The sequence below is a fragment of the Talpa europaea genome (assembly GCF_964194135.1).
Source record: "Talpa europaea genome assembly, chromosome: 3".
Taxonomy (NCBI): Eukaryota; Metazoa; Chordata; class Mammalia; order Eulipotyphla; family Talpidae; genus Talpa; species Talpa europaea.
In genome coordinates, this window is record NC_140069.1 from 78,239,317 (window position 1) to 78,311,405 (window position 72,089).

The window sequence follows — 72,089 nt, forward strand, 5'->3', positions numbered from 1 at the left end:
TCACTTATAGCAGGAATATAGGGGAAGCCAATAAGACAGCAGAGTAAAAAAATAATAACAGTACAAAACACAACATAGCAAAAACAGACAATTATCAGAGACATACTGCAGAGGAGGAGGAGGGAGAGGGGTCAGAGAGAGGAAGGGAGGAGCACAGGGGACTGAGGTGATGGTGCACAGGAGCACTGGTGAAGGAAACTCTATGGGGACTACACCTGAGGGGGTGAGGGAAAGCAAATATTGTTTAAAAATGCACAATGATGTCAAAAGATAAATAAATAAATAAAAATGAGAGATTTTAAAAAGTGATGAAATTTAGAAAAAATTTAAAAAAACCAACAAAATAAAGCCTTGCTGATTGGTAAGAAGGTTTAGCAGCAGCAAGGAATTAAGACAGAGAGGGACAGTTTTCATATCATGTATTTTCAAGTAATCACTGTCATAAGTAATGGAAATGTGAAAAAGATTCCAGAAATTAACAGTCTTGGTGGTTAAGAAAGACCGGTCGTGTAGTGCAGCGCCTCCGAGTCTGGCTGTAGACATTTGTCCCTGAATGAGGACCTGCGGGGAGGAACTGAAGACAGTGGACTGAGCTCTCTGGCCCTGCTGGTCCTTAACAGGCTGAGGAAAGGCCATCTCTAATTCTCGCAAAAACATACTTTCAATGAGAGCAGGATAAAGACTCATCTATTCGACTGCAGGAAGCTACTCTTTAACAAAAAGTTGAAAGTCAAGTTCCCTTTCCTACTAAACATAATGAAATTCGTACAGATTTCAGCTCCTAACCATTCGTATTATTCGTGTCTTGAGTTTTAAATTCATTGCTTTTACTAGAGATACGCAAAACTAGCGAATTTCCGTGTTTTTTATGCCTTTGGTTTACAGTCGGAGGTTTTTTTTTTTTTTTTTTTTTTTTTTTTTTGCTTTTTGCTTACTCTGCATCACTGAAAGACTAGTACCTTTGGTTTCCCCAACCAGTATAAAAATTCGTCCAAGGAAGTTCAGGCTCCAGTGTTGTTCACTCAAAATGGTGGTTTCTACGGCAACCACATTGCATCCCATCGCCCCTAGCCTCGCAGCCTGTCGGCATCTTCGCAGAATTTTCCGCTGTTTTAACTCTAAACAGAGGTCGTTTTCTTCCACCTCCCATTGGACACATTGCACTGCGCACGCGCCAGCGGGCCCCTTGCAAGTGCACTACACGGCGCATGCGTCCGTCTCCGTAGCGCGCGCCCTGGGAAAGTAACGTCAGCGGCTGGAGATGACGTTAAAAAGCCGCGCGGGGCTGCTGCGTGTGCAGCTCCCACGAGAGGGACTCCTAGCCCGTCGCTGTCATGGTACACTGCAGTTGCGTGTTTTTGAGAAAGGTCTGTGACCAGGGCCCCTCGCCCTACGACCCGATGGCGGGGTGTCGGGAGCCCCACTTGAGGGCTTGGATTTGTCTTCGTTTCCCTCTCTCCCCACTTTTTCTTCCTTGAGGCCTCTTTCTTGCTTGATTGTACCATAATTCTCTCCTCTCTGCCCCTCGCGTCGTCTGACTTGTCCTGTGAGGGGCGCCAATAGTATGGTTAGGACGGGTGTTTGGCTGGGGTAGGGGTTGAGATTTTTCAGGAGAATTGTGCGTGTGCACGTGGGATGAAGAGCTGGGACAGCTACCTGTCGTTTGTTTATATATGCGATATGGTATACTTAGAGTAAAGCTAATTTTTCCTCTTGATTCAAATAATGTACTATATCTGTAGCCCGTTCTTACTGTTTTCCTCCAGTGCATTGTTTTTCAGAGTTTTCTAAAAGATGACTTTTTCATCAGTGAACAAAAATATGTCATTCGCTAGCCTTCTCGCAGGAAGTCAGATTTTTTTGTGTGTGCAGTGCTGGTTTTAAGAATCGTTTCTGTAAGAAATTTACAGCTGCTTCAGGTTTTGTTTTGTTTTTTAATTCTTTAGAAACCTATTGGAAATGTTTTTTGAAACCTACCAGTGTCATAGTTTTGACACTGGTAAAAGCAAGATTAGATATTTTTAAGTTTGGTTCCTAAGACCTCCGAATCTCATGAATCTAGAGCAGTATAGAATGTGTCACACTGAATGGCTCTTTAAAAATAGAGGTGTTCTTTTTATCAGAGGAAAGGCATGGTAAAATTGTACTTTGAGTAAAATTATACTTTACCTAACTATTTTCCAGAAAATAGTCAAAAGGAAAGGGACTTGTGAGGTAACTAATTCTCAGCTAAAAAATAAATTACTATTTCTTTGTGAATAGGTAATGAAAAATTGCTTGTGTTGCTTTACTGCCTTGAACACTCTCTTCCAATCAGTGTTGTTTGCCAGGAGAGTTTTATCTCTTCACTCTACCTGTGATGCATTTTTGATCTAGCCTCCCAGACAAACTTCAAGTACTTCAACCCAGGGAAAAATATTCTAGTTAGCTCTCAAGTTCATCTATTATATATTATTCCCATCCTATTTCCTTACAACACTATTTCATGACTGCATTTGCATACACAAATGGAAACCTACACTTTGCATCTTTGCTGTATTCTTATCCTGTCTACTACAATCTCAGATCTAGACTGCCTCAGAATTACCAATGGAATTTTAGCCAAATATGCTTGCTGGCTTGACCCACCTTCATCACCTTTTCTTATCAGAAAGGTCAGTGGAGTGTATGTATTCGGAAGAAAGTTCCCAGATGCTTTTGATACAGCTATCTTAAATGACAAAAAAAGTAAAAATTGTGAGTTTTGAGAGATTATTCTATAAGGGATTTTGCTGGTCTGGAAGGTTCATACATAGGATCTGGACCTGCAAGAAGTTCTTAACTTAATGAGGGAAACAGAAGTAAATACTAAATCCACTATGAAACGTAAAAGGTGTAATAATAGAGATACAACTCTTCTGCTGAAAGAATGTAGACAAGTCACCAATAAGTGTTGATTATTGATTAGAGGAATTAAGGAAGACATTAAAGGGCCTCCCTGGTGGCGCAAGGGGTTAAGATGCAACCTATGAAGCTATCTGCAGCCACTGCAGTACCAGTTCGATCCCCGGCCAGGGAGCTACCCACACGGTGCAGCAGACCTCTCCTGACTCACCCGCTGCTCCCCTCAGCAGTGTATTTCAGTTGATCTGCCTGTTCTGTTCCCCACTCTCTCTGATAAGTCCTCTCACCTCCCACATCTCTGGCCTGTACCCCAGTTCTTGTCATGTTAATGTGCTGTGTTTGACATGACTATTATCCTTTCAACTAATACATTAAGAAATTAAATACAGATCTTGCTCTCAGTTGTTTTAGACAGTTAGGCTTACATCCTGTTGGAGATGGCCAACATTTGATTGAATATCTCATAAATAAATAAATCTTTTTAAAAAAAGAAAGACATTAGAAAATAGATTTAGGAGGTTTTGTGATAGAAAAGAACAAATGGCATTATAAGTAAAGGAAGAGCACTGAGTAGAGTGCCATGGAGACATGACAGTAGAGCAAAGAGGAAGAGAAGAAGGAGGGGCTCAATGAATGAAAATGAAACTAGAAGGGTACATTAAAAGCTTTGAATAATACTCAGAATTTTATTTATTTATTTTGAAAGATTTACTTATGCATATAACAGCTGGGGTACAGGCCAGAGATGTGGGGGGTGAGAGAATTCACCAGAGACAGAGTGGAGAACAGAACAGGCAGACTGACTGAAATACACTGCTGAGGGGAGCAGCGGGCGAGACGGGGTTGTGCCATGTGGGTTGCTTCCTGGCCAGTCGGGGATCAAACTCGTGCTGCAGAGGCTGCGGATTGCTTCATAGTGTGGTGCTTAACCCCTTGTGCCATCAGGGAGGCCCAATACTCAGAATTTTAGACTTTCTGTAATAAACAGCAAAAAGCAAACAAAAAAACATGGTTGGGTTTTGAGTAAAGGAGAAATATAACTGGAGATCAGATCCATTTTCAGAAAAATAGCTCATGCAGCAGAACAAAGGATGTATTGAAGAAGATATGATTGAACTAAAAAGACAAGTTAGGAATTAATGTTATGGTGAAGATACTATGGCAGTTGTACCAGAAAGGAGAGCTAAGCCTTCACAGAAAGAAGCAGGTTTGTTCAAAGATTCCATAGGTGTCCTCAATGAATAGATAAAGTATGTTTCCATCATTTGAGAGAGCAATAGGGGAACAATTTTACCTGGGAAAAGTTTGTTTTTGTCATGTTAATGTGCTGTGTTTGACATGACTATTATCCTTTCAACTAATATGTTAAGAAATTAAATACAGATCTTGTTCTTAGTTTTAGACAGTTAGGCTTACATCCTGTTGGAGATGTCCAACTTTTTTTTTTTTTTTAAAGATTTATTTATTTATTTATACAAGCACTGGGTACAGTCAGAAGCGCGGGAGGGTGAGTGAATTCACCAGAGCCAGAGCAGGGAGCAGAGCAGGCAGAAGGACCGAAGTACACTGCTGAGGGGAGCAGCGGGCGGCAGGAGAGGTCTGAGCGCCATGCAGGACCCTCCTCCAGTGGCCGGGGAGCAACCAGGGATCGAACCGGCACTGCAGAGGCTGCGGGCATCTTTGCAACCCAGCACTCAACCACTGTGCCACCGGGGAGGCCCGATGTCCAACATATTTGATGGAATATCTCATCGAGGTGATATCTACTGCTACAGGCAAAGAACACCCACAGGGAGAAAGTCAAGATTGAAAAGTGGCCGATCACAGGGACATTTGGATAAGTAGGACAACTAATATTTTTATCAGAGGTCAAACAGGAAGTGACTATAAATTTGGCTACAGAATGTGACTATTGAGGGTTTTTTTTAAAAGGAGCTCAGTGACAGGAAAGAACTAGGAAGGAGTTATAAATCTGGAAGCACGTTTGATATACAAATATTCTCTCTTTCTCTCTCTCTTTCTTTCTCTCTCTCTGTCTTTTCAGTATGCAAACTTCATCGATAACCTAAGAGTTTTCGCCAGGGGAGGAACTGGTGGAATGGGTTACCCTCGTTTAGGTGGAGAAGGTGGAAAAGGTGGTGACGTCTGGGTTGTTGCTCACAACAAAATGACTTTAAAACAACTTAAAGACAAATACCCTAAGAAGCGATTTGTGGCCGGAGAAGGAGCAAATAGTCGGTAAGCATTTACTGAATGACTTTTGGTTTTGTAAAATTAATCTCTCCTGGAAGACAAAAAAAGTTGGAAGCTAAAATTGGTAATTTGAAGTTAATTCCTTTGTTTGTAACTGGGCAAAAGTCTGCAATATTTGTTTCAAGTCTAGTAAAGATAACCTGTAGGTAGAAAGAAATGTTTTGGAGTTTTTCGCTTTTAAATTTTTTTTTTTTAAGATTTATTTATTTATACAAGCACTGGGTACAGTCAGAAGCGCGGGAAGGTGAGTGAATTCACCAGAGCCAGAGTGGGGAGCAGAACAGGCAGAAGGACCGAAGTACACTGCTGAGGGGAGTAGTGGGCCTGGGAGGAGAGGTCTGTGCACCATGTGGGACCCTCGCCCGGTGGCCGGGGATCTAACCAGCACTGCAGAGGCTGCAGCTTCGCAGCCCAGCGCTCAACTGCTGCACCACCAGGGAGGCCCGCTTTTAAATTTTTTATTCTCCCAAATGTCCCACTTCCAACTAAGATAACAAAATATTCAGCAGCATCACCTGCTGATAAAGGAATCCTTGTAAAAACTAAAAAAAAATTTCATTTGAGTATTTTTGTTTTATGATTATTATGATTAGAAACATTTTATTGGGGGCCTTCCTGGTGGCGCAAGTGGTTAAGATGCAACCTATGAAGCTAACCGCAGCCACTGCAGCACGAGTTCGATCCCCAGCCAGGGAGCAACCCACATGGTGCAGCAGACCTCTCCTGACTCACCTGCTGCTCCCCTCAGCAGTGTATTTCAGTTAATCTGTGTGTTCTGTTCCCTACTCTGTCTCTGGTGAATCCTCTTACCCCTCATACCCCCTGAACCTCTGATCTGTACCCCAGTTCTTGTATGCATAAAAATAAATCTTAAAAAAAAAAGAAACATTTTATTGGGCAAATTTGAGAGCCCTGTGATTTTTAGAATTTTAATAGTAAAAGTTTTGAGTTCAGAATGTTATTTTTTTTATTAAGGTAACATTGGTTTACAACATTGTTTATGATTCAGAGATATAGGTTCACATTTCTTCAGATGTATGTTACCAACCCACAGCGACCACCAAACCACTTATGCTCTTCCATCATTGTCCATTGGGCCTGTTATTATTATTATTATTTTCATTTTGGTGTTACGGGTAGGAAAGAACAGAATTTTTCATCCTGAAGTAAAAACAAAAGTTATTTTACTATTTGTTTTGAAAGGTTATGTTGCTGTAGTTCCAACCTCATTCTGTGTTGCAATTATTTATAAAAGATGGTGTATAATTTCAATTTTTTTTTTTAAATGTCTGGGAGTTTTTTTTTTTTTTAAGATTTATTTATTTATTTATATAAGCATTGGGTACAGTCAGAAGCGCGGGAGGGTGAGAGAATTCACCAGAGCCAGAGCAGGGAGCAGAGCAGGCAGAAGGACTGAAGTGCACTGCTGAGGGGAGCAGCGGGCGGCAAGAGAGGTCTGCGCGCCATGTGGGACCCTCCTCCAGTGGCCGGGGTGCAGCTGGGGATTGAACCGGCGCTGCAGAGGCTGCGGGCAGCTTCGCAACCCAGCGCTCAACCTCTGCGCCACTGGGGAGGCCCTAATTTCAAATTTTTAACAAAGACTTAAATAGTATGTTCTCTGTGGGATTTTGTATTGCATATTTTAGAATATAGAGACAAGACTTAATTTTCATTCTTATTTGTTATGACTGGTAAACTTTGTATTAAACTATTTTATTAAAAAATAATTACTGCTTCAGTCTCAAAATACCTTTAAGATATTTTGAAATAATTGAAATAATTTTAAAATAATTGAAGTGGTATTTGATTATTGTGTCAAGCATTTAAGTCAGTTTAGCTGGGACATGGTTTTATGATGAACAAAAGTATTCTGATGTTAGTAGATGTTACTAGTTATCTGAAATTAATGTCTTCCTCAGCTACCTGTATTTTGGAAATGGTGCTTGAATTAAGCTTGAAAGGCATATAGGACTTTGCTAGAAATCAAGGCAAGAAAGGTTGTGTTGGCAAAGTGTGTGTGTGTGTGTGTGTGTGTGTTCACGCATGTGCTCCCTCATGCATGTACATGCACAGTACATATTTATATATGACCTGGATTAAGATGGAACATCCTATTAAGTGAAATCATAGTGATTTCCAGCATAACCATGGTACAAGCGGAGTGGCATTTTGTGAAATAAAGACATTGTAGTTGGATCACAAAGAGCCTGATACACAATGTTAAAGAATGTTTAATATTATCTTAGAGTAACGGGGAATATTAAAGGATTTTACATAGGCAACTGACATTAAATAAATTGGTGTTTTAGAAAAATCACTCTAGAGATGGCTAAATAAGGAGTAATTAGAGGTGATTGAGACTGGAGACGAGATCACTTGGTGAATACTGTAGTATTTCAGAAATACTGATAGTCTGAATTAAAGTCTACTGCGTATCTTTTGGGTCTCATCTTCTCTAATTATGTGTTTGCTGAATTCCAGCTATACTGCCTTTTTTATAGTCTTTTATCACTGGTATTTGTCTTTTATCATTGCATATTTCTTCATGTTATTCCTACAGTGCTTTTTTCTCCACTCTGCCCAAATGGAACCTATTCATCCCTTAGTTTTAAGCTCAAGACTGCTGATTTCTCTCACCTAGGTCAGAATTCTCATACCCACCCAAATATATAGGCTCTCCTTAATAAGACTTGCCACAGTTATTATTTTATATTTTTCATCTGTTTGATTAACATCTGTTCTCCTACGAGACTACTATAACTTTCATGAAGGCAGGGAATGTATTCATTTTAAACCTTTTATGTCATACATCTAGTACATGATTGGCACATAGTAAGATACTCAGTAACATTAGTTGAATGAATGAATTGGATTGACATAAATGGATGGATTCAATCATGTTAGAAAAGTAAAATTTAGTGAATGATGCAGTATTGGAGAATGAGAAATAAAGGTTGACTCCTGGTTTGACTTGAGTAGTGCTAATTTGATAGTACCATTCTCTGAGAAAGATCATAGAAAGAAAATGGCTACTGGGTTGTAGAGTAAGGGTGTTTAAGGGAACTTTGGACATATCCAGCAAGCCCTGGAAATAAATGTTTTGTGGTTTAGAGTATGGTCTAGTTAGAGTCATGGTATTGTTTATCATATGCATGAACCAGGGGAAGTGGGTTACAGAGGAGGAAGGGGTTGAGTGTGAAATTCTGTTATTCACCAATATTTCAGGGGAGGAAACAGAAGGGATGAAGCAAAATGTAGAGCCAAGAGAGACTTGGTGTTGTGGTAGGTAGGGTAGGGGAGGAAGAATTTGAATTTTATTTGTGTTGTGGCAATGATCTCTATAATCAAGTGTACAATATTTTTGTTAATTATGAGTTACCGCGACTGTGGTTATCTTGGTATCTTAAATCATTACTTCATATTATTTTCTTTGGGATGTGATACTCTAAAATAAATAATTAGGGATTATTTTATTTTTCCTCTACTCTTTGATTATTTAACATCTGCATTAGATGAGTTGGTCAGTAGTATTCTTGGTGAATCATTAAACTTGCTTGAATATAAATTATTCCATTTAGGGTATTGTTGTTATTTTAATTTGGCTTAATTTTTGTAGGGTTAGTGCACTAAAAGGCTCCAAAGGAAAAGATTGTGAAATTCCTGTACCTGTGGGTATCTCAATAACTGATGAAGATGGTAAAATTATAGGTGAGTGTACTTTAGATTCTGAGGTCGTGAAAAATTGGACATTTGGGGGAGTAATTTTTTTGAGTTTTGAATTTTTTAAAAAAACATTACCCTTTCCATTGCTAACTTATAAAAGTGCTTTTTAAAACTTTATATAAAAGTTACTCAAAATTAACTGCTAGATTCAAGATTTTTTTTTAAAGATTTATTTATTTATACAAGTACTGGGTACAGTCAGAAGCGCAGGAGGGTGAGAGAATTCACCAGAGCCAGAGCGGGGAACAGAACAGGCAGGCTGACAAAGAAATACACTGCTGAGGGGAGCAGCGGGCACGGCAGGAGAGGTCTGCGCACCATGTGGGACCCTCGCCAGTGGCTGGGGATCGAACTGGTGCTGCTGAGGCTGTGGGCAGCTTCGCAGCCCAGCGCTCAACCCCTGCGCCACCCGGGGATGCCCTCAAGATTTTTTTTTTTAAAGATTTATTTATGCATGCAAGAGGTGGGGTACAGGCCAGAGATGTGGGGGGTGAGAGGATTCACCAGAGACAGGTTGGGGAACAGAACAGGCAGATTGACTGAAATACACTGCTGACGGGAGCAGCGGGCAAGCCGGGAGAGGTCTGCTGCACCATGTGGGTTGCTCCCTGGCCGCCCAGGGGATCGAACTCATGCTGCAGAGGCTGCGGATAGCTTCTTAGGTTGCGTCTTAACCCCTTGCGCCCAGGGACGCCCCTCAAGATTATTTTAAAGATAGGAGTATTTACTGGTTTTAAAACACTTGACTAGTCTTTTTCAATCACTTAGAAACTTGTTTTTCCAGAGTCAAACTTTTAATAGAAACAAATCCTATTGTTTAGCCATTTGGATTTGTGAATTGGAATTTTCTGGTATCTATTTCTGCAGCAAAAATCACTCATGATTACTTCCACTTACTAACATTTGCTCTAATCTTTCTTTTTAAAGGAGAAGTCAATAAAGAAAAAGATAGACTTTTGGTAGCTCAAGGAGGTCTTGGTGGTAAATTACTTACAAATTTCCTACCAATGAAAGGCCAGAAACGAATAATTCACCTTGATCTTAAACTGATAGCTGATGTAGGTCTAGTGGGGTAAGTAGCATTTTAATTTTTATTTTAATACTTTTGGAGAGATAGCTCATGAATAGGAAATTAATGGAAGTAGTAATTTGGAAACAACTTTATTTTATGGAATTTGTGCATTGTGTATTTTGAGAATATATGTCGTTATTTTCATATTGCCAACATATAGTTTCATAGCTACTACTCATTTGCCAAAGATCATAGTGATCGAATAGACCAGTAGAAATGTTAGAGAATGAATAAAGAAAGAAAAAAATCAATCATGTTTAGTAGTGTATGAAGAGAATAGACCATAACCGGATGTTACGGAATAAAATAAAAAACCCAAACAGACCACATCAAGAAGATGTATACAAAGAAAAAGGGAAAAAGTAATCGAGAAAGTTTACAAGTATTAATAGAGGTAATGAGTTGTCATTAATCAGATGACTAAAGGCTGTTACAGATGTCTCAAATATCAGACTTACTCACTATTGATCACTGAGTTGGATCCTGCTATGACTCTTTCCCTATTGGTCATGTTGTGCTTAGGATCTGTCTATTTGTGGTACTGCATATTTTATGATATTGTCCTTTTCACCTACTTCCATTCTTCCATCAGTGTTGTTTAGCTGGAGGGCTTGTAGTGTTGACACCAGCTGGAGTAAGTTAGATAGCATGACATGTAGTAAATAAAATAAGGAAAAACTTCAACATTACATTTCCCCTTCCCTGCCCTACTGCGTTACACAAGTCATCAAATGTCAGGTCTAAGGAAAAGGTAGAGAAAATTGCCTTATTGCTGCATTATTCCAGACTGCCAGATCTATTTCTTGTCTTCCCATAACTTTTCTTCTAAGCTCTTTTCATCTCTTTTTTCCTCATCATCTCTCTAGCCTTCCTCACCTATCTTATCAGCATTGACTTAGTCCTCAGCGTGACTCCATTCTAGCTCAAGTTTTTGTTTTTTTTTTTAATTTTTTTTTTTTTTTTGAGGGGAGCAGTGAGCGAGGCAGGAGAGGTCTGCCACACCATGTGGGATTCTCACCGGCCGACCGGGATCAAACCCGTGCTGCAGAGGGTGCGGACAGCTTCACAGTGCGGTGCTCAACCGCCTGCGCCACCAGGGAGGCCCATAGTTCAAGTTTTAATAGGGAAAGATGGGATCCTGGCATTCAAGCTTATCATTCACATTTAATTTTTTCCAATAAAATATGATTATGAAACATAAACATATCGGTGATGTAATACTACATATTTTTCAGGAATATTATGAATTTAATAGGATTTTGTGGATAAGACTTAGAATCCAGCCATTCACAATCTCATTTGGTATAAAAATGAACTTCAAGTTCCGTGGGGATGTCTTTACATACTAAGAAGAGCCTAGCAAGGCTGAGAAATAAAGGTGATGTTGACATTGGGGATTCCATTGAGACTATTTGTGTTAGCATCTCAAATCCTCTGAAGGCTGCCTAGATAGTCTTAGTTAAGTTATATGTTCTTTCTATATCTGTTTTCTTATCTTTAATGGTGGTTGGAGATAGTTCTCAGTTTAAAATGTTATTTGATGAGTAAGATACGTTTGCAACATAATGCATGCCTTGGATTTATGAAAGCTTAGTGAATAAAGGGTGGCTGCTGTCATCATTATATTGCCAGTCTTTTGGAGACTAATTGTCATGAACTGTTAAGCTTTTCAGAAGTGAGTTTGAAATTATAGTCAACAATAAACGAATCAAAAATTTATTTTTGTTTTAATGTTTTTTTAAATTTGTTTTTGTTTTTATTGATTTACCATTGGTTTACATCCTTGTTAGTATTTAGAACTATAGGATCCCCCTTTCAGGTGTTGTCTCCATAGTAAACTCACCACCAAAGCACCCATAGTCCTTCCATAGTCCATTCTCTCTCCTCACTCTGATCTCACCCCTCTCTTTCTTTTTCTCTCACTCTCCTCCTTTATCTCATTAATTGCTTTATTTCTGATGCCTGCTATATTGCTTGTAACAAGTCAGTGTTCACTTATTTGTTGGGTAAACTTTTTTTTTAAACTATAATTGACTAATATTACTTTCAGGTTTACAACATAATGTCATATTGTATATATTGCAGAATGATTGCTACAATAGCCTAACACAGCCTACCTTAAAATGTGGCTTTTGTGAAATTGGCCAGAGACTCTGCTGCTTGTGGCACCAATGATTCAATCAGAGCTTTTCCTGCTTCTCTGTGACCTGAGGTTTCCAGTGGGAGCCCTCAGTGTATATCCATATGATTGCAAATGGGAAGATATCTTTTTGTTATGGCTGAATAATATTGTGCTCTGTGTGTGTGTGTGTGTGTATAAATAATCATATTTGCTTTATCCATTCATCCCCTGATGGACAATTATGTTTCATGTCTTTGTATTGTAAATAATGCTGCAGTGATGGGGATACTTACATACTTTTAAGTTAATGTTTTTGTTTTCCTCAGATAAATGTCCAGAAGTGAAGTTTTCTGGATGATATGATAGATCTATTTTCAATGTTTTTGAGGAACTATCATACTATTTTCCATAGTGGCTACACCAGTTTACATTCCCATTTGTTGAGTAAACTTAATGAAAATATCTGAATGAAATTTAGAAAGTCATGTCTTAAGTGACTTCCATTCCTTGTACTTTTATTCATGCATGGTTGGCCTTTCATGCATGGTTGGCCTTTAGTAATCAAATCAAAGCTTTTAAAATGAGCATATATTTTAATCCACTATTTCTTCATTTAGAATTCCACTAAGAGTTTAAAGGTATGTGTAAGAGGTTCAGGGATAGTCACTGCAGTGTTTAAATTTTTTTGAAAAAATATGAAATAACAATTGTCATTTGCAGAAAGAAAAAAAATAGTTGCTTATTAATCCTACCTCTCTTTGGTAGGATCATTATATGTCTTTCAGCTGTATGGACATTTTTTGCAACAATCTATATAATAGCAAAATAGCCTAAATGCCTAACAACAGGAAATTAGTTGAGAAGATTGCAGTGCAACCTTGAAAGGTGTTCAACTTATATCATTCGATTTAAAAAAGAGGCCAACCATCTTTCAGGAAAAAAAAAAAAGAAACAATCCTGAATCTGATCAAAGCTTTATATCTTACTGATTTATGGAAAATCCAGGACAGAGGAACACATTAAATGACATCAAGGGGTGCCTAAAGAAAAAAACAGATTGTAAAAGAGAAACTCTACAGGAAAAATGACCCCATTTCTTTAAAAATAAAATTGCAAAGAAAAACAAGATGATTGGGAAGCTATGCCAAGAGAAATTTAAGAGACAAATCCACCAGTCTAATACATGGATCTTATTTGGGTCCCTATGCAAATAAATTCACTTTTAAAAGCTGTGTTGCAATTGTATTAATATCGGTTGAAATGGGGTCACAGCTAAGTGGGATTCATTAATGTGTGTTCTCTAGATGCATCTACCCCATTTCATCAACAGAACCTTTGTTTACATGCTGTTTCTTTTGACTAAAACATCCTTGACTATCACTGTCTGTCAACTCATGTTTATTCTTCATATCTCAGTCCTAGCATCACATTCCCCAAAGAAGTCTATGTTTGTGTATGTTTGGAATTGTCCATTTTTTTAAACCATAAAACAATATGAGTAATAGCTGTCAGTATTTTGCTAAAAATAGCAAATTGCAAGTATTTTTATGTCTTTTTTTTATGATACTTAACTTTTTAAAAATATAACTTGAATTATTTACTTTCTCAATATTGAAACATCTTCAGTGTTTTAGTATTTCAGTACTGAAATGAATGTCCACAATGAGTGTTCCTAGCTTTTTCATAAACCTTCTTTATGTTTAAAATTTTGAAGTTTATTTTATATTTATATCCTACTCTTAATCCCAGAAATATTCAGGTCATTAAACCTTTCCTGTGAAATGTTTTGAATTCAGACATAGCAAGTATTAATAATAATAATGATACTTATTTACATAATTTTATTTTTTCATTTCAGATTCCCAAATGCTGGAAAATCTTCTTTGCTAAGTAAAATTTCTCATGCAAAACCTGCAATTGCAGATTACGCATGTAAGTGTAACTTGTATATTTTAATGTATAGAGGTAAATTTTAAAAGAGATCTTTTTCTGAATATGAAAACTCTGAGGGTAACCTTAGTTTGAAAACTTCACGGATAGTATACATATATTGCCAATTACCTTTGACACCTCTTTAGCCCTCAGCAAAGCACCTACTGCTGGTTAGACACTTTGTTGCCTTAGTTCTCTGTTGCATAATCATTTATTTGGTTTAGCTATGGTGTTATGAGCACCTCCCTTTATCAAGCAATGTGACAAATAATAAGAAGGCAGAGGTGAATTCCGTCATTCATTTAACAATTATTTATCTCTGATACCCACAATAGATTCTGGGGTTAGAAAGACTGGTAAGCAGGAATGGATACTATTCTGACTTTCACTGAGCTTACAGACTAGTGGCAGAAGGCACATATATCATAATGAATATAAGGGAATATGATTCTATTAAAGTACATAGGTTATTGCTGTACATTTCTTTGGGGAACTGTGATGCCAGGGGTGAGATAGGAAGAATAAATATGAGTTAATCAGTAACAGATAGTGGAAAGGTCCATTATAGGAAAAGAGGTGAAAGGTCTTTTATAGGAAAAGAATTTCACAAAGATTCTGTGGTGGCAGTGAGTAGATTAATGTGTCTGGGAACATGAGGAAATCAAGATGAGCCTGGAAATGTAGGTAGAGACCATGTCATATAAGCAATATAGGTTGCATTTGATTTTATATCTTGTTTTTTCAAGTAACAGTTACCTGTTTTTATTTTTTTATAATTTAAAACATGTTTAATTTGGGGGGTACATTTTTGCACATGTTGTACTCACCCTCCGCCATGCCACTAGTTCCAATACCCCCTCTGCTACTCTCCCTGATTGCCTTTACCTTTCCTCTATTCACTCTGGTAACCATTAAATTCTTTCACTAAGTTCAAGATTATTATATCTTATAAGCAGCTGATAACCTTTTAAACAAGGGATAAATGATTTAATACACTTTTCAAAAAGATCTCTGCATATCAAAAAGAAAAGGGATTGGTGTGGGACATAAGTGGGTCAGAGTAGAAAAGATAGTAGACTTGTAATAACTAGATTAAGTAGGGAATGATATGATAGAATTTCTGTAGTCATTAAACAGGGAGACATAGAATGATGTCAACCTCATAAGTAAAATGAAGGCATTCTAAAATTAGATTCTAATGAATTAGAGTTAATTTTGCACTTATAAATATTGTGGCTATTATTTATTGTTATAATGCAGGAGACTCCTGAGAAGGGAAAAAGAAGCTAGTAATAAGTCCCAAGAAGACTAGTGCAGGATTGGTGAGGCTTAACGAAACCGAATGAGAAAAGACTCAAATGTTTCTACAGACCCAGTGATAGAAAATTAAATTCTCATACCCTGACATCTTTATCATGCTCTTTGAAATGCAATAGAGAAACTTTGAGACCCAGTAACTAATTAGACCTAGGCCTACAAAAATTATAAAAATATATTTGTCATTTTTCAAGTATATATTATAGAAACCAGTTTTAGCTTCCATTTCAATAAGTGAGAACATAATCTGAATTATTCACAGAAAAGTGATACTGTTTATTTTATACATAATGCGTAAGAAATTTGAGAGTTAATCATTCTAACCTTACCTTTATTGTTGTTTGTATTTTTTTCCTTCAGTTACAACATTAAAACCTGAACTTGGAAAGATAATGTATGAAGACTTCAAACAGGTAGGTATTTTTAAAATAAGATCCTTCAATAGAAGTAAAAGTACTTGCTTTTTGTATTTGAATTTTGTAATATTCAAATGTTTCTGTGGTGTTAGAGGGAAAGAAATGGCAAGATTTTATGATAAGTGAAAACATGATCAAATAAATTCTGCTGAGTGATAATGAAAAATTTTCATTATAATGAAAAATCATATAATAAACTTTTTAAAAAATGTATTATTATTAAAGTTAAATTGGTTTATAATACTGTATATGATATAGGGATATAGATTCACAGCTCTGCAGATGTGAGAGAGCCAGAGCACTAATAATCTTCCACAGTAGTATACTGGCCCCTTACACCCTTGGCTCCCTTCCATCTTTCAACCTCAATTCTATAGTCAGATTTCTAGGTTTGTTTTGGTGTCCTCCCTGTTTTCTCTATATTCCACCTGGTATTTGTCCTTCTGACTTACTTCACCTTTCATAATCCTTGCCTGGTCTGTTCATGTTGTCAAAAATGGCAAGATTTCATCTCTTTTTTTTTTTTTTAATGGTTGAGCAATATTCATTGTGTGTATATACCACATCTTTTTAATTTACTTGTGTTTTTGGACAGTTAGGTATTTCCATAACTTTGCTATTGTAAATAGTGCTGCAGTGAACATAGGAGTGCATGTATTCCTTCAAATTAGTGTCTTTGCATTCTTTGGATAGATACCAAGAAGTAGAATTGCTGGATCATATGGTAAATCTATTTTTTTAATATTTGAGGAGGCTCCTTACTGTTTTTCCATAGGAGCTGAACCAGTCTACATTCCCACCAACAGTAGATGAGGGTTCATTTTTCTCCACTCTATCACCAACACTTGTTTCTGGTAGTTTTGGCATGGACCATTCTCAACAGGTGTGAAGTGCTATATCATTTAGTTTGGATTTGTATTTCTTTGATCATAAGTGATGATGAGTATTTTCCATATGCCTGTTGGTCATCAGTATGTTGTCTTTGGAGAACAGTTGGTTTTCTTTTGTTGAGTTGTATGAGTTCTTTGTAGATCTTTGATATTAGTTTCTTGTGGGATGTATGATGTGCAAATATTTTCTCCCATTTAGTAAGATGTCTTTTCATTTTAATGATAGTTCTTTTACTGTGTAAAAGCTTTTTAATTTGATATAGTCCCATTTGTTAATTTTTCTTTTGTTCCCCTTGCTATTGTAGGCATAGCTCCAAAGAAATCTCTGAAGCCAATATTTCAGAGTAATTTGCCTATGTTCCTTTTTCTATGTATTTTATGGTTACAGATCTCACATCCTAGTGTTTGATCCATTTTAAATTAAAATTTTTGTGGATGCTGTGAGGTAGTGGCCTAGTTTCATTGTTTTGCATGTACTCTTTATTTTCTCAGAACCATTTGTTGAAGAGACTCTCCTTCCTCCATTGCATATTCTTCACTCCTTTGTCATAAATATCTTTCCTTATAAGTTGGATTGACTTCTGGGCCTCATCCCTTTGGGCCGGATGTCTCTTTCTATTCCAATACCATACTGTTTTGATTGCTATAGTTTTATAGTGTACTTTGAAGTCTGGGTATATGTATTTACCCAAATGAGTGGAAAATTTACATCCATACAAAAACTTGTACATGGATTTGTAGCAGCTTTATTTTACAAAAACTTGGAACCAAAGTTCCAACTACCAAAACTTGGAAGCAACCAGACATTAATAGATGAGTGGATAAACTATAGTATATCAAGACATGTAATAGTTAGCACTAAAAAGAAATGATCTGTTTAGTCATGAAAAGACATAAGGAATTTTATTTTTAAAGATTTATTTTATTTATTTATACATACACAAACTGGAGTCTAGGCCGGAGGTGGGGGTCGGGGGGTAAGAGGATTCACCAGAGACAGTAGGGAGAACAGGCAGATCTACTGAAATACAGTGCTGAAGGGAGCAGTGGGCAAGACAGGAGAGGTCTGCTGTGCCATGGTTCAGCTTTGCTTCCTGGCCTGGGATCCAACTCATGTTGAAGTGGCCGGTGATAGCCTGGTAGCGCTGAGACTTAACCCCTGCACCACTAGGGAGGCCTCCGACATGAGGAATTTTAGATGTTTATTACTGAGTGAAGTTCAATGTGAGAAGGCTATGTACTATATGATTCCAACTTTACAACATTCCGGGGATCAAAAGCAAAGCTAAGGAAATAGCTAAAATATCAGTGGTTGCCAAGAATTGGGAAAGTATGGAATGAACCAGCAAAGCACAGAGGAGTTTTAGATTAATACAACTATTCTGGTGTACTGATACATAATAGTTGATAAATGTTCTACATTTATCAAAACTCATGGAGTACACAACACCAAGAGTGAAACCGTAATATAAAGTATGGACTTAGGATGATAATATGTGTCACTGTAGTTTCATTTTTTTTTTAAGAAGTGGGGTACAGGCCAGAATTGCAGGGGGTGAGAAGACTCACCAGAGAGAGCAGGGAGCAGAACAGGCAGATGTAGCAAAATACACTGCTTAGGGGAGCAGCAGGCGAGGCAGGAGAGTTCTGCTGTGTCATACGGGTTGCTCCCCAGCCTTCCCAGGATCGAACTCGCACTGCAGAGGCCATGGACAGCTTTGCAGTGCTGCGCTCAACCCCCTGCGCTGCCAGGGAGGCCCATTGTAGTTTCATTGAATCCTATGACAAAATTCAAGAGATGAAAGATTTTTATTTGATTATAATAGTGGCATGACAGTAAAAAATATGAAGATTTCAACAGTTACATAGAATATTAAGTAAAATGTAAACATAGGATAATATGAATATAGAGAACAATATTTAGGGGAAAGGAGAACATTGTAATTCTTAAATCAGTAGAGAACTTCCAAGGAAAATTTCAGGATGTGAGATCTCTGTTGTATACACTGCTTTGTCACATAGCTACAACTTCCTTTGAGACTCAGAATTCCTTGTCCACATAGGGCAGTGAGTGTAGAGCAGTGCTTCTCATTCCTTACTGCACATCAGAATTATTGGCTTAAGAATAGTAATGATAAATGAAGCTGAGTCCAGGGATTTGAGACCTTATCTCTTGTGGATAGGACCCTGGGGATCAGTAGTTTATAATAAAGTTCACTAGGTGATTCTGATGTATAGTGAGATTAGAAAACCACAGTGTAGAGTGATGGTTCGTAAATCTTAGGATCTCCAAAAGGAATTTTATTTTATTTATTTTTTTAAAGATTTATTTTATACAAGAACCAGGGTACAGGCCAGACATGCGGGGAGGGTGAGAGGATTCACCACAGACAGGGTGAGAGGATTCACCACAGACAGAGCGGGTAACAGAACAGGCAGACTGGCAACAAAACACACTGCTGAGGGGAGCAGCGGGCGAAACAGGAGAGGTCTGCCACGCCATGTAGGACCCTCACCAGCCGGCTGGGTTCGAACCGGTGCTGCAGAGGCTGCGGACAGCTTCACAGCACGGTGCTCAACCACCTGTACCTCCTGGGGAGGCCCCAAAAGGAATTTTAGAATGCTAGATGCTTTACTTCTTTTTTTAAATTTTATTTATTTATACAAGAGCTTGGGTATAGGCCAGAGACGCAGGAGGGTGAGAGGATTCACCAAAGACAGAGCGGGGCGTAGAACAGACAGACGGATAGAAAGCACTGCTGAGGGGAGCGGTGGGTGAGACAGGAGAGGTCTGCCACGCCTTGTGGGTATTTCCCTGGCCAGCTGGGCATGCTGCAGAGGCTGCGGACAGCTTCATAGTGCTGCGTTCAACCCGCTGAGCCATTGGGGAGGCCCTATATCCTTTACTTTTTAAGAATGGTCAATAATCCTCTTGGTGGAATAGGAGCAATGGTGCGAAAAATCAATTACACATTAAAACTTAAAAATTTTTTTGGCAGTATTTTATTTTCAATTATTTATTTTTCACATCATTGTTCATTTTTTTAAACACATTTATTTATTTACACATACAAGAGCTGGGGTACAGGCCAGAGATGCGTGGGGTGAGAGGATCCACCAGAGAATAGGCAGACTGAGTGAAACACACTGCTGAGGGGAGCAGCAGGTGAGACTGCCTAGGTGAGAGGAGAGGTGACTGCCTAGGTGACAGCAGAGGAGAGATCTGCCTCACCATGTGGGTTTCTTCCTAGCCTGCCGGGGATCAAACTCGTGCTGCAGAGGCTGTGGATTGCTTCATAGTGCGGTGCTTAACCCCTTGGGCTACCAAGGAGGCCTCATTGTTCATTTTTAAACAATATTTGCTTTCACCCTCTCCCACAGGTGTAGTCCCCATAGAATTTCCTTCACCAGTGCACCCGTGCACCATCAGCATAGTCCCCTGTGCTCCTCCCTCCCTCCTTCTGATCCCTCTCCCTCCTCCTCCCCTGCATGATGTCTCTGGTTTATAATTGTCTCTTTTTGTTTTGTTTGTTTTGTATTGTTACTGTTTTTTTTTTTTTACACTGACGTCTTATTTGGTTGCCCTATATTTCTCCTATAAGTGAAACCATCCAATATTTTTCTTTCTCCTTCTGATTTATTTTACTGAGCATACTTCCTTCTAGCTCTATCCACATTGCTGTGAATGGCATAAGTTTATCTTTTTTGATTGCTGAGTAATATTCCATTGTGTGTATATATATCACATCTTCCAGGTTTTTACCATATTAAATAGTGCTGCAGTAAACATAAGGGTACAGGTGTTCTTTTGAATCAATGTAAAACTTAAAATTTAAAGGTGAAAACTATAGACCTAATTTTTAAATGAACTGAACTAATATACTTATAAACTTCTAAGAATTTAGATTTAAAAGTTGAAAATCGATGAAAAGATCATTAAACAAGATAATTTATAGAATTCCAAAGATAATTTATGTGATCAATGAATGTTAAACTAATCCCAAAAAAACTGTTGTATTAATAAGTAAAAATGGGACTCATTTCTGTGAACAAAGAATTTTTATTTTTAATACATTAATTTTGTTCTAAAGGTATATTGGCTTTACCAAGATGTTGTGGTAATCACAAATTAGGGACTGTTTATATTTGAAATATGAAAATTTGATAATATGATCATGGTTGTGGTTCTCATATATTCTTTTATCAAATCATTTTACTTTGTATTAGATATCAGTGGCTGATCTTCCTGGTTTAATAGAAGGAGCACATATGAACAAAGGAATGGGCCACAAATTCCTGAAGCATATCGAAAGAACCAGACAACTACTTTTTGTTGTAAGTCATATGCATACCAATGTAATGTTCAAATGAATATGAAAATCAATGAATTTATTTTTCCTAGATGCCTTTTTTATAATAAGATTTAAAGTAGTAGCATATTTTAGTCCATTAAGTCTGTTTAGATGGGGAGTCAAATACAGTAAGTAATCTTTATTTATAATAAAAGGATGGATGTGGAATTTTTTATTATATCAGATGTAATTTTGACCATACTAGTAAAGGTTTAAATCCTTAAGGTTTTTGACATACTGCGATATTGTATAGTATCTTTCTTTGGCACTCTAGTTACATATGAAATTGTTTGTATCAGTGTAAATTATCTATACTGTTTTCTCATTTTATTAATGATTGCCATTTTATCAGAAAAATTCTCACTTCAATTTCTCTGATTCATTTTGAATTTTTAAATTAACAATATAGATTAAGAAATGGTTTTAGCTTGAGAGAATTAAGACGTTTCAAACATAGAAATGTATAACTGTTCTCATGTTAAAGACTCTTTCCCTTTTTTTAGGTCGATATTTCTGGTTTTCAGCTTTCTTCCAAAACTGAATACAGAACTGCCTTTGAAACCATAATACTGCTTACAAAAGTAGGTCTTCTGTTTCAGTGTATGCTGCATCTAGTCTAGTATATAGACAAGTAGAACTATATGAATTAACATGTAATAATTAAATATATACTCCACCTCCTTTTTTTTAAAGGTTTAGTGTCAATTTAAGAATTATCTAAACTTGCCGTTTTTAGATTCTCAATACTCACTTGCTCCTCAAATTATTATAATCAATAAAACCCTCCTTAATTTAAAAAAATCCCTTCTCAGACGTTATTTTGCTTAAACTTTGAGACAGTGGTTATTTCTTCTTGAAACATTCTCCGTTCCTGGTTTCATAAATTGGTTTTACTTCTCTATTTTTCAATCTACTTCTTAGTTTTCTACTCACTCTTTAAGTAGCTTTCAGATGCTGTTCAGACTACTGACTGTCAAATCATTGTCTGATAACCAGATTTTTTTGTTGTGCTTTAGACCCACTTCCTATTGGGTATCTTTAATCGGATGTCTCATCTGCCCCCTCAAACTTAATATATCTAAAACTGAACTCATTACAAAAAATTTTTTTTAATTCTCTGGTCTCTACCAGAACTTAGTACTGAGTATGGAAGCCAGAAATCTGGGTGGTGGTCTTTCCTTCTCTCTAACCACTTCAAGCCCAGTCAGTTTTATATCCTAAATCTCTCTGAAATCCATCTACTTGTCTTCATTTTCATTATTATAATCATTATAGTAGTTGTAAGTCCCTTCTGTCTGATCTCCCTACTTCCAGTCTCTCTTCTCTAATCTGTTTTTATGTGGCAGCTAGAACAACCTTTATAAAAGAGCTAAGATGATCTTTGTTCCTTGCCTAAAACACTTCGATGGTCCCCCATTGCTATTTGGTTAAATTCTAATCTGAACATGGTTTATGTGGTCTGGCAAGGTTTGTGCCTGCCTGGTAAATCCATCTCCACCCTAAATTCTATTATTCAACCATATGATTACTGTCTAATACACTTCAAAGCAACTTAGAGGTCACTTACCTCTAGGACTTTGTATATCCTATTTTCTTTTTTTTTTTTTAAGTTCTTTTATTATTATTATTTTTTTTTTATAGAGGCATGTTTTATTTATTTATTTATTTTTTTGTTTGTTTTGTTTATACATGCACTGGGTACAGTCAGAAGTGTGGGAGGGTGATAGAATTCACCAGGACCAGAGCAGGGAGCAGAGCAGGCAGAAGGACTGAAGTACACTGCTGAGGGGAGCAGCGGGCAGCAGGAGAGGTCTGCACGCCATGTGGGACCCTCCTCTGGTGGCCGGGGAGCAGCTGGGGATCGGACCAGTGCCGCAGAGGCTGCGGGCAGCTTCGCAACCCAGCGCTCAACCACTGAGCCACCAGGGAGGCCCTGTATATCTTATTTTCTTTGACACTTTTTGCCCATTAGAATAATAGTGCTGGGCTGGGCCTCCCCTGGTGGCACAGCGGTTGAGCGCTGGGCTGCGAAGATGCCTCAGCGCCGGTTCAATCCCTGGCCACCAGGGAGGTTCCCACCTGGCGCGACAGACCTCTCCTGCCGTGCCCGCTGCTCCCCTCAGCAGTGTATTTCGTCAGTCTGCCTGTTCTGTTCCCCGCTCTGGCTCTGGTAGATTCTCTCACCCTCCCGCGCTTCTGACTGTACCCAGTGCTTGTATAAATAAATAAATAAATCTTTAAAAAAAATAAAAGAATAATAGTGCTGGGAACATTTATGTACAGGTTTTATATGAACATGTTTTCATTTTTCATGGGTATCTAATACCTATGGAGTGGGATTGCTAGATAATATGTTAACCATGTGTTTGACAGAACTGCCAAACTAGTTTTCATTGTGGCTGCACCATTACCCCATTTTACAGCCCCACTAGTATGAGGATTCCAGTTTTTCCACATCAATGTTACCATTTATTATTATCTATTTTATTAATTTTTGCATTCCTGGCGGTGATATTGTGGTATTTCATTATGGTTTTTGATTTTCTTTCTCTAGTGACTAATGACAATCATCTTTTTGTGTGCTTATCAGCCATTTGTATGTCTTTGGAGAAATGTCTGTTCATATTCTTTGCCCATTTTTTAGTTGGAATGTTTGTCTTTTTGTTGAATCAGATACATTATTTGCAAATATTTTCTCCCATTCTCTGAGTTGTCTTCTCACTCTCTTTATGATACCCTTTGAAACACAAAATTTTAAATTTTGATGAAATCCCATTTATTTTTTTCTTTTGCTTGTGCTTTTGGTATTTTATCTAAGAAACTATTCCTAAGCACATGTACTTTCTCCAAGAAAAATATAGGTATAACATTAGACTGTCATTATTCACTTATGCATTCACTTATGTACTTAACAGAAGTCCACATTTGACTCTAGGTACAAAGTCATAACTATTTCAAGATGTCATGTGAACTAAAATATATTAACATATGAACTAACTAGGAAGCATTTTCTGAATTTACTTTGTTAATTAGTTTTGTGGTTGTTGGGATTTATTGCATTGGAGATGCGAGTGGACTCTAGATTACTCTGGTCTATAAAGTAAAGAAACACATTACCAAGTAGGTGATTTATATAAATATTTTAATAAAATTATTTGTTTTTTTCTCTTTTTTATTTAAAGGAGTTAGAAATGTACAAAGAGGACCTTCAGACAAAACCTGCACTTCTAGCAGTTAATAAAATGGACTTGCCAGATGCCCAAGATAAATTCCATGTACTGATGAATCAACTCCAGAATCCTAAAGGTAAACAATTTAGTGAAAACTTGCAATGTACCGAGAATGCTAAGTTCAGTAATCAGTGGAAAAGAAAACTGACAGTTGCTACTCTTTAAAAATACATATGTTTAAAGAAAGAACACATATCATTTAAATAACATTATAATAATTCTCAGGTTTCAAAATAAATCATATGAATAGTAAGAGGAGACAAAAGAAAAATTAATTGAACTAAGGTTAATCTTCATGAAGAAGTAAAACTAAAAATGGACTCAAAAAATTAATGGGGGGGAGCGCCTCCCTGATGGCGCAAGGGGTTAAACGGCTGCACTATGAAGCAGTTACAGCCAGGAAGGTGACCCACATGGAGCAGCAGACCTCTCCCGGCTCGCCCGCTGCTCCCCTTAGCAGTGTATTTCAGTAAATCTGCCAGTTTTGCTCCCCACTCTGTCTCTTGTGAATCCTCTCACCCACCACATCTCTGGCCTATACCCCAGCTCTTGTATGCATAAATAAATAAATATTTAAAAAAAAGTTAATGGGGTTTGAGTCAGAATTTTTAAAAAGTCAGCATCTACCTGTGAAGTCTTTCACTTTAATGCATATCACAAGTTCTAGAACTTCATTCCCTTAGTACACCAGAAATTTAAAAACAGAGTTAATAGTTCCAACTTGTATCTATCTTTGCAATGTGAGCTCTCTTGATCTCCAAAATACACAGATTTTCTAAAACTTCAAAACAACTGGAGTATCTGTGTATATGTCACATTGAATGATAGATTCTGTTACTCCTAAGGGATTCATTTGTTTGAAATTCGTTCCTAAATGAACCACTTTTTGTAAAGGAACTTAGAGGGATTCTCCACAGTTTTAGATATTGACCTTTGCAGAACACTATCCTCTAGTGCTGATGCTTTCATTTTTCTGAGATTAGTAGATGACTTCGCATTAAAATGAGGAAAAGTAGGATGGTAAATGTCTAAAGTGTTTTTTTTTTTTTTTTTAAATAGAGGCATGTTTTTATTTATTTATTTGTTTGTTTTGTTTATACATGCACTGGGTACAGTCAGAAGCGTGGGAGGGTGAGAGAACTCACCAGAGCCAGAGCGGGGAGCAGAGCAGGCAGAAGGACCAAAGTACACTGCTGAGGGGAGCAGCGGGCGGCAGGAGAGGTCTGCGCGCCATGCGGGACCCTCCTCCAGTGGCCGGGGAGCAGCCGGGGATCGAACTGGCACCATAGAGGCTGTGGGCAGCTTCGCAACCCAGCGCTCAACAGCTGCGCCACCTGGGAGGCCCTGTCTAAAGTGTTTAAATGGTACTTTCTCCAATTTAAAAAGTAATTTATCTCTTTTTATCCTTGGCAATAATGCCCAATAGTATACTAGGACCAGAAGGTGACACCAGAAGATCCTTTCTTCCCTCAAAATCTTTCCCCTATATAGTTTACGTATTGGGGCTGTCCTTGAGTTAATAATTTACATTGAGACATAAATATTCCCTTTAAATTATGTTATATTAAAGTCATTGGATCTGTTTGCTAATAGATTATGCAGAAAAGGACCTTTTCAGTTGAGGTAGCAGAAGGGAGGTTAACTTAGAAGTTTGTAGCTATTCTGGATTGTCATCAAACAAAATACAGCACCCACAGCGATCAGTGATCGTTCCTGATTAGCCTCTGAATTTCCTTTGGAACATATGAATCTCAGAAATCAAGCTCCATTAACTCTTCTGCACTGTTGGTGGGAGTGCAAACTGGTCCAACCACTATGGAGAGCTGTGTGGAGATTTCTGGACCTACTAAACATAGAGCTTCCATATGATCCAGCAATTCCACTCCTAGGTATTTACCCAAAGGACACAGAAACATCAATTCCAAAGAACACCTGCACCCCTATGTTTATAGCAGCACTATTTACAATAGCTAAGCTTTGGAAACAGCCCAAATGCCCAAAAATAGATGACTGGATCAAGAAGATGTGGTACATATATACCATGGAATATTACTCAGCATTCAAAAAAGATAAACACATGCAATTTGTAGCAACATGGATGGCGCTGGAAGGGATCATGCTCAGCGAAATAAGCCAAAAAGAAAAAGAAAAATACCGGATGGTCTCACTCATAGCAGGAATCTAGAAAACTTAAATAAGGGACCAGGAAAATGAATATAAGAAAGTGAAAATCAAAATCAACAAAAAACTATGAACCAGAGAAACTTATTGGGGGGTGAGGGGCGGGAGGGGAGGGATTGGGGTCAGAATGGGGGGGTTGCAATTGTATGGGGAATATAAAAATAAAATTTATTATTTAATAAAAAAAAAAGAAATCAAGCTCCATTTTGGCTTATTTAATCTTTCATTTCAGCCTTTTCAGTACATATTTTAACCCATCCCATCAGTATGTCATCCTACCTCCTACCACCTTAGTGTCAGGGTAAATGAAAAAGTAATATAACAGCTGTCAAGCTTTGTGGAGTGATAGATTGGAGTCATCTGAAATGAACTGCCCTTGAAATCTCTCATACGCTTTCAATTTTAGTATGACTCCTTTCACTAATGTTAAGTCTGTCCTTGAGGGCAGTTAAAGGCTATCAGTATATTGAAGCAAGCTAGGACATGCCAAATCATGAATGATATTATTTTTTTTAAAGATTTATTTATACATATAAGAACTGGGGTACAGGCCAGAGGTGCGGGGGGTGAGAGGATTCACCAGAGACAGAGTGGGGAACAGAACAGGCGGATTGACTGAAATACACTGCTGAGGGGAGCAGCGGGTGAGTCAGGAGATGTCTGCTGTGCCATGTGGATCACCTCCCTGGCCTGGAATGGAACTCATGCTGCAGTGGCTGCGGATAGCTTCATAGTTCTGCATTTTAACCCCTTGTACCACCAGGGAGGCCCCGAATTATGTTATTTTTATAGAAAGATCCTTTAAGAGCACCTATGTTGCCTCATTTTATTGAACTCTTCTCAAAAGCAACATTTATTGTTTCTATGTGTAAATCATCTTCTCTGATTCATATTTTATTTATACTTCATTTGGTTTTAAATATCATAATTTAACAAATATTTTGCAATCAAAAAAGATAAACTCATGCCATTCACAGCAACATGGATGGAGCTAGAAGGGATCATGCTCAGTGAAATAAGCCAGAGGGAAAAAGAAAAATATCGAATGGTTTCACTTAGAGGAGGAATATAGGGGAACCAAATAAGGGATGGGGGGGGAATAATAATAAAACAACAAAACTAGCAGGCAACCATAAATAAGAGACATTCTGTGAGGGTGGGGAGGAAGAGGGATCGAAACAGGGGAGAGAAGAACACGAAGGACTATGGTGATTGTTCACAGGTGATTTGGTGGTGGGACTTCTACAAGGAATACACAATGATGTAAAAGATATAAGTTTTTAAAAAATTGTAAAAAAAATATTTACTAAGCATCTGTCATGTGCTAAGAACACTAGCTAAAAGGTAAAGATATGAGTATTAGAGAGAAGGAAAAAGGGAATTAAAAATCCTAAATTTCCCATTCCTTGCAGTTTTGACTTATTTTCAAAGAAAGTGAAAATCAACTTAGTTTTGTATTCTTTGTTGCAGACTTTTTACATTTATTTGAAAAAAAATTGATTCCAGAAAGGACCATGAAATTCCAGCATATCATCCCTATTTCTGCAATTACTGGAGAAGGAATTGACAAATTGAAGGACAGTATAAGACAATCACTGGATGAGCAAGCTGACCAGGAAAATGATTCATACCATCAGAAACAGTTGCTTAATTTACAGACTTCCAAAACAATATCTTATAGTGAGCCACCATCAAAGAGTGCTACTACTAGTTCCAGAATGGATATAATTTAAAATTATTAAAAATGATATTGACATTATGTTCATTTGAAAGTTTTTCCACAGACATTTTTTTTAAAGGTTAGTTACTCCCGATCTTCTGATATACATGCCATCGTTCAAAAACTACTTTTTGAAGTTGTTCTGTATTTAAGTGTATTAATAGTAAAAACCTGAGTGCTAAAAAGGAGTTTATAATTTTATGACCAATACACCTATAATAAATATCCTCCAATGTACTTGTACTAAGATATGTCTAGTGAGATAATTTCTAAAAATTATATAAAAGAATTCCCCAAATATTGTTGGAATGGGCAGCTAGCTTTTGTTGCCTAGTGGTTAACTCTCAGCCCTGTCATCTCTATGGCCTGACTTCTATCCTCACCCAGGGAGCTAACCCACATGGCACAGCAGACCTATCTTGCCTTCTGCTCCCCACTCTGTCTCTGGTGAATCCTCTAACCCCCTGAACCTCTGGCCTACACCCCTGTTCTTCTATGCAAAAGTAGAAATAAAAAAACACATAATACATACTCAGGAATTTGTTTATTCATAGGTGAAATCTTTAGAGCACAGATCCAAATTCACAGTATGATGTATTTTAATATAATACTTAAGTGTCTGGTGGTATAAACTTGTAATTCATGATGGTAAATAAATCTGATATAGCAAGCTCTGGCACTTGGTAAAAAAGTTGTTATACATAGTGTACTATTACCCTACACCTCAGTTAAGTATTACCTAAAGTATATAATTTGAAAGATAAAAATGAAAAAGTCTTGCTTAAGGATATAAGGCAACTGACATGACCTTGAAAGATTTATTTTAAAGTAAATCTTTAAGATTTTTAAATTTCTTTTTTTATAAAATAAAAAAGGAATCCAAACTTTCTTATTTTTTACTTAATACTTTACAATAAAAACCATACTTTGCAATAAAAACCATCAACCTTTAGGAACAGCTACATAGAGTATACTTCCAATAACTAGGAAATACAAACAATGGGACATTTTAGTGAGTTACATAACAAAATGCTTCATTTAGTTTTGGGGTAGTAACTTGGGCATTATTGAGGAAGCATAAGATAAAACTCCTCTTAAATCCCAACACATATCTATCATTCTTTGTCACAGCAGAAAATTAGGTTATGGTGTCAGCATTTCAGAAATTCACCTGATCAATCTGTCCTCATATTGTTACTTGATTATATTTAGGAAATAATAGAAATGAAAAAGAGAAAATAAATGACATATGGATACTATGATCAGCACAGATGTTCAAATTCCAAAGCACTTTGCTTACTCTTATTCCTTTGTTGTAAAGCAGAAGCAGACTATTTTAATCCCTTGTAGTTCCTGCTATCAAATGTGAGATCCATGCTAGCAGATCCCTGTGAGCAGCTTGCTGCTCTGTGTACAGGGAAGACATTCAATAAATACCTATACAATGGAGAAAAATACAAGTACAAGAAAAGCCAGAGATTTGGGAACTTGAGATGGGAGATGGGAACGGGATAGAAAAAAGAGTAAATGAAAGTAAATAATGCACATAAAAAGTCATTTTGAGGACCTCCCTGGTGACACAAGCACTGCCTTATGAAGTGATCTGCAGCACCAGTTCGATCCCCTAGCCGGCCAGGGAGCTACCCACATGGTGCAGCAGACCTCTCCTGTCTCGCCCACTGCTCCCCTCAGCAGTGTATTTCAGTCAGTCTGCCTGTTCTGTTCCCTGCTCTGTCTCTGGTGAATCCTCTCACTCCCACTCCCACCCCCACATTTCTGGCCTGTACCCCAGCTCTTGTATGCATAAATAAATCTTTAAAAAAAAAAAAAGAAAAAGTCATTTTGTTATACCAAAAGAAATTTATGTCCAGAACAGTAGTGATATTTTTTACTTAATACTTTACAAAAGGATGAATACTTGAATATTCTTATGCAAAGGCTTCCATAGCATTAAATTCCAAAATAATGCTTAATCTAAGCAGCATTAAAGAGTAATTTTTAAAGGCTCATTAACTTGCTATTATTTTGTTTAAAAAAACTTGGAAAATGTTTAAATAATGAACTCATTTGGGTAAAGACATACAAAAATTCTGTAAGAACATAAACTATCACCAGTGGTTTTCTTTGGGAATGGTGAGAGAACGTAATGCAGATAGTACTTGCTTTTTACAATGAATATGTATATTTTATAAAACTCACTAAGAGAAAATGTCTAATTTGTAAGTTTTTAAAACAGGCAAAAATTTAAATTGTATTCTCTAAATATTTAGAGATTGGTAATATTTATCTAAATATTTAGATGATTGGTAATACTGCTTAAAATTTGGACTTCCTACTTATTCTTCTTTATTAAAATATGAGATAAAGTAGGTTGTAAGAAAGTAAGACATATATAGTGCTGCAAAGCAGGGAAAAATACTTAAGAAAAATATCCCAAACTGCAAATTGCAAACATCTATCATCTAGTTTCCATTATATATCATTAGTGATCTTAATTATCACTGAACATATCTTCAAATTTATGATTTTGCATTTTTTTTTTCAAAAAGGGGTACTTGTTATAAATTTAGTAGACCCAGGGACAAGAAAGGAGAGGTCTGCTGCGCTCTGTGTTAGCTCCCTGGATGAGGATCGAACTCAGGCTATAAAGGTGACAGCACTGAGACTTAACCCCTAGGCCACCAAGGAGGCCAGCTATTATGTGTTCTTTTTATGACATATATCCAATTATTCCTATATATCATTCCTTTATGTAAAATAAAAGTTTTAAATGGAAAACAAGTATTAGTTCATAATCGGGGAAATGTTTACTTTCATAATGGAAAAAAATCAGGTCAATGGGTATTTTATTTCAGATTTCATTCAACTGTCTTGTAAAATTATGTGTTTTCTTTTAACTCAGTATTCATTTTCTTTGGGAGGATAAAGGTCAGATCCCGTTGAATGAGTTAATAAAAGCTACAGATTTTTTTCTTGCCGAAATGAGCAACAATGAAACAGGGTTTGCAAAGTTCCCTCTAGAAGTTTTTACTTTTGTCAAAGTACATTAAAAATGTTTCAAAGTACCAGCATAAGTGTATTTACAAACTATAACTTAAAAAAAAATAGCAATAATATAAGTCATAAACCTACAGAGTTTAAAAATATGCCATTTTGTTGAAAGCCAAAATCATGAATTTAATGTGTATTTTTAAACCTTTAAGGGGTATCTTGTATTTGGTGTAAGTCTGTCCTATTGAATAGGTTAGTAAGATAAGTCCATTTCGTTTGAGTACATGGTCTGTGCTGATAATCAAAATAGCTACCATGGTAAAGTTTCCATGTGCTGGGCATTGTTAGGACTTCAAATATGTTGTCTTTTAAACAATGCACTATGGTGCCTCTTAGTTATTTTTTAAGTTGAATGGTGAGTACATGAGGTTTTTAAAAAACCTTTTTGAGAGTGTAAAATATTTTTGTTAAATATAATTAAATTATAAAATATATAAAATTTTTATTAAAATATAATTAAAGAAGATAATCTTTGTCTTATAGGAATTTATACCTTAGGAATTAAGACAATTAAATGAACATTAACAAGGGGTTAAGCACCGCACTATGAAGTAATCCACAGCACGAGTTCTATCCCCGGGCCGGCCAGGGAGAAACCCACATGGTGAAGCAGACCTCTCCTGTCTTGCCCGCTGCTCCCCTCAGCAGTGTATTTCAGTCAGTCTGCCTGTTCTGCTCCCCACTCTGTCTCTGGTGAATCCTCTCACCCCCCACATCTCTGGCCTGTACCCCAGTTCTTGTATGCATAAATAAATAAATCTTTAAAAAAATTAGTTGATGAAAAATAAGCATCTATTTTTTTAAAGGATTTCAGAGAAGCATTTTGTTTTTTCTGATTGGCGCTTAACAAGTAAAGAAAACGTATTAGAGGACTTTAGCATCAAGTGGGTGTCAGAAGCCAACTGAAGGTAAAACGAAAGCAAGTAATAGAAATGAGAAAAGCGAAACGAAAAAATGTCTCTTGGGAAGTTGTAGTATTTCCCTGTAGATAACTTCAGGAGTAGCAGATGGGGTTATTGCCTTCGTTGGCTATCATAAGGATGAAAGAGCCAGAGACAACTGAAACCACCATTTCTAGCCATAATCAACCATTCATGTTAGGTAGTTCTAATTTTAAAATGTTATAAATTCTCTTTATATGACAGTTGTTAATTAATAGTTGTTAGGTATTTGGAAGACTGCACAGGAAGTAGTCACCTTTGTATATATTATTAATGTCTTCATAATAGAAATTAAATCTTTGGGATGCCCAGATACTAAGCTACATGAAGCACAGCTATTATCTGAATCATGTACTTTGAAATACTTGGAATTTGAAAAACAGGATATGTAGTTTATATTCTAACTAATTTTGGAGCAATATATGGCCAGGTACTTATTTTTCTTTTTGTAAGCTCTAAGTGCATTGAAAGTTGAAAGCAAAGGACAAAAGCTTCCTTTATTCTTTGCACATATTTGAGTATATTTTTCTGAAATTGCCAATATCTTCTGACTTCATTTTCTTAGTGGTTGTCAAACATTATTTTGGGCATTATTTCTATGTAGAAGGTTTTAAGAAGACCATGGTATAATTTTCTTATATTAAGAAAAAGGATATGATTATAAAGCTAAAATATACCTTCAGTTTTATTTGTATATGGTTTGCTACAAATTGAGGGAGATTGGATGGATTTGAAACATGATTAAATGACAGTAAATAAAAGCCCCTGGCCAACTGAATCCTAATGGTAGGAAATAAATGTACTATATAATAATTGAGCCTCAATTTTAAAAACAAATCTCTCCATGAACTGGCACTACTTTGGAGTCAAGAGAAATTGTAAGATCAATATAATGAGCACACATGGTTTTTCCTATAAACATATGAACCAGAAAAACTCATCTGCTTCAAAGAACCATTGATGTAACACCAAAATTGTAATACATTTATCAGAAGTTTGACATACAATTTCTCTTTAAAAACTGGGTGGGAAATAGTGGTGGTGGGAGAGGAAGGGGTAATTGACACAATGAAAGACAAATTAAAAACTGAAAGCAATTATAGGAAAAAGTCTTCAGTTATCCTACTTTATGCCAGTTCTCTTGTACAGTCTTTCCTCTTTCCCTCCCTTCCTCACCTCTACAGTAACAACTTTATTAAAGATAGAAACATACATTGTCATTCCACCTATTTTATAGAACGTAAATTTCTAACAATTTTTAAAGTGACATCTCACTCAGAACCTTCTTCCCTTATTTCCTATGCTAGTTTGCTGTGCTCACACAGACTGGGTACTTAACAACAGAAAGACTCAAAATAGCCATTGCTGGATCTTAAGGTGTAAGGGGACCAAGGAATACAGATGTTCTTAGACAACTGGAGAGGGTAAATGCAACCTCCAACAAAAAAAGTCCTTCTGACACCTTGATTTTAGCCCACTGAGATCCTGCCAGGTTTCTTACCTCTAGAACTGTAAAATAATAAATCTGTGGTGTTTTAACCACTGTTTTCAGATTAGTCGTCTCTGTTGAGAAAAACTGGAAAGCCAGGATTCTTAATTGCTCTAAAGTCTTCCTTAAGGTAGTTCTGACAATGATATTCTAATGATAATCTAGCCCCTATAGGGGCACATAAGTATTTCATTCCATCTGCACTATACCAAAGACAGGCTGACCACAGACAGAACTTGATCAAAAAGTCTAGAAATAGGGTTGTCTTCCCTTCCTTTTGGAACTGTTATTATTTTTGTTGTTGTTTTTTAAAGATTTATTTATTCATGCATACAAGAACTGGGGTATGGGCCAGATGTGCGGGAGGGTGAGAGGACCCACCAGAGACAGAGCAGGGAACAGAACAGGCAGACTGATGAAACACACTGCTGAGGGGAGCAGCGGACAAGGCAGGAGAGGTCTGCTGTACCAGATGGGCATCTCCCCCCAAACCCACCCCCACCCCCACCCCCAGTCAGGATTGAACCGCACTGCAGAGGCTGCAGGACAGCTTCACAGGGCTGCGCTCAACTGCTTGCGCCACCAGAGAGGCCCTATTGTTTTTAAAATTGTAGTCAACTACATCTATATCCCAACTAAAGTCTGCTAATCAGGTAATCAATGTTTGGGAAGTAAATTATGAAATAATTTTGTACATAGTATTAGATTCAATTCAGTTATTTTAGATGACCGAACTGAATGAAATTCAGTGCTGATCACTCTGTGACTCAGGAGTCACATTGCTATCACGCATCTAGTATTCCCAGAAATGACCTATAGCCCAAGGCCTATATGTGCCCAAATATCCTCTTACCACTTAATGCCCTCCTCATTATTACATTTCTAGGTCTAACTTTAGGATCATAATGTTTCTGACCCTACATAACCTTACAACCTCTGAAGCATGGTAGATAAGAAGGTGGCAATAGTGGACAGAGATCAGCCTTTCTCCCTTCTTTTTCCATCACGAACAAAGAGTCTCATTGTTACTGGAGCATCACAAAATGAAAACAGTGTAGTGCTCATTTGTGTCAGATACTGTTGTAAATATCACTATGTAAAATTATGCATTTTAATGCTCACCATAATTTTTTAATGTAGAAAATTATCATACATGAAATACTGAGGTACAGCAGCTTACTTAACTTACCTAAGGTCATACAGGGACAGACTGGAATAGGAGTGGATGCCATTCTTTACTCTTGGTTAAACTGTGATGCTTTTCTCAAATTCTATTAAAAAATTCAAAGGTATAGAAAGTTTGAATAGTACAGTGAACACCAATATAACTATGGTTACTAGACTCAACTATTAACATTTGCCACATTTACTTTTATCCCCATGGCATTTGAAGTTGTAGGCCTCATGCCTAATAAAGAAAAAATAGATCTAACTTCTGAATCCTTTATTTCATTTCAGATATTCAGAAATACAGGATATCATGTTTCAAGAAGCCAACAAAGAAAGGCACAGGACAATTGAAATTTTGAGGAAGAGTAAATGAAAGTTAGTTCAAATAGTTAATAGCTGGCTATGTGCTCTACTTGACACTTCAGCTATATTAAGTGTATTTTCAAGCAAAGTCAGTAATCTAGGTAATCTTACCATCATTTTATTTTTTTTTAAAGATTTATTTATTTATGCATCCAAGAGCTGGGGTACAGGCCAGAGATGGTGGGGTAGGGGTGAGAGGATTCACCAGAGACAGAGCGGGGAACAGAACAGGCAGACTGAAGAAATACACTGCTGAGGGGAGCACTGCGGGCAAATCAGGAGAGGTCTGCCTCACCATGTGGGTTTCTCCCTGGTCGGTGGGGATCGAATTCGCGCTACAGAGGCTGCAGATTGCTTCATAGTGCGGTGCTTAACCCCTTGCCCCACCAGAGAGGCCCTATTAGAGAGATAACTTGCCCACGGCCATCCAACTCGTGTTTAGCAGACCGCCATGTAAACCTAGGCAGTCTGGTTGTAGAGTTTGAACTCTTCGGCTTTGAGTCCCCTTAAAAACTTCGTGTGTATGTGGGGGAGGAGGGCTTTAAGGATGTTTGCTAACCTTCTTCTAAGTAAATCACTCTTAATAGGAAACATTTACTTGGGCTCCCAACTTAAGAGTAGTTTTAGTTTAGTTTTTTTTAACTTAAATATATATATTTAAGTTAAATATATATAATATATATATATACCTATACCCCAAATGTGGACGGGAACAGAAGGTGCAGGGGTGATAGGGTCGGTGAGCAGCGGGGAGAGAACGGCGCGAGGCGGTCGCAGGATGTTGCCAGCGGCTGGTGACCCCGGGCATTCTGGGAATTGTAGTCTTCCAGCCATCCAGGCCATTCCCGTTTAGGACCTCAGGGGAACCTGACTGCGCTCCCAGAAGCCTCCGGTGCGACTCGCTGGGAACGCACTTCCTGGGACGCTGAGGAGGAGACGGCCGGGCAGCTCCTCAGTGTGACCGCGTAAAATGCCTTGGGTGTGAGAAGCAGGTAGGTGCGGACCAGGTTTCTGGGTCTTCTGCATAAGTAGCTGAGGATTTTGTGTAAAATTGCTAACCCCTGGGAAATCGGGAACGCTGACAAATGCTGACCACATTTGTGGACGTGAAAATTGAGTGAGGCGATATTTGATAAAGCTTTTAAAGATTATTTTCTACACAGGGTAGGGGAATGTCAGGAGGGCTTGCTGCAGCGGCCGGGGGCCGGGGGCTCGGTGCCGGCTCTGCTTTGTGGAGCTGCTAGTTGCTATTTTTGAATCAGTAGCTGATGATGCTGGTTGTGTAATGATGACCTGCTTGCGGTTCAAACCACTCAGTGTTGCAGGGATGAGCTTGTTCTGAGAGCGGTTGCCGCCTTTGTTGCCGTCTCTTTCCATGGGCTCTGACCAGGAAAGTTTTCCCCCCTTCTCTTTCTGCTGGCTCGGGTGCTCCTACGGACCCTGCTCGGAGGAGGAGGCGACGGAGGGGTGCGGCTTGCTCTCGAAGCTTGTTTCTTTTCCTCTGAAGCCCTTGTTTTGTAGTACAGCCCTGGGATGGGCCCCTCAAGTTAAAGAAAGGCCAGACTCGGTGACCCTAGTTAAAATGATTGCTCTGAGATCCCATTGTCTGTTTTTAATTGTAAAACGATTTTCCTTGACTTTGGAGTGAGTAATTAATTATGCTTGATACCAACTCAAGAAACACTTTTGGGGCAGGGGCTCCATTTAAATCTCTTCCTGGGGGTCTGTTGTGGACCTTCTACGTAATGATCATAATAGGGCTAGTGATAAACGCCTTAATCCAGGAAGCTCTCAGATGTTTACAAGTTTTCATTCTCATCCTGTTCATTTGAGATAAATAGTATTTGAAGAGGAAATTACTGATGCTTAGAAAAAGATACATGAAAACATTTAAATGGCAGGTTGAGCCATTGGTGGAGCTATAAATTTAAAAAAAAAATTCTAAATGCAAATTTTAGTATGCGCAGTGGCTATATCAACTTGGCCTAGTTATGTTAGTATCCTTTTAAGAGGTATAAAAGAAGTATAATGAATTGTTTGTACTTCCAAGACAACTAATTGCATATTGTTTCCTTGGCCCTCTTTATTCTTTCACTATAGTCGAGAAATTAGTTAAATATTGATCATTTATTCCAAAACAATAAATTGATTTTATCCTTATCCCTTCATCTTTTCAAACCACAAAATGAATGATTTTTTTCTTTTTATTTTACATATTGGCAATATGTGAATTTAAGAATAAACTGCTTTTTCATTTTAATTTACTAGACATCTTTTTTGTATATTTCATTGGTGTTAGATAATTGGTGATTATCTTGTCAAAGTCCATATACGTTAAAGTGGAGTTTTTAGAAAAGTGCTATAGTAACTTGGGGGTATTTTTCCTATTTCTTTAGAACCAGAACATCTCTACTCTGTTCAAATATGCATATATTCTTCTAAATTGTTAAGAGTTGTCTTAGAACTACCAAGAACCTCAAAGAGTAAGTATGTATTTTGATTCTTTCTTATTTCCCTTTCCAGCCATGTGTCAGACAACACATTTTTCTCTTTTTCAACAAAGTTGTTTTAGGACACTTTCCTTGTGAGTGCAATGATAGATGACCTATAGATTCTAAGAAAACCCAAGTTACGGGTAGAGGGTCTGTCAGTATTACCATCAAGAATTAATGCAGCTGCTATTATTACAAATGTGTTTTCAGATAGCTAGTCCACAGAATTGTCCCTGAAAAAACACATAGTAATGGGTCTATGGAACTCTTAGTCACTATTCTTGACTTTGAGCTCTTATTTAGAACCATATAACCAACAATGTTTTAAATCAATGTTACCTCTATTAGACATACACAGAGAGAAAAAAAATCTTTTTGAAAATACTTCTACTCATTCTTATATCTTTGGTAACATGTAGTTTTATACCAAATTTTATCCATCTGCTTCTCTGAAAGTCATTGTAGAAACAGATAGTCAAATGAGAAATGTGAAGTGCTTGTTTTGAAAAGTCCTTTAAAAAAAAAAAAAAAGATTTATTTATTTATTTATTTATTTATTTATACAAGCACTGGGTACAGTCAGAAGTGCGGGAGGGTGAGAGAATTCACAGAACCAGAGCGGGGAACAGAAAAGGCAGACCAAAGAAATACACTGTTGAGGGGAGCATTAGGTGTGGCAGGAGAGGTCTCTGCACCATGTGGGACCCTCGCCTGTGGCCGGGGATCAAACCGGCGCTGTAGAGGCTGCCGGCAGCTTCGCACCCCAGCGTTCAACTGCTGCGCCACCAGGAGAAGCCCTGAAAAGAGTCCTTATTTTAACTTGGTCAGTTACTGCTCCAAGGAGATTGCTCTGTCATTATTATATGACTGTGATCATCTGTAATTGCTTGCTTAGATATCTAGAAGGAAAGCATGATCCTAGCTAAAGAAAGTAAATAGCCTAATAATAATTATTACAAACTTAAATTTCTGACCATATCTATTTAACAAAGGGCTTCGCTATTTATCATCTCACAACTACTTGGGGAGACTTTTTTTTTTAATTTTTTTTTTAATCGTAATGTCTTTTTTTTATTTATGCAAGAACTGGGGTACAGGTCAGGGGCGTGGGAGGGTGAGAGAATTCACCAGAGACAGAGTGGGATGCAGAACAGGCAGACAGACCAAAGACACTGCTGAGAGGAGCACAGGCGAGGCAGGAGAGGTCTGCTGCGCCATGTGGGTTTCTCCCTGGCCAGCCGGGACTCGAACCCTCACTGCAGAGGCTGCAGACAGCTTCCCAGCGCCGTGTGGGAGACATTTTTTACGGATGAGAAATTTGATGTTGAGAAGACATAGGTGACTTGTCTAGTTTGTAAATAGTAGGTGATGGCTGGCAACAGAGATTTTGGTGTCCTGGGCTACAAAACCAAGCTACCTCTGAAAGGGAAACAAGCCCATACATCTATATGTAAGCCCCAGCTCAAAGCTGTCACGCAGCTAGTGTTCATGAGTATGTCTCAGATTTGTAAAGGTGTTTTTCAGCCTTGCACATTTACAAGGCTGAAAAGGTTTCCATATGGGAAAAGATTATTACTTTTCCCCATTGCTATTTTTAAAATGAAAATAAAAATATAAATAAATTATTTGGCTTTGTAAGCAAAAATTAATTTGATATGTTAACCACTCTCGGTGAAAAGGGTATATCCAATATGTAATGTACCTAATAAATTGAACACACAAGAATGAACCATCATAATAGATCGATTCTGAAAGTTAGCCAGTGATGCCAAACCTAGATATGCATTCGCAGAAGCATAGTCTGTGTGTAAATACATACTAAGAATGGCCCTATCTTTTTTTGAGAAACTTCTGGAGGAGGAAAATGAACACTGTTTATAGAAATGGAAGAGACTTTGGCCAATAAAGAATAGCAAATAGCTATTCTTTAGGAATTCTAAAGAATAGCATTCCTCTAGAAGCTATTTGGAGGCTTGAGAACATGGGATATGAATGAGTGAAAAAAATCAAACTGATAACTTTCTGTATCCATACTGTGTTCATGTGGACCTTCTTTTGGTTTGTTCATTCATTTACAAATAGTTGTGGCCTTCTGTGTGCCAGTGTTGGACACAATGGGAGAGAAAAAAAACCAACAGAAGGCTCTCTGTCCTCATGGAATTCAGAGTCTGGTAGGAAAGATAAACACTGAACAAGGAATTATAAGCATAATTGTTGCTACCAAAGAGAAAGTACAAAGACGTTACCAGAGCATAAACCAGGGCAGAGGAGAGATTAAGGGCCAGGGAGGAGAGGGGAAGTTTAGAACCAGCTCCTTCCCCTTCCCCCTAGCCCCCTTCCTGAATCTAGGAAGATGAATACATGTTAGTTAAACAAAGAATGAAATGGGATTAAAAATATTCTAGGAGGAAGAATGACAGGAGGAAAGGCCCATAGCTAGAATAAATGTAGAAAATTTGAGAAGAAAAGCAGCATGTCTACATAGACTGTAGTATGTGGGTAGGAGAGTGACATAAGAAGTTTGAAAATTTGCCAGAAACCAGATGGCTGGGTTTAGAAACAGTGGAACGGATTTTAAACTTTATTCAGAGGGAAATAGGAAGCCATTGAATATAAGTTGAAGTGATAGTAAAGGTGTTAACAGGGCAAGGAGAGGGGCAGGCCAAACCCCACAAACCTGCCTATTCTAAATGGGTTCTGCCATCTGCCGCATCAACACAAAACATATGAGACTTTAATGGGAAGGAACTTTAATACAACTAGGAAACAAGACAGGAAAGGCAAAGAATCTAGTTTCTAAATGAAGAACCCAAAGTTACCCGTCCCCTCGTGGGTAAAACTCCATCCAGATGGGATTGGCCCAGAGCAAGGCCCCAAAGCCTGCCACAAGTCTAAAGCATCTTCTAGTGGGGACCCTCAGAAAAGGGTCAGAAACAACCAGACAAAGCCTGGAAGGAAAAGAGCAAAATCAAAATCAAGATAAAAACTGCCATTGTCACCTCCCCACAGATCTCACCCACATCTGTGTCTCCCAGTCTACGACCAAAAGACAAGGGCAATTTCTTCACGTGTCTAGGCTCCAGGCGCCTCCTCCAGGTCTCCCTCTTGCTCTCCATCCTGCTTTCTTCCTTCCTCAGTCTCCTGTGCAGCTTCGTTCTCTCCCTGCTCAGCTCCACCCTCCATTTGGGTGGGGCAGGAAACCTGGAACCTCCCCCTTTCCTGGGGACCACCCTGTTACAAAAGGATCAGGTTTGCATTTGAAAAAAATTATCCTGGATTCAAAATTAATTGGCATAGAGCATAAGTAGAGGTCTTTTACCCTCTCAGGATGAACAAATCCTAACCTGAGAGTCAGCATTATCTGACTCTCATTAAATATAATCTGTCTCCCAGTTGTCCCTATAAACTGTTAATTCATTCCTCTTGTGAGATATAGGACTTATCATTAAATTATATGTGTGTAGAGTTAAGAACAGGAAAAGTAAAAGCAAAAGAAAGTTGTAAAGAGCTAGCACATTACTTCCAGCATCGAGGTTGAAATTTAGGTAAAGTGTTGAGGTTAATTAGTATTTCCTTTCCCCAAAATGCCAATATATCCTTGTGGATTATATAAATAGGACTGTTAGTCAACCTTTGGGCTTTTCTGCTTAAGCATAATAAGCAAGTTCAGGGAACAGATAGAACACTTGCTTTGATTTAATAAAGGATACATTTGAACACACTTAATACTGAAATAAATATTAACCTACCTCTGTTCATTAGTACCCTTTGATAGACTGTCATCTAAGAACTACTAGAATTTATCATAGTAAAGTTATCATCCTGATCTTGTTTCTCATTCCATTTACAATGTAGGAATCAGAGCTTCAAGGCAGTTTGACTGCAGAAATACAAGTTACAATGGTAACTCCAAGTATTTGACTCCTACCTCTGAAAACAAAAAGAAATTGTGCTTGGGTTAGGACTCTAAGTAGGTTAGCTGAATGAGTTCTGAAGCTTTGAAAGTAACAAGCACCTTTTTCTTTTGTCTTCCAACTTGGATCAAATCATCATTCTCTTTCATTGTTTAGTCTTTTTCTAATCCTGTATTGTTACACTTCTATCAGGTATCTTATTGGTTTGCTTTGCTTACTTAATATATAATAATCACTTGATATTTGGTAGTTATGTAGTTGATACATTGCCAGCATTTTGAGTTTGCATAGAAGAGCATATTTTTTTCCTCAGTCTGTTAACACATTGGGGCAAGATCCAGTCCCTCTAAGTGTCCCTCCAGGCTAAACGGTTTTGCATGTACTAGATACTCAGTAAGTACTTGTTGAATGACTTATTGCTTAGAAATATCTGCTTCCTTCTCCAATAGTCCACCTTTATAAATTGTCTACCTTTGTGGGTTACTGTGGTGTTGAATAGGGTCCAGTACTCATTTATTCAAATATTCCTAGGATGATGTGTATGCCAGGCACTAGCAAGTTGTTTACAGTATATTGGGAAGACGGGAAGGAGCAAAATCCAACATGAAGTTGAATTCTAAGCTTATCGTCATTAGTACCTTTCTCAATGTAAACATTCTCAAACCTGCACTATAGTTTCTATTGCTGGACCAAGATGGTTGTTCACTAAAATTAAGCATGTTGATCATTTACTCCTGCCCCCAGTTTGCATAAAAAAAAAAATTAGGACTATAATTTCATTATTTTAAGAGTTTTTATCTGTCATTTTTTTAAACAATTGCTATTTCTGAAAAAATTGACAGAAGAAAACATGATAAATAAGTAGTAAAAAATAATTAATAAGGAAACTTTAGAACTACTGTGCCTAAGTTGAGAACTTTTAAAAATGACATTTGTGGGCCTTCCCTGGTAGCGCAGGCGGTTGAGCGCCGCGCTGTGAAGCTTCCGTAACCTCTGCAGCACTGGTTCAATCCTGGCCTGCGGGTGAGGGTCCCACGTGGTGCTGCAGACCTCTCCTGTCGCGCCCACTGCTCCCCTCAGCATTGTATTTCATCAGGCTGCCTGTTCTGTTCCCCACTCTGTCTCTGGTGAATCCTCTCATCCTCCCGTGCATCTGGCCTGTACCCTGGTTCTTGTATAAGTAAATAAATAAATCTTTAAAAAAAATGACATTTTTGCTTAAACTCTGATTTTATATTCTACACGTGTGTATGTGTATATATCTATCTCTGTATAAAATATGTAGTATGTACGCATGCCTGTATATTTTCTGCTAGCAAAATTGTTCCTTTCTTTATGATTGGATTAAATATTGTTTTCTAAAGAGCATTGTGTCTTCTCATTCACATTTGAATTTGTTTGAATCATGTCTAAACTCAGCTTCCTAGTATTTTGGTCTTCTTTCAGAGCTCCCAGGAATTCTGTTCTACCATTTTAGCAGATAATATTTGACTCTGCAAAGGATGATGGATTCTTTCAACAGATGAAATAAGAATTTTCCCAACCATGCCCCTTTGTCATGATCTGACTAAAAGAAGTAAATGTGTTAACTCATTGAAGTAGTGTGTCTGTTGCCTCATAAGGTGCCTTGGTAGAGAAAATACATTTGAGTGGTGTTTGGAAAGTGCATTTCAAACCCATGAAGAAATTAAAACTAAATTAGGCACTAATTTTCACAGTTTGTCATGTACAGAAAAAGAATACAGTCTTTCCATTTGGAATGGGAGAACATCCTGGCTACCTTTTTCCTTTCCTGTGTAACATAAGCATTAATAAAAAGAGGTTGTCATTACTTAAAAATCTCTGCATTCATCTTATATGAGTGTTAGTAAGATAATAACCTGAGAAGCAGTCCTTTCATCTTGAATCAGCCATGAAGTAGTGAGCAGAAAATTTCAGGAACACTTGCTGTCTTCTTATTCTTCGGAGAGGAGTCCATTTATGTTTAGTAACTTTCCAGAGCTCCTGGTATATAGGGATGAGATCAGGTTAATTTTAACTTTTCTTCAAGATTAATTCAATGTTTTCTAAACAGCAGTTTGCCAAGTATGCCACGCCCTGAGCTGGTCACATTTGTATTACACTCGCACTGTGCTAGGCATTTAAGTACCTGACATTATATTATTTCATTGAATACTTAGAACAACTAATGAGATAGGCAGTTATTCTCATTTTGCAGATGAGAAAAATAAGACCCAGAAGTTCTGTAGCTGACCCAAAGTCACTTGGCTCATAAGTGTGGAAGTGGGCATTAGAACCCTGCCCTCAGCCACTCACAGTCCTGTAGGGCCTTTTGTCCTGCACCTTTGTCTTTTACGAGCCACCTTCCCCTCTGTTGTGTGCTCTCATTTTACATTTACCTGAGCCTTTATATTTATGTTGTATGTACTTGATGGTCGCTTTGTGCATTGACTCTTGCCATCTGGGTGGCCACTACATGAAAGTGCTTGGTATATGTGTGTTGAATGAGTGATTATTGACAACTGAGAGCATTTTCAGATGTGATGTTAAGAGAATTTGAAATTAATTTGGTGGTTCTGATTCACACTGAGGAAGAATATGCTTGGCTAAATATGCTTATTTGCTCTGTGACCCCGTCAGTTGTACTGAGGGTATGCGTGTGCACCTGTGACCCGGAGTCACATGTGGAAGTGTTTATGTACATTCTTCTTGCACATAGAGATGAAACTAGAAGCAGGATTTCCTTCCTTATATTGATATTTCATTATTAGTAGTATTGTCAAGCGGCACCACGCTTTCTACTCTCCTATTGTCCCCTCATGATTTGTCCTTTTGTGTATCACCTCTAGTCTGACTGACGGTACTGCACCAGCCTGCCTGCCATGGGCTGTCGGGATGTCCATGCAGCCACTGTCCTCTCCTTCCTGTGTGGAATTGCCTCAGTGGCAGGCCTCTTTGCAGGCACTCTACTTCCCAACTGGAGAAAATTACGACTGATCACATTCAACCGAAATGAGAAGAACCTGACTGTTTACACGGGCCTGTGGGTGAAGTGTGCACGATATGATGGAAGCAGTGACTGCCTGATGTATGACACAACTTGGTACTCATCAGTTGACCAGCTAGACCTGCGGGTCCTCCAGTTTGCTCTGCCTCTCAGCATCCTGATCGCAATGGGTGCCTTGCTGCTCTGCCTGATTGGAATGTGTAACACAGCCTTCAGGTCCTCTGTGCCCAACATCAAACTGGCCAAGTGTCTGATCAATAGTGCAGGCTGCCACCTGGTGGCTGGGCTGCTGTTTTTCCTGGCAGGTACTGTGAGCCTCTCCCCATCCGTTTGGGTCTTCTTTTATAACACCCATTTGAACAAGAAGTTCGAGCCAGTCTTTACATTTGACTATGCAGTGTATGTCACTATCGCTAGTGCCGGGGGCCTCTTTATGACTTCCCTTCTGCTGTTTATCTGGTATTGTGCATGCAAATCTTTGCCTTCTCCCTTCTGGCAGCCATTGTACTCCCATCCTCCCAGTATGCATACTTACTCACAGCCCTATTCAGCACGCTCCCGCCTCTCTGCCATTGAAATTGACATTCCAGTAGTTTCACACACCACCTAAAGGGGATATAGTTAAAGAAAACTTCTTGTAGCCTCACATATTCCTTGTGCAAGGAGCTATTTTGGACCTGTATACATTTTCTTTTCATTTCTGACCAGTCAATGAAGCCAAATTTGTATGTCCTGGTAGAATGAAGTGCTGCTAGTTTTTATGAGAAGTACATTATTTTCAATGTGAATCATTCCTTTTATCTTGCTTCTTATACTAGAAGGATTTTTAACCTTCATATTGATTTATGATAAGTTTAAGTGGAAAGGTCGTTCGTCTCCACTGAGGTTATTTAGAGCAACAGGGTTAAGTCAGAAATGATGGCTAAGAGAAGGTATTGTCCACAATCTTTGTGACTATTTCAGAATATGTATTGTACTTTTTTCTATAATACCTTAAAACTGGAAAAAATGTAATTTCAGCTATAAGAAATTTCTGTCTGGTAAGGGTAATATTTTAACATTAATCAGTCTGCCAGTTTAAAGCTATAACTTCTCTCTTGATCTAATTGTACTAAATAGGGTTTGATATTTTGAAGATTATTTTCTTCTGTGAGTTCCTTATCTTCTACCTCATGACAGTGTTTTAAAAATAAAACGCATTTTAAATGATGTTAGAGAATAAGCCTAACATTTTAAATATCTACTACTACAACTAATACTTAACACAGTTTTAAAAGCTAATGATTCTATAAATTGTATTATTGGAGTTAAAATATGCCAATATAAATTGGTGCTTCCTCTGAGGCAGAAAAGTCTTTTTTTCCAGATGTAATCTGCCAAGTGGTACTCATGTCCATATCAAATCTCTTAGTGACTAAGAGAAATAAATAAAGAGGCCGAAGAAATTCATTTTCTTTTAGATAGTGGTTGGGGGCATACATCTGTTCTTGAGTAACAACTTCAGAGGAACACTCTGATGACTGCCTTTGGAGTGATGGGTGAAATAAGGCAAGACTTTGCCATGACCACATTCACCATTGATTCACTTCCTGCCCCCATCACAGATTATTTCCTGAGCATTTATCTTTGCCCAACACTTTAGTAGGTGCTATAGAAGATATATGAAGAAGTATAAGATCTGGTCCCCTCCAGTGAGTAATTTTAATCTAATAGAGATCATCAAATTCTGTTATCTGACACGGAACTGTCTGACTTCATTGGCATCTGGTCTTAATTTCTCAATCATTGATGCAGTAGCGTATTTCAATTATAGAGACATGACTTTTTGGCAGCTGACTTATTATACAATACCAACGTTATGCTGTGACTTAGAAGTTTAATTCATTGGATCCTACTTTGTTATTTGAACACCTACTTTAACTGTTTTAATAATTCTATGTCATATTCATGAGAATGGGCAAAAGTGATAAGGAAATTAAATTGTTCATTTTTATCTGTGAAACTGATGTATTAAAGAGGGAAGAGTATTTAAAATCTCTCTTCTAATGGGGTAACATTTAGTTGAAATCATGTTAACACTGAGATGAAGCTTAGAAATTCAGGGATATTGGATATTTTATTAATTTGAGCTGCTTAATTGATGTAATTTGTTCCATATATTCGTAAGGATTTTGTTCTGTTAACCATTACAGATTTCACAAATAGCTAGTTGCATGGTAAACAGATTATGCTTTTGCAAATCTGAATATGATTCTAATACTTTCGTAGATGTGATACTTTCTCCCCCCTAATTCCAACACTAGTTTGTGTATATAACAAATAAATCCATCTGTGTAACTTTGACATGCCATCAGTAGAAAGCATGCAAGGCTATGGTGATTTCTTACTTCTAGCTTCTGATTTCTATTAGTTCTGTCCCTTTAACTCTTCTTAGAAAAACTTGAGTTTTGATCATCCCAAGATGATGGCAGGTAGGATTTTGAGATTAATATTAATTTGCCCTCTTCACTAATTTTAGTTCCCTCTCTCACTTGATTTGTCAGAAGTATCAAGAATTCCACCTTTCTCCTGTTCCTTGTATAATCAATATTAAAGAAAAGTAGATTCAGCCATTAAACACTAGACATGAGATCATAAATATTAATGTTAAGCTCTCCCTGTAGGAATCTTTTGGTTCCTAATCCATAGCCTCAAATTCATATTTATTAGGGATTTGCTTGGAAAAAGAAACAGTTTCCCTTATTGTCTTTAATATTTCAGATTTGCTGTCAGCAGCTTTCTTCAAGGCCATCAAAGGAAAGCAAGTATTTATAATTCTTTTTAATAACTTTTGAGCACTCATCAAGCTATTCTTGTGATGGGGTAATAATCTTTTTTTGTTATTACAAGCCTATAAATATTAAGGGCCTTTTACAAAAGCCAGCTTGGAAAACAACCCTAAATGTAGTGTGATGTACCAGATTTGGTTTACCCAGCCATGAGAGGAAAAAAATCCTAAGTTTACTTTACTTGTAAATATACACTATAACAGATTATATGTTTGCTGTAAACCACAATGTAAAACCTCACTGTACTGTACTGTACAATGTAAAACTAAACTGCACTGTACTTCTTGATGTTTATTAAAAGATGTATTTTTACAAGTTTCTGTTTCTTCATTTTCCATGATGTTTTAAGGTGAAATATTTTGAGATGTTTCTCAAATATATGTAAATTGAAGAAGACACAGTCTCATTTAAAGTCCTCAAAATAACAATTGGAAAAGAGTTGGAAAACACAAATTTACTATTCTAGTACCATTCTAAGAGTGATCCCAGGTATTCACTGAATCATTTTAATCACAAAAAAAAAAGCATTGAACGAAATCAGGTGTGTTGGATTTACCTCATCAACGGGGTTTCCAATGGTCTATGATCTTGGAGAGTGGGAGTTCTCAGTTGGTTAAGTAGCAGGACCTTTCTTGCTCTTGAGCTTATCAGGAAAAGTGGTCCTGTCAGGTAAGTTACCTCAAAGTTTTTGAAACCTGGGAGGAGCTTTTTAGTTCTTGGGTTATAGGAGTGCGTAGTTCTTTTATGCACTTTTCACTGAACCCATGGCTTTTTGACAGTGCCATAGATGTCAGAACCTATGTTGCACTGAAAATCTGAAACTGCTTCAGGATAGGCATCCCCAGCTGATTACACTAACACATCACAATCCAGAGTCAACCCCTTAGTTGGGCAGGCTCGCTGAGAGTGACTAAATGCTAGGGAATGTCTTCATCCTAACCAAATTAACAAACTGATATACCAAGAAGTACAGATTACTTGGAACCACTATCTGAGATCAGTTTTCAAAAATACATCCTATACATAGCTCCTTGGAGAAAGGAGAGATTCCAGCGCTGGGATAGAAAAGTACAAGTACTTTCTTTTTCTAGAAAATAAAATGCTCAAAGATGATAGGGCTTACTGTTTCAAATAAAAAAAATAGGAAAGAAAAGCTGTTTTTTTTCTTTTTTTGAAAAGCAATTTCTTATAGTAAAATGCCAAATAATGAAAAAGATGGATTTAGGAAAAAATTAATAGAACTAAACTAGCTGGTCAAAGTTTGTTGAAAAACAATGTATTAATCTCAAAATACTGCTCCACAAATGAATTATTAATTTCAGGAAAAAAATAGTAACTTCTAATGGATAAACATTATTAATAAGAAAAAGTAACATCATGTACCTCCCGATAACAGGCATTGAGAAGGCCACACCATTGCTTTTGTGGTATTCCATTAAAACTACATAGACTGAGGGGCCTCCCCGGTGGCGCAGCGGTTGAGCGCTGGGTTGCGAAGCTGCCCGCGGCCTCGGCGGCGCCGGTTCGATCCCCGGCTGCTCCCCGGCCACCGGAGGAGGGTCCCACATGGCGCGCAGACCTCTCCTGCCGCCCGCTGCTCCCCTCAGCAGTGTACTTCGGTCCTTCTGCCTGTTCTGCTCCCCGCTCTGGCTCTGGTGAATTCTCTCACCCTCCCGCGCTTCTGACTGTACCCAGTGCATGTATAAACAAAACAAACAAACAAACCAGCAAACAAATAAATAAAGCATGCCTCTATAAAAAAAAAAAAAAAAAAAAAAAAAAACTACATAGACTGAGACTAATCTTGAGGAAATGTGCAGCTTGTTGGTTCCATGTTTTTTTTTGTTTTTGTTTTTGCTTCCTTCTCTGTCCTGATCTTGCTACCTCTTCATTTTACTAAAAAAGCATTAAAAACTTAGTTTAAGTTGGCACCAAAATAATTTTTAAGATAATACTTCTAGGAGGTATTTTGAAGAGATTGTGTCAGGTCTTCTGTCCTGAAAAAGGGAAGATCCCCTCAAAAGATGTCAGTCAACATCACCGAACCAGAAAGTTGGTGGGATCTTAATCAACTGTCCTATTTCCATTGGTCAGCAATATTTTCAATCTTAAAGCATGCTGACAGGTTGACCTAAGGGCTGCCTCTCTTCTTCCTCCCCTCCCCACCTTGGAGGAAACTTTCAAGGAGAAAGTCATTTCTTCCTGTTCTGCTGGGTGTGTCCACACCTCATCCCAGAAAGGTCCTGTGTCAGTGCCATAGCCTGGAGAGCCCTTTAAGCCTTACTGCAGGATTGTGGAACTAGGTAAGAGTAGGCTCAACTGTGTCCTACCAAGCTGTCATATCTGAATCTGCTATCAAAAGGGAGCTTGGAGTTGTTGGTTGCATTTTTGTTGGAAATACACTAATTTTTCAAACCATTCTGCTCAGAGAACTTCTTCAATAAACTGTCCTTATTTTGTGTGACTAGAGCCTGTATAGCCAGAGTACAGTGATCATAATTTTGAGTGGTTCTCATTCACCAAAATCCTTTATAGAAGGAATATATGTTCATGTTTCCAGGGTTTTGCTTTGTTGAAATAGGTGTAACAGCTTCTCTGTAAGAGAAAAGGCATTATTGATATATATATATATTTTTAAGATTTATTTATTTATTTATACAAGCACTGGGTACAGTCAGAAGCGTGGGAGGGTGAGAGAATTCACCAGAACCAGATGGGAGCAGAGCAGGCAGAAGAACCAAAGTACACTGCTGAGGGGAGCAGCGGGCGGCAGGAGAGGTCTGCGCGCCATGTGGGACCCTCCTTCGGTGGCCGGTAGCAGCCGGGGAATGAACCAGCGCTGCAGAGGCTGCGGGGCAGCTTCGCAACCCAGCGCTCAACTGCTCTGCCACCGGGGAGGCCCTGAAATTGATTCTTAACTGAGCTCCAGCATTGCTCTGTCTTTCTCCCTGCTGTGAATATATCTTGTACATGGGCAACAGAATAAATACAATGAAAAACAAGTGTGACCTGATCTCCTCCCTATTTAAATATTTCAATGACTTCCTCTCAGAAAAGAGACCAAGCTTTGCTTTGTGCCTGAATGGAAGATCTTGTTTAGTAATATACGTGAGTACATCAAAGGCTATAGTACTAGGAAAAACAAACAGCCTGCTTGGCTTCATAGAGCAACAAAAGAATTGTCTAGAAGATTTTTCTTACTGTGTCCATAGGTATTCAGTCTCTTAGTGTTATTGACACTAACAATATCTTATAAGTCTAATGTGTAATAGAATCCAAATTCAATAAAATAGGAAAGATCCCTTTTCAGTGACTAGATTGGTTAGCATTCCTTATTTGAGGAATTTCTGTTTCATGTATGAAGGAAAGAATGGCTTGATGAATGTGGTAGTTAACTTCTAAGGTGACCTGCAGATATTCCTACCCTTGTGTGGTTCTGTCCCACATTGGGCAGGGTGCCCAGTGTGACCAATAAGAATTCATTGCCAGGGCCTCCCTGGTGGTGCAAGGGGTTAAGTCTCAGCACTGTCAAGCTATAGCAGCCACTGCAGCATTAGTTCTATCCCCGTCCAGGGAGCTACCCACATGGCGCAGCAGACCTCTCCTGTTTTGCTGCTCCCCTCAGCAGTGTATTTCAGTGGATCCGCCTGTTCTGCTCCACACTCTGTCTCTGGTGAATCCTCACATCCCCCCCACCCCCGCACCTCTGGCCTAGACCCAAGTTCTTGTAAGTATAAATAAATAAAAATAAATCTTAAAAAAAAAATTCATTGCCAAAGTGTGGTACACTAATCTGAAGTGTGTATGTTGAGAGTAGGAGATACGAAGGATAGGAGCTTACATTGGTAACAGAATTCTTTCTAATTTTGGTTAGGTTGTGTGTGACTGCTTTTGTTACCAGAGAATTAACTGAATTATCAAAATATATGAAGTTTGGAATAGAAATTAGATACATTTACAATCAAGTGAATCTGATATAGTGATTATGTTGTTGTTATAGCATTCATTCCTACAAAAAGGTGAATATTTTTACCTAACCAACTGATTATTTCTTGGACCAGTCCTTCAGAAAGAAAGACTGATAGTTTCCCAGGTGGAGAGGAAATAGTTGATTTTAAAGCGCAGAAGGCAATTGAGCTGACAAGCAACAACTCCGTATAGTAAAACAAATAGCAAGATAAAAAGCCCGTGGCAGCAGTTGTGAGATGAGGATTGATAGAGGGAAGCTGAATTGTATTGCTGTTTCAGTGCAGAGAATTTAATCTGATTGTTTTCCTACCACTTGACCTAAAAAGGGGCCAAGCTGGGCAGCTTGGGACTTCTAGAATGGAGCAGCCTAAAGATTCTGAGCTCCTTGGTGGGAGAATAAAAGAGATTCATGGAAGAAAATGTGACCTAACTGGGGGGTGACATAAAAATGGGAGCCTGAAAAGCCAAACCCTCCTCTTCTTAAGTTGCATTTAAGTGCAGAAAGCTGTAAATGCTCAACTAGAGTAGGGAGAGACTAGTACGTTTTTCCGAGGTAAAACCAGAATGTCTGTGAAATTAAGCTAGCTTTCACAGGAAAGAGAGCAGGAATTAAGGAGGTCCTAATACCGTGTTGGTAAATGAGAATTACCAATATAGTTCAGCTCAAGTCAAGTGAAATTCTATGCCTTTTGAAAAAAAATAGTAGGAAAGAATGAACAAGAATTCCATTTATTCAGAGAACAAAAGTATGTGTGATTAAAGAGGTAAAGGAATCAAACTTTTAGGATGCTCCGAAGAAAAATGGCAAAGGAGAAAAAAAAATCATCTCATGTTTTATTTAAAACCCTGTTATTGTCAGTCACCATCAAAAGACTGGCAGCCTGTCTTTCTGTGTTTATGTATTTGTTTTTGTTTCTACAGATGTCTCTGAATTTTTTGTTAAAAGCAGTCACTCGCACTGCCAAGAGAAATTAGCAATGCTTCCACAGTGGCGTAGACATGAATCATAGCACAGACAAAGCAGAAGCTCTCCTCCTACCTCAATTCCTGCTGGATTTGTGCTTTTGGAAGCCTTTGTGACTTGAAGGCAGGAGACTGTATGATCACACAAGGCCTCTGAAAGGCCCTGCCCTTGGTTTACTATTCTGTGCTTGCTGCCTCGAAATTCTTAATAATTATTATTATTTTTTATTTTTCGATATTAATTTTTAATTTTTTATGTAATTATTCATTTTTAAACAATATTTGCTTTCCCCCAACCCCTCAGGTGTAGTCCCCATAGAGTTTCCTTCACCAGTGCGCCTGTGCACCATCACCTCAGTCCCCTGTGCTCCTCATCAGTGTAAAAAAATAATAACAGTACAACTACCTCACACCATGCACAAAAACCAACTCAAAATGGATTAAAGAACTAGACATAAGACCTGAAACCATAAAATATATAGAAGGAAATATAGGTGAAACTGTAGGGTAAGGAAAAATGTCAGGCTTTTCTGCCCTCCCGCCATCAGGATAGATGATGGATCCTTGCGGTCCTGAATGCATGCCTGATGGAGGGCACCTGGAACAGAGTGTGGGCATAGGTAGATGGGATTCACCTGGGCTAAGACTGTGCTTTAGAGGGCGGCGTCACGGGGATGCCTCAGCAGCAGAAGCTGAAAGAGAAGCCGAGAGAGAAGCAGAGAATGCCAGAGAGCCCAGATAGAGTGAGGATTTGCTGGGGGATGGGAGGACTGCCAGCCTCCCGGCCCCCCAGGACTCCTGCCTGCCATATGCCCGGTGAACCCCAATAAAAGACCTGCAAAAACCCACTGAGGACTCTGACTCCTCCTTTACCCGGTCTGCATGGGATCAGAAAACCTGCACTGTGTCCGTTCCTAACCTTACAAAACACTACATCACATACACCTCAAAGACATCTTTACAGATATATCACCCAAAGCAGTGATAGTGAAGGCAAAGATCAACAGCTGGGACTACATCAAATTAAAGAGCTTCTGCACAGCAAAAGAGACAATAACCAAAACAAAGAGAAACCCCACCAACTGGGAGAATATTTTTGCATACAACACTAATGATGAATGACTGATCACAAAAATCTACAAAGAGCTGATGAGACTCAACAAAAACAAAGAAAATAATCCAGTCAAAAAATGGGCAGAAGAGCTAAAAAGAAACTTCTCTGAAGAGGAAATGCAAATGGCCAACAGGCATATGAAAAAATGTTCAACATCACTTGTAATCAGGGAAATGCAAATCAAAACTACCATGAGATACCATCTTACACCAGTGAGAATGGCACATATTAAAAAAACTAGCAACAACAAATGTTGGCGAGGATGTGGAGAAAAAGGAACTCTCCTGCACTGTTGGTGGGAGTGCAAACTGGTCCAACCACTATGGAGAGCTGTGTGGAGATTTCTGGACCTATTAAACATAGAGCTTCCATATGACCAGCAATTCCACTCCTAGGTATTTACCCAAAGGACACAGAAACATCAATTCCAAAGAACACCTGCACCCCTATGTTTATAGCTAAGCTTTGGAAACAACCCAAATGCCCCCCCCCCAAAATGACTAGATCAAGAAGATGTGGTACATATACACAATGGAATATTACTCAGCAATCAAAAAAGATAAACACATGCAGTTTGCAGCAACATGGATGGAGCTGGAAGGGATCATGCTCAGCGAAATAAGCCAGAAAGAAAAAGACAAATACCGGATGGTCTCACTCATAGCAGGAATCTAGAAAACCTAAATCAGGGACCAGGAAAAAGAATAACTATAAGAAAGAAAAAAATCAAAATCAACAAACAACTATGAACCAGAGACACTCTCTGAGGGTGGGTGGGGAAAGGAGTGAATGGGGTCAAAATAAGGGGGTTGCAATTGTTTTGGGAATATAAAAATAAAAATAAATTTAAAAAAATAACAGCACAAAACATAACAGAGCAAAAACGGACAATTATAAATCAGAGACATACTGCAGGGGAGGAGGAAGGAGAAGGCTCAGAGAAATTCTTAATTTTTAAACAAGGAACCCCACATTTTCATTTTGTGTTAGGACTTCCAAATTATGTAACCAGTCTTGTACAAGGGCACACTGGACAAAGCCATACACTTTGAAAGCAGGCAGATGTGGGACTCTTTCCTAACTGCTGCTTATTTGCTATGCAGTGAGAAAATTATCCTCTGAACCTCAAATTTCCGTCTGCAATGAGGAAAGTGCTGTCTACCCTGAGGGGTTATTACTGTGAGTATTAAACATTGTTGTATAAAGGAATGCAGATAAAATACCTAATAAAGGATGCCTGACTTCACTATGATTGCTATTTGAAAAAGCCAAGTTGGGCCTCCCTGGTGGCCCAAGGGTTAAAACGCAGCACTATGAAGCTATCCACAGCCGCTAAAGCCGAGTTTGATCCCCAGCTAGGGAGCTTCACACATGACACAGCAGACCTCTCCTGTCTCACCCGCTGCTCCCTTCAGGAGTGTATTTCAGTCAGTCTGCCTGTTCTGTTCCCCACTCTGTCTCTGGTGAATCCTCCCACCCACACCTCTGGCCTGTACCCCAGTTCTTGTATGCATAAATAAATAAATATTTTTTAAAAATCAAACAAAAAAAAAAACCTAAAAAAGCCAAGTTCAGAATCAAATCACAACTGATGTTAGTTCTGGTCATAGAAAAAAAGTATCTTTATAAAAGCACATCTCTATTTTTGTTTTATAGCTTAAAGGTCACTTACTGATATACATTGCCGGTGCTATCACTTTTACCAGGATCCACAGTAAGACAGAGTCATAGTAGAGACTAATAAAATTAACAAAATTCTTAAGTAATACCCTCATGAATCTACTTCAAAGAGAAGGAGGCCAGTGAGTTTCCCTGATTGTTCAAATTATGAGGGTAACCAGAATATAAAATTTAAAAATAGCTATATTATTGTGCCCTTTCTGATAACCCGGGGCAGAAGGTTTTTCCACTGTTTCTATTACACAAGCAGCCAGACCCCTTCTCTGGTTGGAGGAAATGCAAAGTAAAAACCTTATGAAGTAGCTAAATTGCCTTGTTCTTTAAGCCAGGCCCAAATAGGTGCAGTCTGGGAAACATTTCCTTGTTTTTTATTTTTTATTTTGGAAGAAAGTGGCATTGAGCCCTAATTTACCAAACCCAAACCACACTTCAGTACTGCCTGGTAAGCTCAAGTGGTCGCACTGTGGGGAGAGGAGTTAAGACAAGTACTGACATAACACAGGATTGAAGTGATGTATCTCAAACCAACACAACTCAGACTATCTAAAGGTGGTTGATTCTCACTATTCTTAGTAATTGATCTATGAGATCACCATAAATACTGGATACTAAATCATTGCTTCTGGGAGAAATTAATTTTTCTGGAAACTTCCAGCCATATTTTAATCAATCAATGTTCCTTGTTCCATGAAAACAACATTCAGCTGTTTTATATTTTTTCCTGTTTTAAAATGTTTTGTTATATGTTGCTGATTCCTTAACATTGAACCCATGGCCGGTAGCACTGTTACTCATGCTTGAACACAGGGTATCTAATGGGTTTTCTCCAAGAAGCACATCACAGCTTTCTTGCACTGAGGAACAATGGACAGTATTTCAATATACTTGCGGGTGGCGGGGTGAGGGGGTCGCTTTTAAACAAAATCACCAGTAAAAAGCACAACAATGTGAAAGAAACACGTCACTCGATAGATGTGAAAAGGACACTTATTTATAGTATGAAATTTGAAATAAGCAAGTATAGTGTTGCCTTGCTGGACCTCAGCTGGGAACAGGCAAGTCTGCTGCTCATCTGCCTGGGCCCACAAGTGACTATGAAAGCTTTTGAGTATTGACTTGGGAGTTACACATACATTTTAGTGAGTAGGTGAATTTACAAATAAGAAACCCACCGATAATGAAGGATCAATGGTGAAAGGTGAGAGTGTGTGATTCTGCTACCTCATTGGACTTACAGAGGAAACAAATCCAGAGGGCTGGTTAGACATGAGCGTAGATGTGAAATGTGGCTGTTTCTCTCATCTCCTTTTCCAAGAGCTGCAGCAGACCATACCCTGAATATGGTGTTGGAGACCTTGAATCTCTGTAACCCTGGGTCTTGTTTTACTAGCTGGGCAACCTTGGATAGGCATCCTAAACTCCCTGTTCTTATTTCTCAGTTTCCACATGTATTCGTTGTAACAGTAATGCTAGCCTTCTTCCAAAAGTGGTTCTGAAAGTATCGTTTTGCTTACTGTTCCCTAATGTGGGTGTGTCAGAATTCAGGAAAACACAATATAAGGATAAACATTCTCTGGTTAAGTTGGCATGCCTAAATAAGATAAAGTAATTGAGCCAATAGTTTGAAGACCTACCCTTCACTTACGCTAGGATTTTAGAGGGAATATGGGAGTGGGAAATAACACTTAATTCTGATGTCACAGCCCTGGGGGGGAGGGTCCAGTGAAAAGGTGACTGTCGTGATGGACAGGAGTTGGGCATGTAGAGGAGACATTACAAAAGACCAAGCTCTTGTTGGTGGTTGCACAACATCAGGAACATATTCAATACAACTGAATCATACATTTGAAGATGATTAAGATGGTAAAATAAGTTATATACATTTTACCAGAATAAAAAAAAATCAGGAAAAAAAGTGGACTTCACTTGGCTGGGCTGGAGTTTGCTCACTCTTGTGCTATAGGATTTTCATGGGTGCATCAAACTTAGGAGATCCCTGGTCTGTCAGAGAAAACATAATCTTATGATACAGAATAATTTTTTTTAAGAAAAAAAAATACCCAGCTCTTGGCCAAGAGCTACCAGAATATAGTATCCTTCCACCATGTTAGGATAAATGCATAGTCCCAACTCGTTAGGTCTATGGCAGGAAGTATGGAATATTCCATAGTGAAGGAAGAGGCATTCTGATTTCATCTGTTTTCAACCATGACCACCCAAAGGAGATGCGTGTCAGAACTGTGAGTGGGTTCTACTTTGAAGCCAGGAGGAGAGGCCTAGGGGCTGGGCACTGGTATCATTTCTATTTTTAAAAAATTTGTCCAATTTCAGTAGCCAGACTTTTCTTGAAGTGCTTAATTAAGTTAAATGTATTTAATTTAGTTGGGCCTATAGCTGGACCAGAGAAAATTGGTCATAGGCTGTTATTATTTTTTTGGTGTTAATACAACAAGTAATTCTTTTTTTTTTTTTTTTAAAGATTTATTTATTTATTTATACAAGCACTGGGTACAGTCAGAAGCACGGGAGGGTGAGAGAACTCACCACAGCCAGAGCGGGCAGCAGAACAGGCAGAAGGACCGAAGTACACTGCTGAGGGGAGCAGCGGGCAGCTGGAGAGGTCTGTGCACCATGTGGGACCCTCACCCGGTGGCTGGGGATCGAACTGGCGCTACAGAGGCTGTGGGCAGCTTCGCAACCCAGTGTTCAACCGCTGCGCTACCGGGGAGGCCCCAGAAAGTAATTCTTCAGGTGAAAATTAAATAAGTCTTGTAAATCTGCTTTGACAATTGTTGAATTTACCATGGGCAGAAGGTATTAAGAAATCACAGCTATCTGATAGCTAAATGTACTTTAAAATACCACTCTGTTAATATAATTCCTTTCAAATGAAATATATTTAATAAATAGCTGTATCTTCTGGTTTGATAGTCCACATTTTGTTTTGCCAAGGTTAGATCTTTTCAGCTCTTTGCATTATTTAAAAAAATATTTATTTATTTATGCATACAAAAGCTGGGGTACAGGCCAGAGATGTGGGGGGTGAGAGAATTCACCAGAGACAGAGTGAGGAACAGAATAGGCAGATTGACCAAAGTACATTGCTGAGGGGAGCAGCAGGTGAGTCAGGAGAGGTCTTCTGTGCTATGTGGGTAGCTCCCTGGCCGACTGGGGATGGAACTCGTGCTGCAGAGGCTGCTGACATCTTCTTAGGTTGCATCTTAAACACTTGCGCCACCAGGGAGGCCCCAGCCCTTTGCATTATGATTTTATTTTATAAATATTTTACTAACATAATACTAAATGAGCAGATATTTCTAGAAGTTGTCACTTAATATTATTGATTCCTTTTCCTCCTTAATTTTCATTCTTGCTTCTTTCTTTGAGGAAGAAATTCTTATTTTAAAACCAAATATTTATTTAGCCCTATGTTTATATACAATTCTTATATTTAGAACTCCTTAATCAGAAACTAAACATGAATTTGGTTTCAATATTTGCTTAGCAATTTATGAGTACAAAAATAGACAATATATATTTCCTAATATATTTATGCTTATTTACTTTAGATCAACCCAAAATACTCAGCCCTATCAAAAAACATTAGCAGATAACTGTGACAATGTACATTTTGATAGGTGGAGTATTGCCTAGGATCTTAGGCTTCCCAGAATACCCATCCTTCTAGGTAGTAAGGTCACACTGAACCGTGTGGTATTTAGCTTAAAGCACAATAGAGTGGACATGCAGAGTCCTGGTTAACAGCCCCCTCTTCCTAGTATGCGGTCACAGCATCCCATCTCTTTTCCTAGACACCCCTCTTGTGTCTCTTTTATGGGTTTTGTTTTTGTTTAAAACCCAGTTTAATACTATTCAATAAGAGTGCTTACAGGGCCACTCCATATTGAAGTATTTTATAATTAATATGCTACACCTAGAGTTCAGAAACTTTTAAACTTACTTCTCAAAATGAATCTTCAATATTGGACTTACAGGTAGTGTGCATGTTAGGTGAGATTCTTTGAAGCCCAAGTCCCTCTTGGAAGGGACTATGAGCCTACCCAATTTTAGTGCATTTTAGGCAAAACCTTGTAAAAGCATATGAAAGCTCATTGTGGTATTGAATATTATTGAGACTTCTTTTTTTTTTAAGCTTTTTTTAAAATTTTTTTTTAATTAAGGCATGTTTATTTATTTATTTATTTATTTATTTATTTATTTATTTGTTTGCTTGTTTGTTTTATACATGCACTGGGTACAGTCAGAAGTGTGGGAGGGTGAGAGAATTCACCAGAGCCAGAGCAGGGAGCAGAGCAGGCAGAGGGACCGAAGTACACTGCTGAGGGGAGCAGCGGGCGGCAGGAGAGGTCTGCGCGCCATGTGGGACCCTCCTCCAGTGGCCGGGGAGCAGCCGGGGATCGAACCGGCGCCGCAGAGGCCGCGGGCAGCTTCGCAACCCAGCGCTTAACCGCTGCGCCACCGGGGAGGCCCTATTGAGACTTCTTTATGAGAAAAATATTTTTAAAAAGATACACTGAAAATAACTTTGTGAAATGCTGTCTGCAGAGAAATTTGTGATCTGATAAATTGTCCTTGTTTTAGAGTTGCACTGGCTGGCATGTATATGTTGTTACAAAGTGAAGGACTACTTATGGAAAGAGATTTGCAACCGTCTATTAATAATACCAATAGCTATAGCTTCATTTTTGTTGAACAATTGTGACATCTAGTGGTTCATCTAAGTAACTCCAAGAAATCATTTCATATGCCATGTTATCAAATTCATTTAAAAGTGAGAACTTGCTATTGAAACATTTTTGTAACAAATGTCCTCTCATTCATTCATATATATATATATATATATATATATATATATATATATATAATGCTTTTAAGTAGTGGAACTCCTAAGTAAAAGAAAGGATTTACTTGAATGTTGATATTGCCAATTCACCCTCCAAAGAAAGTTGTACCAATTGACACTTTTACTAATTGAGATTTTTTTATATCATTCCAGTAATGAATATTATAAATGCATTCACTTTTGTTTTAATTTTCATTTCCCTATGAATGGAGAAGTCCATCTTTATTATGACTTCTTTCTTTTGTTTTTGGTGGTTTGTTTGGCCACTTGAAGTTTCAAACCATACCATTGTCTCATTTTAAAAAACTTACTAGTTCTTGGGCCTCCCTGGTGGTGCAGACGGTTAAGTGCAGTGCTGTGAAGCTGTCCGCAGCCTCTGCAGCGTCGGTTTGATCCCAGCCAGCCTCAGAGCAACCCACATGGCAAGCAGACCTCTCCTGTCTCGCCCACAGCTCTCCTCAGCAGTGTATTTCATCAGTCTGCCTGTTCTGCTCTCCACTCTGTCTCTGGTGAATCTTCTCACCCTCCCCCGCATCTAGACTGTACCCCAGTTCTTGTATTAAAAAAAAAAACTTAAAAAAAAACTTACTAGTTCTTGAGCATCTTTTTTTTTTTTTATTTGTAAAAGGTGTTTGCATATTGGGGAAATTCATCATTTATCTGCCCTTTGCATTGAAAATATTTTTCCAGTTTGTCATTTATCATTAATATTTTTTGACGGTTTTTTTTTGCTTTGCAAGATTAAAATATTTAAATTGTTGGATGTATTCATTTTTCTCTTTATAAACTTAGTTTTTTGTCTTATTTTAAATGGCCATCTCTTCTCCCAGAGGATAAAATTTTAAAATAATGTAAGTTTATTTATGTTAACATAATCATGTATGTTATTTATACTTCATTTTTTTACATTTGTCTTTCATCTATCTGTCATGATTGCAAAATAGATAAGATAGGGCTCAAACTTTGTTTCCTCCCAGCAATGTAAAGGAAATTGATAAATGTAAATATAGTTTTTAAGAAGAGACATGAGAAAAAATATCAAGAATATGCAAATAGTAAAATGGCAATGACTCCTTTTGTGTAGAAAATAATGTTCCTGTAAACACACAGAAAATATCTGAAAGCATACACACATACGTGTATATGTGCACACACACATATGAACAGCAGGAACTTCAAGTTCATATTTGACAGTGGTGAGATAAGTAGGCTCTTAATTTTGTCTATACAATTCTCTACTATTTGAACCTATTAACATAACATGAATTACATGTTATAAAATTATTTTAATGGAATCTTTAATAATATCAAGGACTTAGAGTCTGTAATTAATTGGAAAAGCTAGTTATAAAACAATAAGCAAAACCTGATTCCACATTAGAAGGGAATCCATACAAAGAAAAAAGACTGGACAGATACACACCAACATGGGTGAGATCATTATAAACTTTTTGGTGGATATCCTCCTAAACTAAATTCCTGTGTACAGATCTCTAAAGTAAGATACTTCAGCTATAATTTCATGTAGTTGATGTTTTACTTGCCCAAAGACTTAGCACTACCCTCTTCTCCCCAGAGGGCACTTTTCCCGACTCCAGTGACCCTTTCATGCTTAAAAAGTTTTATTCATCAGGCATTATGTAATAAGATAGTATACTACATTAATACCTTTAAAAGAAGAAATTTCTGGTTCATGAAATCAGAAGATAATTGGCTACAAATTCTTCCCTCCAATTTCAGTGATATAAGGCCTCTTAATCCTTGGACTTCTCTGTAATTGACAGGTTTCATTTACTTTCTATGTGGAATAAGTAGCAAATACTCAGACATTATTTGAATTCTTTGTTCCAGAAAGGATTAAAGTAATTAATAAAAAACACAAAGTTTGAAAAGAGATAAAATGTAAAATAAATGGTTGAAGAAATCAGGACAAAGAAAATGTGAGGGGAAAGATGAAACAAAATCACAATATGAAACTATCCCTGGGGGACCAACACTCTTCTTGAGTGTGGTATTAACTCTTCTAAGGAGCTCTAGCATCTTCCAAGAAAGAGGCCAGATTTGGGGTGCGGCAAACTGTCCTAAGACGGGGTTCAGAGGGAACTTCCTCCAGTGCATGAAGGTTATGTATGATGATAACAATGACAACAGCATCTACTGAGGCTACCTATGGGTCATGACTTAAAACTCTTTAAGTCATGGTTTTATTTTATCTTCACAATAACCCCAGTGTTACTTGGCAAAAAAATTTACTCCTGCTTCCCTTATTTCATTTGATTCTCTAGGAGGGGACTATTTGGGAGAAGCCTTTGGGCTTTTCAAGTATGCCCCTTACGTACATCTTACTGCTCAGTATGAGTTCGGAGTAGCTGGTGATTGTAAGAGAAAGACAAGCAGCTGCAGCTCCTTCCACGGAGGCCTGTTCTCCAGCCCAGGGACTTTCTGCACTTTCTCACTCTAAGCTCACTCTGGAGACCTTTGCGCTGTACTGTTAGGGTTCTGACATGTTCCTCAATTTAGTTTCATCAGTAACGACATAATTCTTTATCTGAAACTCCTGAGGCCAGGTGGGTTTCGAAATTCAGAAATTTGTAGATTTTAGGAGGGTTATATTTTTCATTTGCAGGCTCTAAAACAACTCTCCATCATTAAGCACATCATTATCTGGACTGTTAAAGGTAGGAATAGTCACATGGGTCAATTAAGGTTGTGTCATGTCAATTCAGGTCAGATTTTGTCAAAAGAGTTACCATGCTGGGAATTTTGTTGTCAGATGAATTACAAAACACATTTGCTTTTTAGAATTTTATGGATTTCTGAATTGTAGATAAGGGATTGTTTGGCTATACTTTGGCCTCCTACTGTCTAACTCCTTTGTCTGCTTTCTCCGTTGGTTCCTGGCTGAGAGAGAGGAGGGCACGCTATTGTGAGTGGCAAAGTCCGAACTGAAACCCAGTCATTAGGGGTACTGCATTTGTGCCTTTAACCACTGTCTTTTTATAAAAGTAGATAAAAATAAATAAATAAATAAAAATTAAAAAATAAAAAAAGAGTAAAAGTTTGTTTTTGGCAGGGAGGGGCATCTTAATTTCTAGCAACATCTCATTCTGATTAGAGAAGAATGAAATTCTTCAGAAAAAGAATTTCTATAACATAGAAAAGCAGCACTAAAATGTCACCTTTGTGCAGTTTCTTCTTAAGAGAATCCTCCGCATTAAATCCTGTTTGCACAGTATCATTCTCCTGATACAGCACCTTCAACATTAGGCAGTGATTGTGTTTGCACTGTCCTGACTTCTTAACTATGGTTGGCTTTTCATGGAATTCAATCTGGAAATCAATGAAATTTGCACACAGAATCCTCCAACATTCCTCCTATACCGGTAAACAGTCTCACATTCGCATTACCTCATTTATTCAGCACAACAAACCTGTGAGAAAGAGAAACATTTTACAAATGAAGAAATTAAGGACAGGAGTGAGTAACTTCTCCAAGGTTACTAAGTAGTGGCAAAATTGGCACAAAGACACAGAACATTTCTTCCTGTCCCTTTCCCTCTCTAGTCCCCCCAAGTCCAGTGCTGCTATAACCACCTCTGTTTTTTTTTTCTAAAGATTTATGTATAGAAGAACTGGGGTACAGGCCAGAGGTGGCAGAGGTGAGAAGATTCACCGAGTGGGGAGCAGAACAGGCAGATTGACTGAAATACACTGCTGAGGGGAGCAGCGGGCGAGACAGGAGAGGTCTGCTGTGCCATGTGGGTAGCTCCCTGGCGGGGGATTGAACTTGTGCTGCAGTGGCTGTAGATTGCTTCATAGTGCTATGCTTAACCCCTTGCACCACCAGGGAAGCCCATAACCACCTCTATTGTGTAAAAGTTGGAGGGATAATTTCCTGCATACCAGGAAATGTAGAAGTTTGTTCATGTAAGGAGCATCAGGTCAGGCCATGCCGATTTCAACTTATTTCATGTATAGCTGCATTTGCTTGGCTAAATTGCTGGTGAAGTTTCCCCAAAACAGCAAATTCAAGTTGATTCTTATTTCATTCTTAGATTTTCCGCTTGCTATAAGAGAACAAAGAAAATTTGTGTTCTGTTTCTTACTATTACAATAGTGTTTCAAAACATTTCATTATAAAGTTTTAAAGAATAATAATGATCACTTGAAGAGGATAATATTGATTATATTCACCACCCACCTAGAATAAGCTTAAGCTATATGTTTGCTTCAGATTTTAAACAGTAATATCGCAGTTAATGTTTCCCCAATCCTATTTGTCTTTTGCACAGCTCAGGAAAAAAAAAAAAAAGGTTGCTAACTAGCAATGTAAATTTTTTATTTTAATCTATATTTGTATAGTACTTTAACATTAAAATTTTTTAAATACAAGATTTTTTTATTTTTATATAAAAAGATACATTTGGGCCTTTCTGGTGGCCAGGGGTTAAGTCTCAGCACTATTATGCCATTGCAAGCCACTGTGGCATGAGTTTGATAACTGCCCAGGGAGCTGACATCTCTTGTCTCCCTCGCTGCTCCCCTCAGTATTGTATTTCAGTAGATCTACCTGTTCTGCTACCCACCCTGTCTCTGGTGAATCCTCTCACCCCCTGCACCTCAGGTCTACACCCCAGTTCTTGTATGCATAAATAAATCTTAAAAAAAAGAAAGATAAATTCAACATTTAGATAAATATATCTATCATTTTGCAATTTGGTTTTTACACTCAATTTTGTTTTGGGATTTATGTTGGTATGTACAGCTAGTAGATTTATACCTTCAGTTTTTTTGATATTGTGCATGGAATCTTCATTTCAATTATATTTTTTAATTGGTTGTGACTGGTTTATGAGAACACTATTGATTTGGAATCAACGAAACTTTTTGAACTCATTTATTAGTTCCAATAGTTTGTGAACTCTGTTGGAGTTTCCATGTGGGTAATCATCTGAAAAACAAACAAACAAACAAACAAACAAACAAACCAACAGGCAAGCATTTTTAAAATGATCATATTTCTTAGTGTGACCCGCTACTTGACATAATAAAAAGCTCCCAGGATATCTAATTTCTAATGTGAAATCACTCTCCAATACCTACAAGCATATGTTCCAATGCAAGTGTTCAGGAAGTTCCTCCTATTCCCCATCCTGAATGTTTTTTAAGAAACATAATTATAACCATGTTCTTTTGCTGTGTCACCCAAACACCTTATTCCCTGATTGCCGGTGTAATTTCAAATAGGACACCACATGGTCAAAGAGTTAGGAGCAGATGGGTGGTTTTTATTTCAAGAAGCACATATTACTCCTCTTAAGAATATCTGTAATTTAATAGAACTGTGGATTTTTTTTGAGAAATAACCTTTAGATTCAGAAACCTCCTAATCATGATTCTTTGTAAGAAGATTGGAAGAAAGGTGGTTTTTTTGGTCAATAAAATGGGTTGGAGAAGAGTTGTGAGTTCAACATCTTCTGTTCCTTTTTCAGAGAAGAGTAAAGTGTCACATAATGAAAGTCAAGGTCAAAGGCTCATTATCTCTATGGCCTTTTATTCTGATCATCTACCAGTGCTGGGCAAAAAGATCAGTAGTCCCCTGGGAAAGCATAGCCTGGTTTCCATGTGAACCAAAAGCCAGAACTTGAACTGGATGTCCTTTCTCATTATTTTGAATGAGCATTGTTGAAGGACATTTTTCTAAAAGTCAGTTCAATAGAAGAAATATCAAATAAACTCTATGTGTCAATTAGGGTTCTATGGAAGCAAACAGTAGAAAGTAGCTTATTTAAGCAAAAAGGTTATTGGATATATTCTAGGTAGCTCAGAGTCAAAGAAGATGTTGAACACTTAGGCCTCAGGAAGAGATGAAGGCACCTGTGGGAACCTGGGTAACAGGAACAAGAGGGCAGTCTGTTCAGAGATGCCACATGGCAGCTTTACTCATATTCCTGTCTGTGTCACTCTAGACGACATCCGGACTTCTGGAACAGAGTCACTGACTTAAGGGGGCCTCCCTGGTGGTGCAGAGGTTAAAGTCTTAGAGCTATCAAGATATCCACCAGCCACTGCAGTATGAGTTCGATTCCCTCCCAGGGAGCTACCCACATGGCATATTAGACCTCTCCTGTCTCACCCTCTGCTCCCCTCAGCAGTGTATGTCAGTCAATCTGCCTATTCTGCTCCCCACTCTGTCTCTGGTGAATCCTCTCACCACCACCCATCCCCACTCTCTGGCCTACACCACAGTTCTTATATGCATAAATAAATAAAATAAACTTTTTTTTTTTTTTAAAAAAGGGAGTTACTGACTTACTTGACTTGTGCCATGTGGTCCCTACTTGGAACATGTATTGATGGACTGAAGGAGAGTGTCAGGAATAACATCTTTATTTCCATGTCCTTCTAGGACTACATGTCTTGAAGAAGGGGAAGTTCCCAAGGAAAATCAGGATTTCTTACGCAACACCCAAGAAAGGGGGAGAATTACTATACAGGAGGACATGACAGATATGTAACAATAGTCTTTTTAATCAAAGCTTAATACAGCAGTCTCCTGGTAGAATCTTTGGCAGTGGCACCAAAGGGATTTAAGACTCTAGAAAGATGACTCCATGAAAGTACATTTGAGAATGCTGGGGAGGGAACATCCATCAGGTCCACTGGGGCCACTGGGCTGCCAGCATGGACCTAAGTTATCTTGGGGAAAGTAGCTTATCATACAGATGCGTAATGAGGTGGCACCTTTTGAGAAGAGTGTGACTGTGGGCACTACTGGGTAGATTGACCTAGAAGATCCAGCAAAACAAAAAGATCCCCTGAATTTAAAAAAACAACAACAACAACAAAAGAAAAACAAAGAAAACAAAAAAACTTTTAGACTATTTTTTGAGCAGTTAGCTCCCCCGGTCTTCCACTTCGACACTTCATTGTGACTACATAGCCAAAATTTCCTCCTAAAACACCTCTCCCATCCTCATTTTGCTGCTCCTGCTGCCTTTGCCTGTAGAGCAGGTAAATGTGCTGGGCCTCATGGATTCAAATTCTGATTCTTCCACGTACTTTCTGGATAACACATGCTCTAATCTTGGTTAGTATGGATGAGTGCTGCTGCTCTACAAGTGCAGCGCTCTAATTTTCCCTCCTTTTTATTTTTTTAAGATTTATTTATTTATACAAGAGCTGGGGCACAGATTAGAGGCACGGGAGGGTGAGAGGATTTACCATAGACAGAGTGGGGAGCAGAACAGGCAGACTGACTGAAATACACTGCTGAGGGGAGCAGCGAGTGAGGCGGGAGAGGTCTGCCACACCATGTGAGTATCTCCCTGGCCAGCTAGGAATTGAACCCGCGCTGCAGAGGTTGTAGACAGCTTCACTGTGCTCAACCCACTGCACCACTGGGGAGACCTAATTTTCCCTCCTTCTACATATGATTTATTAAGATCATAGAATTACCCCCATTTCCTGATAGCATCCAAGTCAGAGAAAAGTCCTGCTTAACCATCCCCCAAATCATTAACAAGATCAAATCTTTTCATAAATCCAAACACCTTGATTTTTAATTTTTTAAATTTTATTTTATGTTTATTTTACATTCTTCATTTTTGTATAATGTATGCTTTCTTCTCTAAGGTGTAGTCGCCATGAAATTCCCACCACCAGTTCCCCCATGTACCATCACCATAGTCTCTTGTGCTCTTCCCACCCCTGTTTTGATCCTTCTTCTTCCTTCTTCCCTGCAGAATGTCTCTGATTTATAGTTGCCTGTTGATTTTCAATTTTAATCTATTATAATTACTTTTTCCCCCGATCCCTTATTTGGCTTCTCTACATTCATCCTATTAGTGAAACTATCCAGTATTTTTCTTTTTCCTTCTGACTTATTTCATTGAGCATAATCCCTTCTAGCTCCATCCATGTTACTGCAAATGGCATGAATTTTTTTTGATTGCTGAGTAATATTCTATTGTGAATATATAGCACATCTTCTTGATCCAATCATCTATTTTTGGGCATTTGGGTTGTTTCCATAGCTTACCTATTGTAAAATGTGCTGCAATAAACATAGGGGTGCAGGCGTTCTTTTGAATTAATGTTTTGTGTTCTTTGGGTAAATTCCTAGGAGTGGAATTGCTGGATTGTATGGAAGCTCCATTTTTAGTAGTCTGAGGAAACTCCACAGAGCTTTCCACAGTGGTTGGACCAGTTTGCATTCCTATCAGTGCAGGAGAGTTCCTTTTTCACCACATACTCACCAACATTTGTTGTTGCTAGTTTTTTAAATATGTGCCATTCTCACTGGTGTAAGATGGTATCTCATTGTGGTTTGATTTGCATTTCCCTTATTACAAGTGATGTTTAACATTTTTTCATATACCTGTTGGCCATTTGCATTTCCTCTTTGGAGAAGTGTCTTTTTAGGTCTTCTGCCCATTTTTTTTATTATTTTTTTAATTTTTTAAAGATTATTTATTTATACAAGCACTGGGTACAGTCAGAAGTGTGGGAGGGTGAGAGAATTCACCAGAGCCAGAGCAGGGAGCAGAGAAGGCAGAAGGACCGAATTATACTGCTGAGGGGAGAAGCGGGAGGTAGGAGAGGTCTACGCACCATGTAGGACCCTCCTCCGGTGGCCGGGGAGCAGCCGGGGATCAAACCGGTGCTGCAGAGGCTGCGGGCAGCTTCACAACCCAGTGCTCAACCGCTGCGCCACTGGGGAGGCCCTTCCCATTTTTTTTTTTTTAAAGATTTATTTATTTTTATACAAGAGCTGAGGTACAGGCCAGATGCGCAGGAAGGTTAGAGGGTTCACCAGAGACACAGCGGGAAACAGAACAGGCAGACTGACAAAATACACTGCTGAGGGGAGCAGTGGGCGAGACAGGAGAGGTCTGCTGAACCATGTGGGATTCTAGCTGGCAGGCTGGGATGGAACCCGCACTGCAGAGGCTGCGGACAGCTTCACAGTGCGGTGCTCAACCACCTGAGCCACCAGGGAGGCCCTCTTCTGCCCATTTTTTGACTGAATTGTTTACTTTGTTTTTGTTGAGTCTCATCAGCTCTATGTAGATCTTTGTGATCAGCCCTTATCAGTAGTATTGTGTGCAAAAATTGTCTCATAATCAGTGGGGCTTCTCTTTGTTTTGGCTAATGTTTCTTTTGCTATACAGAAGCCCTTTAATTTGATGTAGTCCCAGCTGTTCATCTTTTCCTTCACTATCTTTGCTTTAGGTGATGTGTCTTTAAAGATGTCACTGAGATGTATGTCATGTAGTGTTTTGCCTCTATTTTCTTCTATATATTTTAATGTTTTAGGTCTTATGTCTAATTCTTTAATCCATTTTGAGTTGGTTTTTGTGCATGGTGTGTCAAAGACCTTCTTGCTGACGGTATTTCCCCATGCAGATCATTCTCCCTCTCTATAATCAGTAAGTCCAATTTGTTCAACTACAGGTGTTTTTCTGTGGTCTTTGCATGGAATGATGACATAATCATAGATTTTCAAATTTGAGTGACCTGGTTTGGCATCCTGACTCCACAAGTTGCCAACTAAATGGTCATATAGGAATCTTAACCTCTCTGTGTCTCAGTTTGTAAAACAGAGATAATTATAGCGCCTTCCCCACCAAACTTTTGTTGAGTATTTACGTGTAAAGAACTTAGCACAGTGCCTGAATGATAATACATTATCAGTAAATATTTACTACTATTGTTACCTATGTTTTAGTGTCATCTTCATCTAAAGGACATATTAACTCTAATATTTCCATTTGATTTTGCTTTAAAGATTGGTGGAATTGGCCTTGATTTTATTCTACAGTTCTTCCAAATTATATAACCTTGAATTTTAATGTATTTAAACAATTGTGTGCTAAGAAGAGCACCTAGTATTTAATGAACATTAGTAACAGGCACTTTGCTGGTTTTTTTTTTTTTTTATAGTGGACAAAAACTAAGGAGATTATTTCTGAAAAGTTTCTTGAGGCTAGACGTGAAATTTTCCAGCAAACAATTCTGCTGAAAGAGGTCATTCAGCCATCCTCCTGAGGAATTGGAACCTGAGTTAAATCTGAAGCAAGGGTTCAGATTTAATTTTCCTTCTCAGGGTAAGTAAATTCTCTGCCAAAGACATGACCTTCATTCCCTTCCCTTCTCCCCTAAGAAATGTCTTTTATTGTCTGCTAGACAAATTCAACTCATAAGACTATAAAGTTAGAATATGAAATCACATACGCTTTTCACTATCTCCAGCAGAGTTTAGGCTTGTAACAAGCTTCAAGATACCTGAGAAGACCTTTTGTTTCAGGGCATGAAATGATCACATTAACATTGTTCTTTAATAATTAAATGTGCCATCTGTGTGAGGCAAAGTATGACCTTTCACCCAGGATCTCTCAGCCTGGTCTAGAATTTCTGCAGTTGGCACATATGGTATCAGAAATCCATTGCTATTCTTCCTTTGAAATATTAGAGGAGAGGACTTAGAGCAGCTGTTTTTGTGCTGCCAGATTTCATTGAAACATGGGTTTTAAAAGCTCTTGGCTTGTCATTTTGAGTTAGCCTACCTTAATCACAAATCTCACCATAATATAATTCCACTGATGCCTGAAACTCAATATAGCGGAACATTTGCTGAACAATGCACTTAACAACAATAACCAACCAGAATGTACATTTTCTATTGAAATGTCCTTTTTCATGTTCTTCATACCCTCAAAAATCTCTAAGAGATTACAAGCACCCCTTTTTGTAGAACAATGAAATACCAAGAAAACAATCGCCATCATACTCTTTCTCCTGGTGGCTATGTAAGTAAAGGGACTGTGACATTTGGAGAACTCTGCTTCACTACAGCAGAAGTACTGAAAAATTGATGCAACCTTGTCATTAAGCCAGCTGTAGTAATTAGACATCAAGTGATGAAATCACTTGCATGTTTGTCTTAATGGACAGCTATGTCTTTTTTTTTTTAAGATTTATTTATTACATACAATAGCTGGAGTACAGGCCAGAGATGTGGGGGGTGAGAGGATCCACCAGAGACAGCACGGGGAACAGAACAGGCAGACTGACTGAGACACACTGCTGAGGAGAGCGGGGGCAAGACAGGAGAGGTCTGCCTCGCCATGTGGGTTTCTCCCTGGCCAACCAGGGTACTGAACTCATGCTGCAGAGACACGAGTGGATTGCTTCATAGTGCGGTGCTCAACCCTTTGCACCACCAGGGAGGCCCATGTCTTAATGGACAGCTATGTCTTAATAGGAAATGTTCATAGCCCAGAGATGTACAGGTACAGTGAGTGATCAGAATGAAGGAATATCAGTTACCATAAAGATAATTTCTCCGTGTGTTTGGGGAAAGAGAGCATAGATTGGCATTAACAGTGCTCACTAATTAATCTGTAGTGTCCTGGGAATGTTCACTTGCTCACCTTCAACAGGATGTTTAGTTATTAAAGTTCAACTATTAGACTACATTTGAAAGTTTTAAATGTTGACTTTAATGCTTCTTTTGGAGATAGTCAAGTTTTTACTTCCATCTTAAAATGTCTACTTATAAAGTCAGAAGCAAAGATAAGTGAGCTTGCTTATTTAAAAAGTATACTGCAAATGTTATTTTTAAAAGTCAAAATGGGGGGGAACTCTGAGGTCTGCTATCTGAATTTGTTGCTCACATAAACTTATAACTGGAAATTAAGAAAAATTATCCTGTTTGCTTTATTTTAATTTTTTAAAGATTTATTTATTTATGCATACAAGAACTGGGATGTAAGCCAGAGGTGTGGGATGTGAGAGGATTCACCAGAGACAGTGGGGAGCAGAACAGGCACATCAACTGAAATACACTGCTGAGGGAAGCAGTGGGGGAGGCAGAAGTCTGCTGTGCCATGTGGGTTGCTGCCTGGACTGCTGGGAATTGAACTCATGCTGCAGTGGCTGGCAGTAGCTTGATAGTGCTGTCTTTAATCCCAGTGCTACCAGGGAGGCCCCTGTTTGGTTTATTGATGCATTTATTTTATTCAGGAGCCAGATGGAATTCACTCCATTGACACAAAGTTAAAATAGGATATACTCGCCCATTTGTCCCCTTAGCAAGATTTTAACCCATGGGGACAGATCATGCTTATTCACCCATTCATTTATTCATTC

At 38.2% G+C, this 72,089-nt stretch overlaps 2 protein-coding genes across 3 annotated transcripts; both read left to right on the forward strand.

Moving 5' to 3' along the window:
* Nucleotides 1-1,334: 1,334 nt before the first annotated feature.
* On the forward strand, nt 1,335-28,104 carry GTPBP10 (GTP binding protein 10; the record flags this gene model as incomplete). Of its 2 annotated transcripts, XM_084229307.1 has the most annotated exons (10): nt 1,335-1,367; nt 4,928-5,121; nt 8,753-8,850; nt 9,793-9,931; nt 13,912-13,985; nt 15,663-15,715; nt 20,836-20,943; nt 21,464-21,541; nt 24,143-24,266; nt 27,842-28,104. In XM_084229307.1, 10 exons carry the CDS (start codon nt 1,335-1,337, stop codon nt 28,102-28,104), a joined length of 1,164 nt encoding a protein of 387 aa, XP_084085433.1. The 2 variants fall into 2 exon arrangements, with proteins under 2 accessions (XP_084085433.1, XP_084085434.1); XM_084229308.1 differs by lacking the exons at nt 8,753-8,850; nt 9,793-9,931.
* A 16,289-nt stretch (nt 28,105-44,393) lies between these two features.
* On the forward strand, nt 44,394-45,128 carry CLDN12 (claudin 12; the record flags this gene model as incomplete). Its single annotated transcript, XM_084230253.1, has 1 exon — nt 44,394-45,128. The coding sequence occupies one exon, from the start codon at nt 44,394-44,396 to the stop codon at nt 45,126-45,128; it is 735 nt and encodes a 244-aa protein (XP_084086379.1).
* Nucleotides 45,129-72,089: the final 26,961 nt, after the last annotated feature.